The 72,089-nt window shown below is 35.4% G+C and overlaps 1 protein-coding gene and 2 pseudogenes across 1 annotated transcript; 1 reads left to right on the top strand and 2 right to left on the bottom strand.

Moving 5' to 3' along the window:
• The first annotated feature begins 24,146 nt into the window (after window positions 1–24,146).
• Window positions 24,147–25,406, top strand: LOC131045074 (uncharacterized). The gene is made up of 3 exons (XM_057978591.2): window positions 24,147–24,432; window positions 24,589–24,740; window positions 24,904–25,406. Exons 2-3 carry the CDS (start codon window positions 24,616–24,618, stop codon window positions 25,127–25,129), a joined length of 351 nt encoding a protein of 116 aa, XP_057834574.2. The 5' UTR covers window positions 24,147–24,432; window positions 24,589–24,615; the 3' UTR covers window positions 25,130–25,406.
• A 26,536-nt stretch (window positions 25,407–51,942) lies between these two features.
• Window positions 51,943–52,583, bottom strand: LOC131077821 (uncharacterized; annotated as a pseudogene).
• Window positions 52,584–52,605: 22 nt separating this feature from the next.
• LOC131071177 (peptidyl-prolyl cis-trans isomerase CYP59-like) lies at window positions 52,606–59,540 on the bottom strand (annotated as a pseudogene).
• Between the last annotated feature and the right edge of the window lie 12,549 nt (window positions 59,541–72,089).

The following is a 72,089-nucleotide window of genomic DNA, read 5'->3' as shown; positions in this document are numbered from 1 at the left end:
CAAAGAATTTGATATGAAGGACTTGGGATTCCTTCATTATTTCCTAGGGTTGGAAGTATGGCAGAATTCTGATAACATTGTTCTAAACCAAGGCAAGTATACCTTGGACATCCTGAAGAGATTTGGAATGCTAAACTGCAGACCCATGACCGCTCCAATGGAAACCAATCTTCATAAATTTAAAGAAGCAGCAGCAGAATCACCTTCTACTGACCCCACTTTATACAGGCAGATGATTGGGTCTCTTATGTACCTGGTAAATACAAGGCCATATATCTGCTATGCAGTGAATACTTTGAGTCAGTTTATGTGTGAGCCAAAGGACATACACCTGGTTGCAGTAAAACACATTATGAGATATTTGCAAGGCACCTTAAATCTTGGTCTCAAGTATGAGAAAGTTGATCTTAATCTACACGGATTCATAGATTCAGATTGGGCTGGAAGTGTGACTAACAAGAAAAGTACCTCTGGGTGCTGCTTCAGTTTGGGATCAGCCATGATATCCTGGATCAGCAGAAAGCAGTCTTTTGTAGCGCAAAGTTCCACCGAGGCCGAATACATTGGGGCCTCCATGGCTGCCCGAGAAGCAGTGTGGCTTAGAAAGTTACTTGTGGGATTGTTTGGTGATTCTATGAAACCTACTATTATCCATTGCGACAATCAAAGCTGCATAAAATATTTAGTGAATCTAGTGTTCCATGATAGATCCAAGCATATTGAGATTCCATACCATTACGTGCGAGATATGGTAGACAAAAATGTGATCCAATTGGAGTATGTGAATATAGGAGACCAGACTGCAGATATTCTGACCAAACCCCTTTCCAAAGTGATGGTTGATCACTTCAGAAAAGGTTTGGGTATGATAGAAAGGTAATCTGTTTTGTAACCTATATTTGCATATCAATAAGATGTTTAATGTGTAAACTTCTTTGTCGTGTTAGGACTTCTATGGGTGTAACCCCCTGTGTTCATATTCAAGAAGTGACGACTTCTCAAATATTGTACACTTGTATGGGAACATCATAAGGTGACGATCTTATGATGTTCAAACCAGTTATCATGATAGGATCTCTGGTATGTCATGGATGTGCCATGATTGTGTTGTGATATTACATTTGAAATAGAATGCTAGTGCACTTATCACAACTTGGATATGTTGAAAATTTAATTATTTTCATACGATTATCCTTAAGTATTGTGTGTGTAGGCAATACTGATATCACGTGCTTAGGTGATATCATGTCATTACAATATGACTAACCCCTTGTATCACGTGTTTAGGTGATACTTCATATTTGAATGGTATAATCCTATGTAGAGTAAGATTATGAAACCTCATAAGGAATCCTGACCATCATAAGAAATGAGATGATAGATATGGTAACTTTATCTTCTCTAGCTAAGAGGGAGTGTTGATTCAAGTAGCATCGATCAGATAAAACCGTATACCTATCTATTTACATCAAATGAAGAAAGACGGTAATGCAGATATATATTTCATATGAATGATTTATATATCGAACCTCTTCATTATCGAATTGCAATTAAATACATGTCCAAAACATTACCGATATATAATCGGGTTAAATTAGAATTGACCCAAATTAGTTATCGGGCTTGTTTGCTTTGATACCGATTCATTATCGGGTGTGTTTATATCGATCTATTATCATTTACAATGGCACCGATTAGTTATCATAGACACCGAATGGATCGGTTAACATTTGGAAGAGTCATGACCAAGTGACATCTTGGTCGGACATGTCTAAAAGACATGTCCAATCAAGGTGCCACTTGATTGTGCCAATCAAGGGGATGACATTGAAATCGATACATGTTCATCCTCCATACCTGCAGCAAAAGAAAGATCTTCAATATTATTACTATTCTTGTTACAATATTGAAGACAACAATACTATTGTCATAGTCATAATACCAAAATCTTAAATACACCATCTTGCATATAACTTGTTCATTAAATTGGAAATTGCAATAACATTTACACTCCAAAGTGCCAGACTTGATAAGTGTTAATGGGTGTTGACATCAATGACAAAACCATATCAACATAACCAAAATACCAACACAAGTTGTCCAATAGAACAAGGATTAACATTTCAAGTTGTTAAGACATAGATAATTCAGATAACATATGATAGTATTATCTTGACTCCTCAAACCTACTATCTCTCACAAAGAACAAAGAGCTAACATCCAAAACAAAGAATCATTTCCCTTACTTAACGATACCCTATTTAAGGAGGTTTAATTTCTTTAAATTTAAATTTAAGCATATCAAATCAATATCATAGTTATAGTCTTAACCCTATTTAAGGAGGTTTAATTTCTTTAAATTTAAATTTAAGCATATCAAATCAATATCATAGTTATAGTCTTAGCTACCAAGTCGTAAGTATCCCAAGAGTTACTAATCATTTGATTGATTACCAAGAATCTGTAAGTCCGTTCTGCAATACCATGGTAAAGGTATGGAGGCGGATTATAGATCTCTTCAATGTAACTCAATTTATAATGTGTGGTCTTCATATACAAGACGTAATCGAGGACTAAGAAAATAATTTCATTCAAACTTCAAAGACTCGCATTTACAACAAGGATTTTTATTGACACATGATATTAAACGTAGAACATAAATAAGATAGGCAAAGACTCGTGCCTGACAGACGAAGCTTCAATATGCTAACGCCTGCTCGAAGTTCTGACAAAGATCTAGTTTGGATGCGAACTAAAGAGCACATGATGTTGCGATCCAATAGCATAAGTCTGAAGTAATTTGAACCTACCAGAGATTAAGGATAAATCTCTTCCCTTCCTCCCAAACTAGAACAATGTGCTACAGATAATGAGTTATAGAATGCGGAAGCTCTTTCCCTATCCTTTCTAAAAATGCTTTCCTATAAGTGCTTCTTCCATATCGAAAATTATAACCCCCTAGCCTACTAAGGAATGGCTATAAGTAATGAGTGCATCGTGGAGACTACTTCTCCAAGAAGAGGGAGGACGAGTCCAAGAAAACTAAACATGACAGCTTGCGCATTAAGGTGGTAGTTCTGACGTTACAGAGGAAGGAACCACGCCTTAAAACAAATGCCTCGATGAAAATAATTGCGCTTGACTTACTTGTTGGTAAATAATTAAAATAGAATGAACATATGATGAGATTCACCCAAAATAAATATATGTATCATTAATATATATATTCACAGTATATACATATTTATACATGTACATCCCATCTATGTACATATGCAAATACATATATGAACGTAAGCATGTTGCGCATTAAGGTGGTAGTTCTAACGTTACAGAGGAAGGAACTACGCCTTAAAACAAATGCCTCAATGAAAATAATTGCCCTCGACTTACTTGTATATATATATATATATATACATACATTGCACCTTAAAACAAATGCTTCAATGAATATAATTGCCCTCAATTACTTGTTGGTATATAATCAAAATATAATGAACATTGACGACATTCACACAAAATAAATATATGTATCATTAATATATATATTCAAAGTATATACATATTTATACATGTACATCTATGTACATATGTAAATACATATATAAACATAAGTACGTATTATTAAATAATTAAGAACTTCAACGGATATAAGTATATAATGAAATTATCAAATAAAGAAAAAATAATGATAACATAACTCTGATACAATACTCACTCAAGCAATACCCTAGACAACAAGGTATACATTGACCAACAACTGACTGACAAAGAAGAGATGATCAATCCTTAACCAAGGTGATGACCAACAAGGAACACAGCTTATTTCTCAACTCAGGGTTCAATGGGGAATTGTTCTTTTCCAAAGTTTGCAATCCTCTCCTTGATGATACTCTCCCTCCCTCCTGAGGGTCTCACATATCCTGCATCCACTTGGTTACATGAAAAACCAGTTAGTCAAATCTTAACCATAATAACTGAATACATAAAATATCACTATCAAAATAACTTCCTCATTCAATTTCAAATCACTAAGAGTTTTCATCCACATGAGAAAAAAAATATAATATCATTGATTAACTAATCACAAAAGCATGATAATCATAATTCCAAAGTCAGAAAAGAGGGATGTAACATATTTCCCCCTTGTGATCACATCCTTGATGATTATTTAACATCTTTCGGAATATTTAACTAAAACTGTTTAGTTCCTATCACAATAGTTCAATTGTTTTTTAATAGATCGGGAAATTTCTGAAGGATTTCATCATAATCCTCCCAAGTAGCATTATCTTCTGCATATTGTTCCCACTGGACCTTGCATTGCATAACCTCATGGTTACGTAAACATAGCTTACATACCTCGAGCATTCTGAGTGGTTCAATCATAACCACCCCTAGGTCCTACGCTTGCAAGGAATTCCAGTCAATCATATGGTCAAAATCTACAACATACTTCTTAAGATAAAAAAGCATGGAAGACATTATGTAACTAGGCGAGAGCTGGGGGTAGAGAAATTGTGTACGCTACTGTATTGATAACTTCCAAGACTTCAAAGGGTCCCACATATCTTGGGCCTAGTTTGGAGGCCTTTCCAAACTTGATGGAACTTTTATGGGGTTTCAGTCAAAGAACTTTCTCTCCCACTACAAATTGTATGGGAATTCATTTTGCATTAGCATAACTTTTTTTTTATTGTTGGCTTCTGCTAACCTTCGCTTGATCAGCTTAACTTGTTCTTCCATCTCCATAAGCACTTCAAGGTCGAGGGTTATCTTGTCTTCAAGCTTATCCCAACAGATAGGAGTTTTGCACTTTCTTTTGCATAACACTTCAAAGGGTGTCATCTTTTAATGGCTGATTGGTATGAATTATTGTAAGCAAACTCTACTAGAGGAAGGTATTCTTCCCACTTGTATTATTGATCCATACAATACATTCTTAAGAGATCCTCCAGTACTTGATTCACCCTTTTTGTTTGACCATCTGTCTCTGAATGGTAAGATGAACTAATGTTTAATTGAGTTCCTAAGGATACAAACAATGTTTGCCAAAATCTAGATGTCATTCTGGCATCCCTGTTGGAGATAATCTTCTTAGATACTTCATGCAGTCAAAAAATCTCCTGAACAAATTTTTGAACAATTATATGTGCTCCATCAGTTAAGTTCATTGGTGTGAAATGTGCTACCTTGGTAAGCCTGTCCACCACTACTAAGATGGCATTATGTCTATTTCTCGTCATGGGTAGACCTTGTACGAAGTCCATATTGATGATCTGCCACTTCCAATCTGGTATGGTGTGAGGTTGCAACAACCTTGCTAGATGTCAGTGTTCTGTTTTCATTTTCTGGCATTCAAAACATCCTATCACAAATCTTGCAGCATCCCTCTTCATTCCTTTCCAAAAATATAGAGGCTTAACATCTTCTAACATTTTTGTCACACTAGGTTGACCTGAGTATGTTGTCAAATACACTTCCTTCCATAATAATTTTCTTAGCTCAGAGGAGTTTAGTATATACATTCTTCCCCGTTATCTCAATAGTCTGTCCAACTCCATGTTCAATCCTTCATATCTAGGATCTTGGAGATTGTTTCGTATCGCCTCTTGTACCTAGTTGTAATATTTATTGCCATCAAGATTCTGCAAAACATAAGTTTTAAAATATATATTCACGGTCACTATAGACGACAAATGTCTACGACAGCTTAGGGCGTTTTCTAGTCTATTCTCTTTCCCTTTGATATAGCTGATCTCAAAATCATAACGAAAAATTAGCTCCATCAATCTACTCTGATGAGCATTTAAATTAGGTTGGGTAAATATGTACTTCAAACCTTGATGATCAGATTGAATCTCAAATGGTTTTCCCATTAAATAATGTCGCCACATTTGTAGGGTGTGCATGATGGCTGGCAATTTCAGATCATGCGGTGCATAGTTCTGTGCATAGTTCTTCAACTTTCTAGACTCGTAGGCAATTACCTGATCATTTTGCATGAGAATTCCTCCTAATCCTTCCCTTGACGCATCTGTAACTACCACAAACTGTCCTTCCAGGTCTAGTACTTTTAAAATAGGTGCAATAGTCAACTTATCTTTTAAATACTCAAATGCTTTTTGACATTTATTTTTGCGCTCAAATCTTTTTCTTTTTTTTTGAAGAGTGGTGATAGGATATGCTATCCAATAAAAATTCTTTACAAACTTCCTATAGTATCCAGCCAAACCCATGAAGCTTCTTACTTCATGTACATTTCTCTGCACAAGCTTGTAGCTTTTATTTTTCCCAAGACTATTGTTATTCCTTGTGTGGAAATTTTATGTGCCCTAGATATTGTACTTCCTTCTAGAAGAAAGTGCACTTGGATAGCTTTCCATACAACTCGTGTTCTCGTAACCGTTGGAGGACTATTCGTAAACACTGAAGGTGTTCTTCCTCATTCCTCAAGAATAAATTAAAATGTCGTCTAGAAATTCTAACACAAATTTATCCAAACAATCCTTAAACACAATGTTCATCAAATTCGTGAATTTTGCTAGTGCATTGGTAAGCCCAAAAGGTAATACATTGAATTCATAGTGATCATACCTTGCTCTGAATGTTGTCTTATAAATATCTTCCTCCTTCAATATCAATTGATGATAGCCTGACCGTAAATCAATTTTAGAGAACACAACAACCCCTCTTGTTTGATCAAATAAGTCATCAATTCTAGGTAAGGGATAATTATTTTTTATAATAAGCTTGTTTAGGATCTGATAATCTACACATAGGCACAGAGTCCCATCTTTCTTCTTTACAAAAATCACGGAAGCTCCCCATGGCGATACGCTTGGTCGAATCAACCCCCTACCGATAAGTTCTTGCAATTGTGCCTTCAATTCTATCAACTACATGGTTGTCATGCGATAAGGAACTTTAGATACAGGTTCAGCCCCTGGCACCAAGTCTATAGAAAAGTCACTCTCTTAGGAGGTATTCCTAGCAATTCCTCAGGAAATAAATCCTGATATTCCTATAAATAAGAATATCTTTCCACAAAGGTTTCCTCCTTTCTATCTTTCTCTAGCATGGAATGTCCTCCCTTTTCGAAATACAATTTAATGATAAAATTAAAATTAATATACATAAATAATAATAAAATATAATACTCATTAAGACAACTAAATGAAGGAGAACTAATAAATAAAATATAAGTAACATGACAAACAAATAATAATCTGCCTATGATTCTTGTCCAATCATTAATGGAGATTGTTGTGACTATCCCTAATAGATGAAACACAATGATAACCACTTATCATTTGAGAATAATACCTTACCATGCGATCCATTAAGGAACCCGATTATGTGTTAACAATCACTAACTAAGATGTGTGATTAGATATTTATGAGAGGAAACGATTAGGAATAGGTTTATCTCCAAACATAAGGGCACAACTCCACATCGTCTCAACCTTGAAGACATATTAAAGGTGTATCACATCCTCACAAAGGGATCGTGAAGTTTATATTTCATTTCTTATCCAGTATTGGGTCGATGAAGAGTAAGCCTCGGCCGTAAGGAACTAGGACGCATATATCCATCACTATATATTAAAACACTGCCAAGGGAGATCACCATTGTAATCTTTACAATCAGACAAAGTGATCAAATTTAGACTATTGTCTCTTACACATGAATACTCGTGTGAATACATTGATATTAATCTGAGACAGTGACTGTAGATATAATGTATACTTCTGTTCATATATAAATATACGTTCACAATACATTCCATAGTATCTGCATTTAAAAAGGATTGATTTATCAGACATCCGTCCTTTCTCAAGCCAATGTCCATATCAGGTTTCTTAATTGGACCAAAAATGCATAATCTATAATAAAGTCGAATATTGCCATCATAAGATCATTTGGCAATAATATTGATTGAATTCCTCATTCCTCTACTAAGCCATTAGTGAAACATATATAGATATTCATATATTCAGTTGTAATAGACAATAAATTTTTTTAGAGATCACTGGCTCATTTGCAATATTATACACTTAATCATTAAAAGTAAGGCATCTTAAATTGGTACAATAAGGGGATATTACATAGCACCTCTTCACCATTATGCATGGTCGCATCATACATCATACCATTGTGGTATATTGCCTCCTTAAGTCTATTAACCTCTTCCTACTTAATGACAAACTTTTGGCAACCATTTTTTTTGCATTGTTTCATTTGCATGGCGGAGATTTGTTGTACTTTAATTTCATGTTGAATCCCTTGAAAGCATACTCTGTTACCAAAGTCATCTAAACATGCTACCCTCTTGGAGAAACAATCCACTATGGCCTTATACTTCTTTAGCCAATTCACCCGCAAAATCACATCATAGAAATGCAAAGGTGTCACATACAGGTTTACTTATGTAGTATATCCTGGTAGATCAACCCTAGCTTTGAACAAACATTGAACTCCCCGAGTTCTCGTCTGGTTGGCATATTTTACTGTCCATGAATTAGCCATATAACCAGTTCTCTTGGGAAATCTACACAGTAATCTAGGACATATAAAACATTATGTGGTGCTAGTGTCTATCAACACCATTATGGGATTATTGTAAAGCATACATGTTGTTTCTATAGGTCTGACCTAGTATTCAACTTCCTTATTATCTACCGTTGCATGGATCCTCTACTAGAATGTTGTATGTTGAGGAGGTAAGGGATTTTGCGACTACTGACTACTTTGACTTTTCATTGGGCACTAATTTGCATAGTGATCTCCATAGATGAAACACACTCCAGGTGGTCCTCATTTTTTTGTTCTATCCTTTCTTTGATTACTGTAACTCTTCCTATCCTTCTTGTAGTTTGGTTTATTTCCCTCTAATCCCTTCCTCATAAAATTCTGAGGGGATTGGTTCCAATCAACTTACTTGCGGTTTCTATCTCAGTAGGAATCATCTCTTTTCAATCTTTGCTCCTGTCTGACAAACTTTTCACATGCCTCATCCATTGTTCGAGGTGCAAGCACATCTATCTCCCCTCTTATCCTATGATTAAGTCCCATGACAAACTTCCTAACACGAAAATTTTTATCTTGTTGAATATGGAGTGAATATTTAATTAATCTGGTAAATTTCTCCCTGTATTCGTTAACACACTTGACTCTCCTTGTCTGAGGTTCTGGAAGTCCAACAATTTTCAATCATAAAACATTTTCAGAAGCCATCTTCGTCTAAAGACTCTCACAAACTACTCCCATGTGATCTCAGTTGTCTTTAGGCCCATTTTCACCTTCTTATTCTCCCACCATCTTGCTACCTCTCCTAATAGTTGGTAGGCCCCCCAAGCTGCTTTAGAGTTGTTGGAGTAATTCTTGATCTTGAAATACTTTTCCATTTGTGTGGGCCATGCTTTAGCAGCATCCCCAGATATAGAACTCTCGAATTTCAGTGGTTTTTCTTTTTCTCATATCATTCGAGAGATCATCTGCTAATTGGTTTTTCTTGATGTTGAAGTCTAAGGACTCTGATTGTTCTTCTTGTTGTCCATTCAATCTAGCATGTTCTTGCCTATCAAGGTTACTCGTAGATTGGGTTTCTAATTCATCATCTCTTGATTCTCATTGCCCTGCAAACCTTCTTAGTAGGTTATCCAGCCTTGTCTGGGTCTTATTCATGGCTTCTAGAAGCTGCCTCATCATAGCCATGGGATCATTAGTATCCTCAGAACCTCCTAGATTATTCCTAGAATTATCCATATTCTAGTTGTTTTCTTGTTCTAAGAAAATTAAATTTATTTTATTAGATTCATTAAGCTATTACATTTACATATCAAGAATAGAATTGTTATTCAATAATAGTGTACACAATCCAAAATTTTTAATTTTATTACCTAAGCCAAAATTGTTTTACATTCATAATATTCAAACAAATTCGTTAACTCTTATTTAAGAGTCATCACCACTTTATGTGAGATTCTTCTTGGTTGCTAAATTTGGAATAATGAACAAGCCTATATCCCAAAGTAGGTACATGATGTTTCATAGGTTTTTCTATTGTTATACCCTTCTCAGGTGGGTTCTCAATCACAGGTTTAGTTTTCATTTCAAATTCTTTCAAAATAAATGCTTTGACTGCCAACAACTATCCATTTTCGTCTCTCTCCAAAGCCACTCAAGGGCCCCAGCCATAGTCTTCATATTAGAGGGGTAATGAACAACACATGTAATCTTGTTTTAGCCAACGCATATTGGGTTCCAAACCTTCTTCCAAGGTGTTTGTCAGATCCACATCCTGTAAAACATGACTGTCTATTTTCAACTTTCTATCTAGATGTATTCAGGTGTTGAGCCTGAGGTTTAATGTCAAACCTGGAATCTCTGATACCATATGTAACAACTACTATACTTAAGTACAGAAAAACAGTAACTAATATGATATCTATTAAAAGAATTGACAACTATCATTAGATTCGGCAGAAAAGGAAACTATTAACTAACTAACTAACTTTCATTAGAAAGAGAAAACTAACTAACAACAGAAAATTAGTTATTCTAATTCGTCTGAAAAAAGAGAAAAGTTTAGAGATTACATTGCTACATCTTTCCTACTAATTCAAAAACAAGGCTCAACATAACATGGGAGAGGAAGAGCATCATCAAGGCCTTTTCTGCCCAACCATAGACTTATAAGTCTCCCATGCCTCTTTCTTTTGGAAGGGCCCAACCCTTCACGAGGGTAGAAGAATAAAGAAAGAACAACGACCATTTAACCATCTGATCCTGGTGTTTAGAACCTGCATGGGCTAGCCGATCACACACTATAGGTACCCCCTAACTAGCATGACCATTTGACTAGTAGTGTATCTGGTTCAAGTGAACTAATGGTCATATGCTAACTCCAGTGCTACTTTGGCCAAGGTTTCGTAAACAAGCATGATAATGTGTTGTCAGAATTCACCACCCTTACTCGGCTTAAACAATTTGAAGTGCAATTGACTCACTATCACATAAGAATTAAAGTTTATTTGACCCAAGGAAATAACCGATTGGTTCCACATTCACAAAACAACTAACAAAATGGTCTTACCGACCTTCATTGTAACTTGTTTTAACAACCAACTTACTGTTGACTTCAGAGTTTATCATTTCCTATCATCTCGAGGACAACATAAATCACTAACATAATTCAGGCTCTTCAATCGGACAAATATTAACATTTTAGGTTGTCAAGCCTCAATTTTTTGGAAATTTTGTGACAAGGGTGATGAAAATGTCATTTGTGCAACAAATCTTATTAGGCAATGTGTTTCATAATGATTACCATGAATGCAAAAGTTAAATTTTCATTGTCTTATTATGATCCTCTTGCATTTCACTTAAGGATTTCAGAAGTTAACATGGGGTTTATTCACAATCATAATCCAAAGTGTGCTCTCTCTTTTTGGGATTGATGTATGGTGAATGATGGAGAAAGGGCTTCACAATGGGAGAGAGATCAATTTATGCAAGGAAGCATATGGAATACACGACAAACACTAATGAAGAGGACTCGACAAAGAGAGGGAGCTTTTCAAGGATCACTTTACGAGGATTCTACAACGACCTTAGATTTCCATTGGAAATCCAAGATCATGAAGGATTGTTACAATATGGAGGATTGTTCAACTATGACAAGGAGATCAAGGCAAGATGACATTCAAGAGGAATAATTCCAAAAATGAAGAAGGATTACTATGAAGATGAAGAACATTCAAGGAGATGATGCAATTTGGGAATATGAACCATCTCAATCAATCAAAAAGCTAGAAAATGTGGAGTATCAAGAGATATTGCTAAGGAAAAGAAAGTTACAAGATGTGCTAGTTGAGGTGGCACCTAATCATCTCCCCCAATAAAATCACATCAAGTTCAACATGTCCAAATTCATTGAACCTGACTCATCAACAAATGGACATGTTGATGCACTGAAGGAAATGTCATCATCTACTCCTTGTAAATGTGCCATTGAGGTTGTGTAATTTTTCATTGGTCCTTTCCCTCGAGAGGATATGAATTCAAAGTTTGTAATTTCCTCATTGGATGACATTAAATGTAAGAAGGTGGTATTTGTAACTACTTCACTTTAGGGTTTCATAGAATTATCTTGTTTGCTGATTTTGAATCAATCTAGGCCCTTCATTTTGTAATTTAAGGTCTATATAAAGTTTGGCCTTCTCTTTGTAAAAGCTAATAGATAACAGTTAATAATTAGGAGTTAGAAGTACTAGGAGGAGGAGATCAAAGATTGTTACCAAGACTATGCTAGAATAAATACATGATTTCTATTGAAGATATGGTGGATCTTTGTGTGTTGTTGCAACATTTTGCATGGTTTCTACTTCTCAAGTTTTAGTTAAAGTTCATTGATTGTAATGGAGAAATGTGATGATATTTGATGGAATTCTGGTTCATACCATTTGTAGTTTGTTGATTGTAAATTGCAATGTATGGTTAGTCTAAACCTAATTTAGCACTAGTTCGATTGTGGATATTCATTTGGATTGTGTTAGTATTGGGTATTTGGATGAATGTTTTACAATATGAAAACCTTTCGTTACCTTTGGAGATTGCATCAATTTTGTGTAGTTATTTCCTCATGGTGAAGTAAAGCTTGATTTGTGGAATCCTCCATCTAAGCATTATCCATTATTATCATTGTCTCTAGGTTTAGATTAGATTTCTCTAACCTTATCCCTTTTGTCTTTTAATTGAAGTTTAAGTCAGTCTAGTATTCAAGTTCCAACTAAGCATAAGTCCCTTTGTGAGAATAGCAAATCACATCATTCGCTGAATCTATCTATCGCAAAGTCGCATCGTTCACATTGTAAACCTTGGGGTTGCCTTAATTGACCACATTGTTTAGCATTTGAGTTTCCCTTGTTCAAGAGAGGATAGAATACGCGGTATTTTATTATGTGTTGGAGGGTATCACAAAACATGCATCAACATAACCTATCAAGTTGAAGGTGGTCAAATATCCTTGTTGGAAAGTGTGTGAGGACCATTTCATCATCCCACTACTGTACATACGAAGAACAATGCACAAGGGAATATACTATAGCATAATAGAAGGATTGCATCCATATAAGATAAGGGTAGGTGCTTCTCAATATGAAATATAAGTGTTAGTTGAATGAAGATTAACAATGTCAATAAAAGTTTATCTCATATGACAAAACTAAGCTATCTTTCCCATTTTGATTTCTAAAAGTTTGATTAATGTAACTATTTGGCCATGATTTCAAAATGTGGAAACAAAACTTTGTTGCAATCACTTTTCAATACTAATTTTATGCTTAAGAGTGACCTAAAAAATATCCCATGCTTGGGTGCACCAACTTAGTTGCATCAACAACCTCAAGAACAGGCAATCTAGTATTTATCCCATAGATTTTCCATCATTGATTAGACATAATGCTATTCTACATTGATTCCTCGGTGACTAAAACTCCTTCTAAATATCCAATTTTTGTGGTATATTTCCTCTTATGATCATTTTCAAGATTTTATAACTAGAATTTGATACTAAAATCAGTATACACATATTACCGCAATATTGACACTAGGTTATAACCTTACCTCCACTATATCAGGGATGATTACATTTGATATTCATATTTGTAGACAAAATTAACATTAAAACAATCTATGCATCAGTTAGGGAATTAAGATTTCAGCATCTGGTGACTTGTTGTTTCCTAGTGGGGGGAGTCATGCCACCCACCCCATACTTCCTTCCCGCCACACTTCCACCCAACCATCAAGTATATCCTTTTTATGAGGATGGGATGTGTGCTCACTAATCAAGTTAGCCTCCTCCTGAATGATCTCCATATGCATCTGTCTACGTTCCAATTGCCTCATGAAGGCCATCAATGCTTGTTCAAAAGCTGCTTTGCCTGGTTCATCCCTCTCCCAAGTGAACCCGTGTGATAGTTTATGAATGTACACAGTAGTGGCCCCCTCCTTGATCCACCTGTCAAACTTGTCCGAGTCGAGTTTAAGCACAACAATAACCTGCATGGAAATAGAATGAGCAATGAGTCTCCATATTTCTTTAGCAAAGTGACATTCAAAATAGTCTCCATTGAGGTGCCTGGTATTGCTATTAAAGATGACATCATTGCGATACTTCCATATGAGCCAAAGAACCTCCAAAGAAAAACAAGACCAAAAGATATTTGCAATTCTCCTACAGCCCTTGATATAGGCTAGAATAAAATCTATGTAATCAAGAGAGACAGATTCTAAATTAAATCCAAATAGTCTCCATATTTCTTTAGCAAAGTGACATTCAAAAAAGATATGTTTCACAAATTTAGGTACTCTGCATATGTTACAACTTAGTAAAGCACCTTCCTTATTTTTTATGGGGAGTTTATTTAACAGTAGGCGCTAGCCAAAGAATTGTTTTTTCGGTTCATTATGGGCCATCCAAAACCTACTCAGACAATCTTTCCAGGTCTTTGGCTCCCAGTTTAGGTCCCAGCATTTGTTAAGGTGCAGAAAAATGGTATCAGCCTCAGTGAGTGTAGCATATATGCATTTGGCTTTAAGGGAAGGGAGAGGTGTGCCATCAGTCCAGCAAAGTGCAGTCATGGGGGGGCGAGGGAGAGGGAGGTGGGAGAGGGGGAGAGTAGAGGATAATGTCATTCTAAGTATGTTATACGTCCTACTCTGGGATTTCAAGATAGAAAAGGTGAGTTGCAACTCCTCCCACGGTCTGAGTTGGTTATTTGCAAACAACTGCTCAAAGTGTTCAATACCCCTATTATGTCATTTCAATGCAGAACAGCCTTGAAGAATGGCCAACGGTTTCCCATTATGAAATAGATTCCACCATATTGATCTGTCATTAGCATTATTCCCTTGTTCAGTGCCATCAACTTTGATATTCACCAAGTGTCTCACATGTTCCCAAGACTTCCATAAGGACCTGAAGATATCAGAACCAGTCAGAGCTACCTCAAACTGCCCCATAAGACTATCAAGTATTGGGAGGTCTTTCCATTTCTTAGCTTTCTTAGGAACTGAGCATATAATATTATTCCTTATAAGCACTTTCCATGGCTCATTACCTTCCATGGCCTTAAGAATCCACTTGGAAGAAAGAACAATGCCTTGTAGCTCCAGGTCTTTCAACCCCATCCCACCAAATAGTTTATTCATAGTGCACCACTCCCACTTGACTGCATGTTGTTTCTTAGTACCCTTGCCATCTGACCATAAGAATTCCCTAATCTGCTTTTGGACATGGTTAAATTGGTAGTTCTTAAATAGCCAGGCTGATGAGAAATAGATATTATATGAGGCCAATATTTTTTGATACACTTGGAATCTTCTAGCCAAGGAGAGAAAGTTCCTATTCCACTTGGAGAGTTTCTTATCAATCTTGTTCCTTACCCATTCCCACATTTCTTTTAGATTTGGGAGAACGGAGAAGGGAATACCTAGATATTTTACAATCTATGTTGGGCCCAACCAATTGAGGGAGAACTTTGTAAGCCAGCCCGGAGGGTTGTCATCCCAACCAAGAAGATTGGATTTGTGTAAAGCAATCTTGTTGCCAGATGCTAGACAAAAGATATCAATATTTTTCATCAAGGCGGAAAGGTTCTCTTCCTCAAGCTTAAATAATAGTACAGTGTCATCAACAAATTGGACATTACAGATTTCCTCCTTGTTAGGTAATGTAATACCCCTAATAGGGGGAGTAGAAGAGGAGTCCTTAAGTAAGTAGAACATTGCATCAGCAGCTGGAACAAAGAGAGCAAGAACTAAAGGACACCCATGTCTGATGGATCTAATAAGTGCAAAATTGGAGGACCTTAACCCATTGACTTCAACAACAGCATTGGCATCACATAGTAAAGTTCTGACCATATTACAAAATCCAGGAGGGAAGCCTAATGATTGAAGCATCTAAATGATATAGTCCCATTCTATCATGTCATAAGCTTTCTCAAAATCTATAAGCAACATCGCTCCACTCTACCCTGATTCCTTCACCCAATGTAGGGACTCCCAACATGTAATTAAGTTTTCCAATATATACCGTCCTTTAACAAACCCTGTTTGAGTAGTACTGACAATCTTAGGCAAGATTTTTTCCAATTTGCATGCAATCAACTTAGCTAAGATTTTGTAAGACACATTCAACAATGTGATAAGTCTCCAATTTTTAAGTAGGGTTTTGTCGCCTTCCTTAGGAATGAGCTTTATTAGACCTTGGTTAATATTCTTGCCCAAGGAGCCACTATTTATCACCTCAGTGTATAGGGAGTGCAGATCATCAATAATCCATCCAATGTTTTCTTTATAAAATTCTACTGGAAATCCATCAGGGCCGGGGGATTTATCATTGCTAAGAGCTAAGATAGCTCCCCTGATTTCTTCTTTTGAAATATCCATTTCAAGTATCCTACTATCCTCCTTGTCAATAAGTTTAGGGACTAAGGACATAATAATCTTTCTGGCATTTTCTTGTTCCTCCCTACCTGGTTCAATAGAGAATAGGTTCTTGTAGAACTGGGCAAAGCATTCAAGAATTTCAGTTGGGTCAGAGAGGTTCTTATTTTGATCCCAGATAGTGTCAATTTTTTCTCTAGCTTGTTTCATTTTAAGAATATGAAAGAAGAATTTAAATCCTCGATCTCCAATATCTAACCAATTCAATTTAGCCCTAGCTCTCCACCCTTTGATTTTCTGATTCTATAGTCTTCTAAGATCAGTCTTGACCCTAACAAGCTGGTTGGTGAGTGATATGTTCTCAGGATCCCCTTGGAGTTCTAGTTCAGCCTCTTGGAGGGCATTGTGCAGTTGTAACTCAGAGGCTCTGGCATCTTTCGCCTTCTTTTTACCCACAACTTGACAGAGTGAGGTCTAGGTTTTAATATTCCGATTCCATCTATCTATGTTGGACATCTGGGAATTACCATATTTATTAAACATTCTGACCAAACACATAGCACATTTCAAGTCTTCATACTTTAGAAGGCCAGTGTTCATTCTGAAGTTCGAGCTAGGGTTTGGTGGGGTCACCCTATTATCAGCTAACTTTAGCCCTATCATAATAGGATGATGATCTGAAAGTGTGTATGGTATGACAGCATACTGAACCCCCCATCATTTTTAATAATTTCAAAGAAGTCTTTGTTGAAATAAAATCTATCAAGCCTGCAATAGACTCTTTTATTATATTGTTGATGGTTACACCAAGTGTACCATATTGCTTTATACTCAGCCTTCTTTCCTTCTAGAGGATCAATCAATTTCATCTTGTTAGTCATCCTTTCCCACTGCAATCTCTCAACTCCCTTCCATTCTACCTTATTACCTCCCTATTTATCTTGAGCATTTACTACCATGTTGAAATCCCCTCCCAGGAACCAGGGGATATCTTCCAAGTTAGAAATCCATTCCCACATACTTGGTCTTTCCCGGTAGTCATTGGAGGCATAAATTGAGCAGATGTCAAAGGTGGAGTTGCCATTCTAAATGATAGCACATACTGCCCTTGCACGAGGGGATTGCCCCCATTTTTTCACCTTATTAGCCCAATTAGGGTTTAATAAAATTGCAGCCCCTCCTCTTCTTTTAGGGTGGTTGGTATACATGGGAGTGGCCTCCCTCCAAATGAATTTTAATCCAACTTCTAAGGTGAATCCCAATGATTTTAACTCTTGGAGCATAAGACAATCAATATCTTTGTGCATATTTAGAAATCTTTTGACCACATATTTCCTATCAGGGGCCTCAAGGCCCCTGATGTTCCATGAGATGGCTTTCAACATTAGGAGGATTGTTTAGTAGTATCCATCGGGGACTTAAACCCCTCGAAGCACTTAGGCCACTCCTCAGGGTTAGAGAGGTGACTAGCATCAAAGGCCACTGTTGAGAGTGGTCTACCTCTTTTTTTCTTTAGTTCAAAGAGTTGTTCGGGTCCCAATGATTCTTTCCTAACTGATGTCTCCTTAGATACCTTAGGAGATCTTTTCCTTATTTTTTTCTTGGATTTATTACTTGATAGGTCCCCTTCCCCACTAGTAGAGCCAAAGTCAAATACTCTAGGATTTGGGAAAATGGCTTATCCCCACCATTGTTGTTAACCTCACATTCATCAGGTTCCACACAGGGTCCAATGCCATGATCATCCTCAATGGCTTGGTCGGAAGGGGGGATGGTGAGCCCCAAATTCCCATCAATGTCACCTGATGCTAATTCAAGGGATGTGGTAGGGTTTTGTGTCCCCTCCCCCTACACCTTGGCCTCCAAGGGAGTATTTGAATCGACAGCTATGGAAGGGATGTTCTTTTCCCCAAGGATGTCCCAATTGCCCCTACATTCAGCCCCGAGACTTATAATGCATATGGCATTGGTGGTATCTTGAAGACCACCATCATCCCCTTCGACCAACTCATGGAGGAAGGGCATGGTATTGGACTCAATCTCCTTTTTCTGATTACTTAAAGCCACTTCGAGTTGTTTTCTATGTTCTGCAACCATTTTTAGCTTTTCAAGGACAATTTGTTGTGCATTTTGGGTCTTGGGTCCACCAATGTTAGTGGGGAACACAACCACATCAGATTCCATTGATCTAGGGATACCGGTGGCCAAATTGGCCTCTTTTATGGCCTTCTGATATTTAGCCAAACACTCAGCAATCGAGGGAGGAGCACTGGGTGGGTTAGAGCAGCCTTGAGGGTGGTAGTTAGTGAGTGGGGGATCAGTGGTAGGTGGGGGTGACGGGTCAGTATGGTTAGATTGAGAGTGGTTGGAGGGGATGGAAGGCGAAGATTCAGGGTGTAATGGGGGGGGAGTAGGGTTAGTCTGATTAGGGTTCAAGGGGGCTTCAGAGGCAGAGTGTAGAGAATGCCAAGCAGAGGTCTTCTTGGGATGAGCGGCATTTTTCCACTTCTTCTGCACTTATGACAAGCATTAATTCCCCCCAAATATTCTAAGGGACATGAAAATAACTGGTTTTCAATAGATATATTAGTTACAGAGGGAAGAGTCGAGCCAGGGTTGAGGGCAATAAGCACTCTCGCATCCATATGGGGTAATAAGGCAGCAGAGGAGTCAATTTTAATCACTTTGCCTAGGGGTTCGATAATTTTTGAAATACAATTCCATAAAAAAGGCGGCACATTTTTTATAACAACCCATTTAGGGTTAGACAATGCCATAACTTCCTCATTACATGCAACAGGATTCCAAGGAACAACCCTAAAACAAGAGTTTCCAACATTCCAGAATTGTTTTTCTAACACTTTCTTGTATGTTTCTTTATCATTGAAAAAAATAAGAAATAATCCTTTTTGTAACATTCTACAGAAGAAAAAATGAATGCCAAGCTTTAAAAACCAAACATCTTGATACCATCTATTCAAATATTGCCTAGACGACATTCTATCTATATCAAGGGCTGCTAAAAAAATCGCAGAATCCCTAAGTCTAGAAATTTCCTTAGAAATACATTCTACCATGGAAGTATTAGGTTTAATGACAACTTTGGGTGTTGAGGTAGCCTCACCTTCTTCGCGGGCCTGGCTTGCTGCTGCATCATGGAAGACTTCCGACTCGAACCTTGCATCCTCTAGGAAGGTGGTGCAATGCCCTTCAACAACCTAGCGGAATGATCTCTTCCCTTCGGCGTTGCCCTGGTTAGTTTTCTTCCCTTCGGCGATGCTCTAGTTGGATTTATTACCGACCCCAACCTTATTCTTCTCTATTAATGGAGACATGAGCCGAATTGAATGCGGGGGCCTCCCAGTATGCTTGGGACCCCCTGGCCAGAGAGCCAACCTGCTTCCAAGGACCGTTTGTATTCGTCCTTGGTTGCAGAGCCCCTCTCCAAAAATATTTAATCTGTTTTAATTATCTCTCATTGGTGGCCTGGTTTGAAAAACATGTAAAATCTAAAATGTATTGACAACACATATGAACAAAATTGATAATAATATAGATTTATATTGATGTGATAATTGTTTATGAAAAAAAATTAGAATTTAATATCATACTTATTAGATCAATTACAACAACATTTACAAAATATTATCAAAATTAAAAAATTTAAATTATTGAAACAATTTTATAAAATATATTACATATTGAATATATAATCAAATAAAACTAAATATGAAACTAATTCTAACTTGTTAAAAACTACACATGTAATTTATTTTAATTTAAGTTATTTAATTTATTTATATTTAAGTTATTTAATTTAATTTATGTTATTTTACTTTAGTTTTAATTAAATTAATTATTTAATTTAATTTAAAATAAAATACACTAAACATTTTATTGAATTAAATATTTAATTTGGAAATTCTTATTATAATTGCAAGTTAGTCAGACTAAGTACAACCATGCATTAATAATACTCAACATGGAGGCCATTGAAAATGTATGTCTTAAAACTTATTTAATTTAGTTTGTTACTTTTAATTATTTAATTTAATTTAATTTAAAAGAAAATCCACAAATTTAGTGGATCTCATTTATAGTTCATTTTTTCATAGAGTATTTAGATTGTTTGAAATTTATCATGCAAATTTTTTTTATTAAACTAAAAATTAAAAGTAAAAGTAATAGTAAAATCAATTGTAATTATAAAAGTGTCAATTTTAATTATAGAAGATTTTATTGATGGTTAATTTATTTTTAATTATTTAATTTAATCTATTTAAATTATTTAATTTTTATTTTAATTTAAATCTACAAATTTACCTTATTTATAGTTATTTTTTTTTATAGATTATTTGAATTGTTTCAAATTTGTCAATTTTAATCACAGATATCCCATTATGTAAGTATAGCATATCAACGATATCCCATTATGTGATGTGAGTATAGCATAACAACGAAAAAAGATAAGGAAATAGGAAAAATAATAAATACTGACGTAAGGAGTCGATGCACTGTCATGGTCACGGTAGTTCTCGTTGGCATTCAATAAAATGGATGTAAGACATAATAGGAGAGTCTAAGGGCCTTAAAAGAAATGTCAGTTCTCGTTATCTAACATACAAATTGATGCTAATTTGCAAAAACATCCACATTACTTAGGATCTTCAACTTCCTGCATGTCATAAAATTTATAAATCAATCTCTAGACAAGTGTGCGAATGTTTTTATTTGAATTTTTGTCGGGCAAAGAGGATAAAATGCTATGAATAGTAGTCATGGCTTTTGGTATTGTTCAAAAGAGGAAATAACCTCTTTCAGTCTATGATGTGGATTATCCCCTATTTGGGTCTGAATTATCCTCGTGCCTGTATAGAATCAAGACATTTACAGGCAGATTCAGAAGTCATTTGCTCTCCCTGCAGGCACGCGTTATCAAATTCTCTTATAAATCTATCTCGTTGATATCATTATATGAGAACGCATATTGATATTACTGTTCTATGTGCCAATATCATTTGTTCTATGTTGATTTGTGAAACAGGCAGAATATACATGGAAAAATGTGATGAAACACGGCTCCAAGATGCAGGAGATTGCTTTGTAGAGGCAAAATCCTGGCATGATGCGGCAAGTGCATATGCCAGAGCTAATTGTGTTTCCAAATGCCTGAATGCCTGCATAAAGGGAAAATTATTTGAGACTGGTTTGGAATTTATTCAAATCTTGAAAAAAGAAAACTGCAAATCAAACTGTGGAAAATGTCAGGCTTGTGAAGGTGTAAAAATTGAAACTGAATATCTTCAAATGTGTGCAACTCATTTTCATCAGAAAAAGGATTCCAAGTCTATGATGAAATTTGTGAAAGCCTTTCCTACAATGGACCTAGTTAGATCTTTTCTTACAAGGAAAGATTATTTTGATGAACTTCTGGGAATTGAAGAGGCAAATGGGAACTTCATACAGGCTGCAGAGGTGGCAGAGATGAAAGGAGATTTGTTACTCGAAGCTGTCATGCTAGAAAAAGCAGGGAAATATGAACAAGCAATTAAATCAATTCAATTACATATGCAGTTAAATTGTTTGTGGGGAATGGGAAATAGAGGATGGCCGCTACAGCAGTTTCCTGAAAAGAATGAACTATTAGACAAAATAAAACAAATAATTAATCAAAACCTGCACCATGTACCTCAGGTCCTTGATTCCCTTGATTGTGAAGCATCAGTATTTTCAAGCGAGTCTCAAAGTCTCCCTGAGTTAGTAAAACAAATGATCCTCACACAGAAGATGAGAAATGTCAACATTGAAGTTATTTCTCTTCGTAAAGTTCTTGATGTGCACCTTCGTTCTTATGTCAAAACATTTCAGCATGACCAAGGAAGGAGTTTTCTCAACATGGATGATAACTTCAAAATGCTGCTGGAGAATAGAGTCTCTTCAGCGACAATGATGTTTATTTGGAATTCATTAAAGAAGAAATTGTTATCCTCTGTGGATTCACTTTCAAAATTAGAAAAGAACCAGGAAAAAGAAGAAGATAAAATCTACATTGAATTTGCTTGTCAATATTTTGGCACCAGAGTGAACAGAAATAATAGATTCTGCACTGTGTTTAATAGTGAAGCCTTCTGGCTCAAGGGCAGGAGAGTTGAACTGTTGCAGAGACGAGGAAACTGCGCACAGATTAGTTGCCAGAACTTTTCTATTCATGCAAAAGAGTTTCTTTTAATGGAACTGTTTTCTGTGGGAGTTCAGGTTCTCAAAAAGCTTCAAAAGATCTATCTTTCATGTACAAATCAGTATTGTAACCTTACTGTTGAAGGCAATCTGATACTTCAAATTTATCAAGTTTCAAAAGCTTTGGAAGATAAGCTGTTAGCTGAGTTTGGAAATGTAACAAAGTTGATTAATATTGAAGACCTTGAAAAACGCTTCTTTGAGATTTTTTTCCCATTGGAGACACAGAATGAAAATGTGAAGAACCTTGTCTCTTTGCGTGAGAATCCAACAAGCAGTATGATTCTCAACGATATAACTGTCAATATAATAAGCAAAATGCATAATGGCATAACTCCAGGTCAGATTGGAAGATTGCAAGTATCGCTCCCCTTTTTGCCTAAGGATCTGGTGACACAGCATGGTAAGAAAATTCTTAAGAGTCTTCAACACAATGATTGCTGGAAGAATGAACTGCTCTGGCTGCATATGGAAACATTTACTGGAATCAATTTGCAAGATAAAAGGCTGAGTCTGATAGAAAGCTTTGGAACAGCTTTATACTCTACTTTTAAGAACTGGCAGAACCAAAGTGACTACATTTCTCCACACATTTTCCTCTCTCAACTGGAAAAGCTGTTCTTCTTTTCATCTTCATGTGAATATCAATCAGAAGGCTTGTTTTTGCCAAGGTTTTTCTTTGTAGAATTTATGACTGGAGAACAAGGGAACTCCTCCTGTGCTTGGTTTCTTCAATCACAATCTTTACCTAGTTGCCAGGGAAGGCTTGAAATGTTTTACCATCCTATATATGATATAATTTGGCAGCTGTTGGTAACTTCAAAAACTGAAACATTTACATGGATCAAAACTTTCAAGATTGACAGCAGAACTTATTTTCCAGAGATGGCAACACGTTTGATCATTATGCTTTGCCTGATGGGTATCAACAGCACAGATCTATATCAGAATGCTAGGACTATGCTGTCAACTATCTTCCGAGATGAACATATCAGAAAGAATTTGCCTCCTCAATTTGGAGGAAAGCTGCATCAATTTTTACAAAATCACAATCCAAGCAGAGATGCATTTTTCATTCACTTCTCTCGGTTAATGAGAGATATTGATAACCCATTGGTGATGATTGATTTAGTTAAAAGTCCTGAACTTGATTGTAGTACTGCTGATTTCATTGTTCTTGGACCTGAGAACATTAAATGCAAGGAAATTCTACTTCAGTCTATCTTTCAGGATAAAGGTGATACGATTGCTTTAGATGAAAGGGACAGAGAAATGAAGAGTAAAGAGCTTCCAATACATGGCAAGAAGAACACACGGCCATCAAATAGCAATAGTTTTGAAACTATCACAAAGCATGTTTCTGAAACTTCTAAAGATGATAAGAGTTTTTCTGACAATGCTGAGTCTCACAAAGAAGAGAAAGAGAATGCTCTCTCCAAATCCACTCCAAATCCATAGTGGACACCGGTAGCATTGATCAACAGGAAAAGGGTGATTTCTTAGGAGTTGATTCCAGCTCTAGAGACAAGAATATCCAGTGTTCATTACTTGAAGATACCAAAACTTCTTACAAGTTTGAAGTAGATGGTCAGTCTCTACCGTCTTGTGCTAGGAGCCATCTTGAAGAGTCACTGTCTATTAAGGACAAATACATCCGGGAAGCTTGCGAGGTTTTCCAAGGGAACAAAAATACATTTTATACAGGGACTTTTATTTCAAAAGCTTGCCCTCTCAAGGTATAAAAATCACAGGACTGTGAATCTGAATTATGACAATCAACGTGATATGTTATATTACAAAAAAAAATCCCTTTTAGCTAGTTATCCCTAAAGAGGGTAAAAACTCAACTATTTTGTATAACAATCTCTGATAATTTGAAAAAATCGATGCAGGCTGAAGTTCTCGAATTCTTGGACCTGATGGAGACCACAATATCAAAGGTGAAACAACGCAATGTTTGTCCTGATGAAGAAAATGATGCCTTAAAGGAAATGCTTGACATCCGTGAAGAATTATTACATTTATCTGAACTCCTTCATCCAAGGTCAGTTAATGATCCTGTACATATGCTCTACCTGCACCAGATTATGAAAATATTTTGAATTACAGTACAAAATAGAAGAAGCAGAAGATACTTGTTTATGAAAGCATACTTTGATTTCTCAATTATCTAATCTAAAGGAGTGCCCTTATTATTTGATTTGCAGGCATGAGAAGCATCAAGGTTGTGACATTGAATGGCTAGAGAATGATGCTATAGGCCGTACCTCTACCAGATTACAGGAAAGTAGGGACAGATTGAACAGATTTAAGGCTGTATTTGAAGGTAACACCCAGGCTGACACTGAGTGCATTCAAACAGTCCAATCTAAAAACAAGCAAAAGATGAAGCACAAGCCCAAGAGAAATAAGAAAGGTGGAAAAAAGAAGTAAACTTCCAGAAGATTTATCGGTGTATAGGATTGATGGATGTATGTATTTTACATGACATCTTTAAAGTGCCAGTGAATTCATGATATTCTTTTGGTTTGATGAACTCCTCTTTTATAATGTATTTTAGTAGAACTTATTTGGTATATTCATACAAAACCCTTTGTACGAAATTTTACATCGTCTTATTATATTAAGGTAATGAAAAGAAGATTAAAATTTGTCACATAGATTATAACCAAGGTTGCCATGCCCCTCATCTGGGAAAAAAATATATTCAATTTATATATATGTGTGAACTAATCACATACGTGATGCATGTGTGAGCTAGTCATTGTCTGCACCTATGATATGTATCAGTTAGCCATATTGTGTATATGTGACATATGCATAAGCTAGTTATCGTGTATCTATGAGATGTGTATGAGGTAATCACTTTGTGTATATGTGATACATGTGTGAACTAGTGACATTGTGTATATGTGATGTATGCTTGAGCCAATTATTACGTAAAAATTTGATGTTCATATGACTTGGCCATCATATGGTTTTGTATATAATCATACATTGATATTGGTATTGAACTTGTATATAATCATACATTGATATTGGTATTGAACTAACATTTAACCAAAAAATATTGACTATCACACTATTATAAATAGATTTAATTGAAACAATAAATTCAATGTGAGATTGAATATCTCATATTATAGAAAAGGATTAAATCACTCTATTACTTGTATGTGACTACAAAGCCTATGATTCTGAAACGGGATATATAGGCAATACCATTATACATATGGCCTTATATTGGAGTTTACCATATTTAGTAAAGTATATAAGATTGCGACCTTGAGTTATTTCCATGTCTAAAGTTAATAAGATTGTGAAGCTAACCATTTTAAATTGAATAGAAATTGTTTAATTGATTAAACCAATATTTAAGATGTAATGATTTTAAAAATAAATAAAATTAACAATTGCACCTTGGTGTGCAATAGGTATGCCAGAGAGGTATGAAAGGTTGATTAATCCAAAAATGCTCTATTTTTAGCATAAATTTGTAATGCATGAGGTCCATTGGTAGGCCATGATGCTGTTTGCACATCAAAGCTCCTGTTGTGACTTCTTCACACATCACCCCATTGCAAATGGGCCCCCCTTTTCTGCTTTGCTTAGTCGTAGGTAAAACCGATATGATTTTAGCAAGCTCCAAAAGTTTTAAGATAATAAACTTCACTCCAAATGATTGTCTTTTGAGGATTCCCTGCGAATTGATTCAAGTTGAAGTTGTCAAAATTGTCTAAATATGAGAGCTACGCATCAACTTCTAAAGATATAGGTTGGTGAACTTCTGCACTTGAAGGTTGAATGAAGCAAGAGATGAAGCCCACTGGAAGGGAAATAAAAACAAGAAACCCTCAAGCCACAAAGATAGAGTTGGTGAATTATTTAGTAAAGGAGAGTTGTGCATCAACCCAAGCACTAGAAGGATGAAACCAAGGTGCTGAAAGATGTAACCTGCATGATATAAAGTTAGCTGGAAACGAAAGAGAGGTAAAAATGCTATAACAAAGGAGTGAAACTTCTAAGTTGTAACGGTAAGGACTAGAAATCATCAAGTCAAAGCCAAACCTCTAGACAAGTAAGTTGAAGCCAAATTCCAACCTACACAGTTGGAGGTTAAAATCATTCATTGCAAAACTCGAACCTCCTAAACAACTAAAGCGAATTTATCAAGAGATGATAGAGCGAACTAACTTAAGGTGAAAATCTTAAGTCGCATGGATGAGGGTTGAAAAGATGAAAGATGAGACTCTCAACTCGCATGAATGAAAGTTGAAAAAATTCAGATTAAAATCGAACCTGCAAAAGATGTAAGTTAAAATGCTCAAGTCTCAAGGTCAAAATCCCAAAGATGAAGGATATAGAATTACTAAGCAAGTGAGAACAAAGGAGAACGCATACACTTGAAGGTTAAATGAGACGAATTCCAACTTGGACGGATAGAGGTTGCTGAGATGTAAATTAAGAGAGATGAAGTTTGCTTGAAGAAGATGAAGGCTGAATTCGATGAATAAAGGACAAGATAAAATTGACACCTCACAAACATGATACTTCTCCATAGTAGCATTTAATGGAATGGCCTTAGCACACCTCACAGAGGAAGCAACCAGAGAAACATTTGGTATTCTGCACCATGATGGGATGATTGAATTGACTAAGCAAGAATCAGAAGCCTTCTTTGAAAAGGCATCTGGAAGATGTACGAATCACATCATTTCAGACTGGATGAATGGACCCAAGAAACCACAATCGAAGATACCTAAGAAGTTTGTTTATCTTGATTTCAAAGAAGAGTATGGTGATATGGTATTCTTGTTGAATAGAATCATGGGGCGTTCACAAGGAGCAATGTTCAATATATGGATGTTTTGTTATGTGGAAGAGGTATCTCTAGGATTGAAGATGATAAATTGGGCTAAGTTAATCAATGAACTTGGATATCCAGCTAAGAGAATTGGATAGAACAAAAACATTTTACATGAGCTCCTATGTTGTATATGCATTGGCTAGACACATAAGGTACAAAGGGTTGATATGCAAGGGAGAGGTAGGCATAAAGAAAGGTTAGCTCAAGGTCTATGATTGTTATCCTCAGTTGCGGCTACATGAAAAACAACACTTTAGGAGAGTCAATGATGTGTTCATGCAATGTATCTCACTCGGTTATTGCAAGGAGGACTCCACATGAGACTATCTAAAGGAGCAATGGCATTGGTAGAAAAGTATGGTTCGTGGTTCATCTAATTCCCCACCTTCTCATACATCAGGATTCAAGGATGTTCATATCATCCATATCGTATTCCACGATATCCCACTAATAGGATGGTACTACTTGAAGTGGTAAGGCAGCTAACAGAGTTTGATTTCATCCAAAAGGAGGAAGGAAGGCAAGGAATTTCATATCCTATCTCAATTGATAAGCTGATGGAGACATGTTATCCAGCCCAAACCATCGAGACAACAAATATGGAGCTAGAGTTTTATCAACTAGGTGTGTACAAACAAAGATCACATTTTGATCCTTATAATAGAATGCCTACCATTGGAGGAAAAAAGTTCAAACAAAGAATTGATATGGAAGGCTATTGGGCAGATCTAGCATATGAGTTCGAAGTTAGAAGAAAGATGTGGTCCAGGATGTCAATTGACTTCATCAAGAGATGTGACATCTTCCCAATTCTGGATCAAGTTGAAGATGAAGGAGAACAAGTATTACCTCAATATGACCAAGAGAAAAATAAACCTATCCTAACACCTAGTCGGTCTCAACCCGAACTCACTAACATCAACACTTTAATGAAGGATGTGTTGGACATCTCAAGATGGTGGGTTGATCAACAAATCAATAACTTGAGAAGCCAAGGGATATCACTCACATATGACAACATGGATGAAGATTCCTCCTCCAAAGAAGATGAAGCAATGAAGAAGTGAATAGCGAAGGAGAAGTCCAAGTCTCCAAGAAAAGGAAGAATGCAAGTACTAAGGAAGTCGCTAGTGTTGAATCTGGAAGAAAGAAGTCAAAGATAAACACTACCTCTTCGATCACAAGTACTTCCTCAATGAGAGAGTTGGGAATGAACTGAACTTCAATTGAAGAAGGCAACTTGGGAAATGAGAAAAGGATGGAACAACCTACTTGTGTCCAAGATAGAACATCACCAATTTCGAATTGTGTGGAAGAAGCAAGAATAATCCTGATAGAAGATCTAGAAGGTCATAATCAAAACATAAGTGGGAATCAAGATGAAGTTGTCATTTCAACCTCAAAGGAAAACAATAGAGATAGCAGATTGGAAGAAGGGATGGAATTGTCTACTATCCTTGATTAGTTGAAAGAAAGGATGAAAAAGAAACCAAGTGTAAAAGTTAAACCTATTGGAGGAGTAGATGATTCCTTTGCAAGGATTGATCAAGCTAAGGAACAAAAGAAGGCAAAGAAGTTCTCTCATATCTCTAGGGATGATTCAAGATCACACATACTACAAATAGCAATCCCTACCATTAACAAGCCCAGAGATGAGATCACCACTATGGAGTATGAAGTACAAACAATTGACCTTGGACACACTACTGAAGAGCAAAAAATTCAAGAAGTGGGGGATAATCTAGTATCCATTCGACGCAGGCTCCGCAAAGCAAAAGAAAAGAAAAATAAGGTAGAAGCATAAAATGCAAGGTTAAAGGAGTACGTACAAACTCTAGTGAAACCAATCTGACAAGAAGAGGAAGCATTTGTTCCACCTCCTTGCATCTCCTAGGAGTCATTTTAGAACCTTGAAGCAATGAGAAGTTCAAACCTAGAATTAAAGAGATGGATAGAAAATGTTTCAAAACAAGCAGAAGAGTTTCTACAAGAGATAGTGAGAGTATACAATGAAGTGGTAATGTTCAAAGGATGACTTCAAAGCATGGAAAACCAGTGGGAAGACTTCCCGATGGCACAAGACAAGATGATTGCTTGCCTCAAGGTGTTGCGATATATACCAGTTCATGTATTAATAAAAGAAGGTGTAATACAAGAAAGTAACATTTATGACTTCTAGCCTTGACATAGATCTTTGATGATGATAAAGACAACACTTGATAGGGTGAAAGGAGAATGTGAAAGAATGGAAGAATCTATAGTACCCCTCCCCGATCAAGCTCTGGTTAACCTATTTTGACCATAGTTGACCTTATTAATAGTTTGCATGGATGGTTGGAACACTATGTAAATATGTTTTGATTCAATATGGTGGACTATGTTAGATGGATAAATTAGTGAATGTAGACCCCTTGGGCATAATTAGATGTAATTTGTTTGTATATCATATATATCTGTTAGGGGTTTGGGGTCCTATCCCGAACCCATCATAAGAATATCTTTAATTTCTGTTATGGACTTATCTTTCGAGATAGAACCTTGACACATCATGGTCATGAGACCCTCTTGACATAGGATCCTCATGAGACTAGTGGATAAGATGCATTCCACATTATGATTGATTTCAGTACTTAGATTAATGAAGTTGTGATTCATTTATGCATGCCTAATTGGTGATTGTTTTATATGATTCTTATGATGATGCAATTGAGTAATTGATTACATATGGATTGCTAGGAAAACTGGTAATTGGATGTACAATTTTTAATGTTCTTTGAATTTGATCAATTTATGAGATGTTGTGAATTGGATGTTATGTGTCTAATGTGTATTTCCTTTCATATACTTATATATGCATGTGGTTTTGGACTACTGTTGTGTGAAATGAGATGTGCAGGAAGTTAATCCATGTGACCATGGAAATACACAGAGAACTAAGGCCAAACCTATGTGCCATAGTAAAGCCAAGGTTTGTCTATTTGGAGAGACAATACCTCGTATGTGATGTGTTTAATTTCGTATTAGTGAATGCTTGATTGTATGTTCAAATTTGTAACTGTTAATACATGCCAAGTTTATTTTGTGATGTGTATTTTATGGTGTCACTTGACACTTGTGATGTGTTGTGAGTTGGCATATCACATGTCCTTACGAGGGAAAACTGTGAAACCCTATGCATTTTCAAATATCATGTTGTGGTCCCAAAAGATAACTTGGTTAGATAGCCTATAGTTTGGTCAAATCAAGTTTGACCCGTAGATAAACTTTAGGTAAGTTTTTAGGGGGTCAAACTAACTCTTAGGGTTGAGGTTAGGTCACTTTTGAAGGCCCAGTTGATATACCTATAGGTAAAGGACATTTTTAGCCATGTGACCACTCACATGTGATTGTCAGGTCACCTCAAAAGTGGGTTTTCCAAGATGGACGAAAAATTGGCTTTTTGAAGATTGACCCTTGGTAAGGCAACCTTCTATTTCAATGATTGATGCACTTCCCCACCTTACACTTACCTTTTGAGTTTCCATTTTTAGAAACCATGTAAGAGGTTGGGAAGACCAACCTATGGGATCTCACATCCTTTCCAAGGAAGTTGGAAAGTGTGAGGAGATCCTACTTAGGGAAGAAATTCAAACTTGGAATTTTGATCACCCACTCTCCAATCTTGGAGACTAAGTTTTTGAGTAGGAATTAAGATTGAGAAAAAAAAATTTGGCTAAGGAGACTTGTAGGGGGAATTGGGCAGCGCTTTTTCAACACACAAACCATTGGCATGAGTGAAGGTTGGTGTTATTCTTTCTATAGTTTAGATGCATTCATGTTGTGTGTAAATCTGAATTTGTTTATGAGTTGAGTGTGCTTCCATATTTTGAACTATGTTTAGAGTAGTTGATTTTTATTTGTGAATTCTTGTATTTATGTTCATGGGAGTCAAGACTAAACTCACCCTTGGGAGGAAAGAGTAGTCTTGGGGTGAAGGGTTATGGGACAGTCTTTGGGTGTAGAGTCTCTCTTCTAGGAAGAGAGGGATAAACAAGGATCTGGGATCTTTGCTACTGTTATTTTTTATATAAAAATTTGGGGGTCATACGGGGAGTTTTGACTTGAAGCCTTTGAGGGTCATAAGATATGTTTTTGGTCATGTGAGAGACCAAGTAGGAGGTTAATTTAGCCTTGTGAAGACATTTGAATGTATTGGTTATATTGTAGATCTTCACTTAGATACTTGGTCCACATTCACCCCTTGTTTTGAGTCACTTGGTGACTATGTGCTAGCCTTGGGTTGGGAGTTAAATGTGAATATGTTTTCCTTGTTAAATCTGAAAGTGTGAATGTGTTTTGCGTATGTTTGTATTCCGTTTGGTTCTTGGTTCTCCTAGCTCAGTGGTGGCCTCTTGTAGGCCTAGGTTGAGAGGCGAGCCTCCACGGTCACAACCAAAGATTCATTTGCTTGCAGGTTTGCAACTTGGTCAAAGAATGGAGAATAGCAAGACTTCTACGTGGATGTCAAAGTGTGTTTGCAAGTGAACCTCATGATTCATTTTCATATTTAATTTCTCCTATACATTTGGTTGTAATTCTGGAAAAATTGTAAGAAGGAAAGAAACTATGAATTTCTTCTTTTCAATATATTCAAAAATATATTATTTGCCCTATTTTGTTTATGCATTATCATGAAAAAGGGGTAAGATGTAATTCTATTTTCAGTTGTAATAATTATTGAGAAAAAGTAATAGCAATGCATTTAAATAGAGTTATTTCCATTTATATATTTATGTTATGAGTTTTAAATCTGTTTATTAGTTGGTCAAAAGTTCAGATTTAAACCATTCATTAGTATTCATTTGAGTACATGTAATTAGTAATGTTTAAATCTGAAAAAAAATCTCATTTGAAGCATTTCTAGATTTAGCTTACATTTATTAAAACTGGAAATAGAATCAGATTAGAGAAAGATTTATAAATCAGAAACAATGTAAAGCTATTTGTTCAAATTCATCTAATATGGATACATGTATACTTTTGATTTTGTGTGTGTGTGTGTGTAGAAATACATTCACAGTCATCACATTTTACTTCTTGTTTTCTATTTAAGAAAGAAAACACAGAATGAAAATTACACAACAAATAATCTTCATTTTATAAAGTATATACTTGTGCATATATATATAGTTAGTCAAATAAATGCTGCTGTAATATAAAGTATTCTGGAAGAACACTGTGTTTACACAGTGAGTGTATATTTTCATATATATATATATATATATATATATATATATATATATATATATATGTACACATCTAATGAAATAAATGTGTTGATAAATAAATCTGTTTTGGAAAAATACAGCCTGTGTGTATTTATAAATACACACATACACACACACATACATTATATAACAAAATAAATGTTGATGGTAAATAAAGTATACTGGAAAACACATTGTGAATATATATATATATATATATCAAAAATCGTATTAAACAGGAATAATTTTTGAACAAAAATTATATTAAACAAAACTTTTGGTTCCTTCCTTTTGGCATCATGTTGTGGTTGTTATGGTCGCGACACCACAAAGGCACGACTCACTATGTGGTCGTCGCAGCGCCACCGCCACTGCTCAACCCCTCCCTTATCCATCGTGAAGCAATAAAACATTCGCCACCCATCAAAATGTCATTGGCCGCCATGGTAAATCAAACCTGCAAATAAAAAAAAGGGTTTCGACCGCCATGTTTTATCAGTCCCTGCAAACAAAAACAAATCCACCATGAAAATATTTCATGGTGAACCTTAAATCCGACTTAAGGTTTAGAAAATGTAAAAAGATAATATAAAAAGATAAATATAACCCATATGGGTTGAGAAACCCTAAAAGGGGATTTATTTTAATGTAATGCCCGCCAAAATACCCTAGAGAAATAAACCAAAATCTACTAACAAAAAGAGATAATTTTTTTCTCTTAAGATAACCATTACAACTACACTATTATTAGTATTTATTAATGCAATGTTACTACCATTATTCATCAATGGATCGTTAACTATATACATGAGTACATAAATCATCAAGGACATAACCATAAAATCACATTACGCAAGCGGAATAACCATTTAACGAATAACATAACTCTATATAAACTCATACAATGCAAATCCATTCCCTAGGGTATCTCAACGTCACTACTTGACAAAATCTTAACACATCATATAATCCTTTTAGAAAATCATATTCTATTATCCATCTATTCATTTACTTTCCATATAACTATGATAAATCCTTAACACATATGCATAACTTAGTCACATAACATACTCTTTAGATTCTTTTAGAAACTACCAAATCAAATACTCCTAATATCCATTCTATCATTCATCATAAAAGAAACATAGATAATATAACCATTCTCTTTAAAAAGACTAGAATATCCTTTAAGTTTTTACTACAAATCTCTAAGACAAGAAGCTCAATCTCCTAAGCAACATAATCCATCACACCCAAATGATTTCCATTACTTAAACAAGGTCTATAACAACTACTAATCCTTCATCTTAAATTTTCCTTAAGGTTATACATACAATTCCATCTTACAATTTCACACAATACAAATATACAAATACTATCTCTTTCTTTCACATCAATCTATACTCTAACATTACATAAACGAGTATCCAATACATTAATGAATATACAATGAGATCTCCTCCTAAACTACTACATCATATTCCCTTTCAATTATATCAACAAATACATAAAGATACATAACTTAGGGGCACATAACCTCATCTACAAATACAAATCATCATGATAAAATGTTTTCTATTCCAATTACATAGAAATCAGCTCCAAAGAATATCCACATAATGAAGAATCTAAGAATCCAATCCACGCACGCTAACATCCAAGAAGAAGAATATCCCAATGGAAGAAGGCATCAAATCACCTGACCATGTGGAACCAAATAGGAACCGCCCCCCGTGCTACGAGATGACATGGGGTTCCAACACTCACTCAAGACCTAGGTTGACACCTAACAACCATGGGACTCAACATAGCGCATAATGAACTCAACACAACAAAAACCACAAGACAACACAAGGTTGAAATCAATAATAAACTCTTCCAAAGGAGTACACTAAAACATGGCATATGGACATGGTCACATGTAGGAAAGGAGTGTCATCACATGTTGTCCTCATATAGAAGGGAATATGGCCATCCTTACTAGTCACGCTCCTACGTGCTAGCCTCACAAAGAAGGTAGATATGCACTGATAGTAGTCATGTATTGTATCCTCACAAAGAAGAGAAATCCATACTCCTAATAGACATACAAGATACCCTCATAAAAGAAGGGTAAAAACAATCCCTTAACAAACATGTCGAGTCATCTCAACCTATGTGAGTACAAGGGAGGTTAGCTTGCCATCTCATATGACCCAAACTAAATAGAATTATCTTATTAGGTGAAACCCAAACCCAATCAATTATTAAATGTTATCACTGAATTCCAAAAAAAAACTCCCAATGTGCCCTAGTGGTCTAGGTGCCAAGCAACCTAACTCACGTGACCCCAGTCATCACAAGGAAGCCCACTCCCCCTAATCATATACCAGGCCATAGGATAACACATAACAAATAACATGAATCTCAACATGGAAAGCATCCAAAAGTCATTGCAAAACTGATACAACCGAATCACAAAGACAGTCATCAATATACAACCAAGAGACACTTAGCAAGGATCAAGCCATAAGCTCATTATGCCAAAATGCAATAATAAAGAAAACCTCAAGAATTTCAAATACACATAAATAGGGGCAATACATCAACCCAATAACATAGAATGATCCTCCACAACGAGGCACAACATAACCTCTCGCTGGAGCTACAATTAACCATCCTCAACGACAAGGAATCACTCAACTTGCTGGAGAAACATATCAAAACCTCAACGGACAAGCACAAAACCACTTGTCGGAGCCCAAACGAATTCACACACATCACAAATGAACGGAACAGTGCCCCAAAATTATCAAATATAATAAAACAAGCCTCTATAATGAAGACCCATCAGAGAAATCAACTGAGGGACTCAAAAACCAACCCAGAAATCTGTTGACACTACTTTGGCGTTATTGAAACCTAGAGTAGCGCTATTGCAACAAGGGACCAAAGATACAATGGGATACAAAGATACTCAAATTTTCCTAGATTCGGGCACGAGCCTTACAATGGCATAAATACGACCTAGAAGTCATTCAAAGCTAATAAGAAACCAAAACAAAGCCTTGTTAAGGCCAATAATACAACACATCCAATAATTCTAACTTATACCAGCAATAACTTGCACAGAAAATATTACAAACATAGCCATTCCATATCTAATCAAATTATAAGGACACAAGACAGGGTATGCAACAACAAATAAACCTCACAAAACCAACTGTTACCACAATGCATTCATAGGCAAATTGTAATCAACATATCAACATACACCAATGCCCTTTTTCGGCAATACAACACATACATTCATAAAATCATATATAAATATTTTTCCCAAAATATTACTCCCAATTACTGATAATAGAATAATCATTCATTCCCAAATCTCCCCAAACAATCTTTTAATAGTCACGAAGAAAACAACTCTTTTAAAAAATCAAAATGCAAAATGGTAAAAGATCTCCAACCTGAAAGTAGAGTGATGGTAATGCAATCGTAGAAGAGAAAAAATCCAAACCAACAAGCTTTCCAAAATTCAACCCAACCAAGCAATTCTCACTCCAAGCAATTCTAAAATCCAAAAGTCACAGAAAGATATCCACAAACACACCCACAAAAATTCTCACAAAGCCAATAAATAGAATCTCATTCAAAACTACAGAAGAATATCCGCCAATCAAAATATTCCAATAAAATATATTCTATACCAACCCCCTTCCAAAAATTGAGGTAAGAATAATATTATTTACTTACTTTCAAATCTCAACCAATAAAATAATACGGTAGGTATAAACGTAATATTTAATTACTCAATTAGTAACAAGAGAATGTAATAATAATAATATAATAAACAACAATAATAAATTAAAGCCCAATAATATAAATCAAAGACAATATAAATAAATGCTCCAATTAAATATAAAATCACAAATAATATAAATAAATAAATAAAACAATGATAATATTATCCTCTCTATCACAACTCCCAAGAGGGCCAATCATAACAAGGGGTAGGTACATAAATAATAAAAAATAAATAAAACAACAATGCAAATAAATAAATAATCAAAGAAAAAATAATTAGATAAACAATAAATAATTCAATAATAAATAAATAATCAATAAAGAAGATAAATAAATAAATGTACAGACAAACATAAATACCCATCCAGAAATTAAACAATAAATAAATAAATAATAATTCAATAAATCAAAACCAATATAAATAAATAATAAATAACCAATAAATAGATGAGCCAAAAATAAATAAATTGATAAACAATAAAAAAATAATTAAATGTACAGATACATATAAATGTTGTAGTCAATATAATTTAAACTCAATACTATAAATATCTCACATATACATATAAAATAATCAAATAAATAATAAATAAATAAATAGATGTACTGATAAGCATAAATACTCAACCAATATAATTCCACCAATTTAATTATTAATTAATTATAAACTCCCAGTAAATAAATATGTATAAATATATTGTATTCGTACTAACCATTATTTAATAATTTACGTCAATGGCTATATGTAGTAATTGATTAATTAGTTTTCATAATTCCAAACAACCAATAAAATATAGAATCTGGTAGTCAGATCGTCGAGTTGAGGCAATTTACCGGAGTGGAAGTAGAGATGCCACCGAGAAGAACAAACCTCCGGAGGGTAGAGAAGATGATGGAAGACTTCGAGAATGAAGTGAGGAATGCTTTGGCTAGTTCGCGAAGAAACCCTAACTTTGAGAATGGGTATGAGTAAGTTGGTGAAGAGATTGAGGAAGCTGAAGGACCGGAAGATGAGAGAGAGGAAAGATTCGTAAGAGCATTCGTGCAAGAAAGCAAAGTGAATAAAGTTGAGGTTTCTAACTTTTCTAGAACGTTGAACTCAAAGGATCTGATCGATTGGATCAGATGGTTGGAGGACTACTTTGAGAGGATGTCAAGGACCCGCAGAGAGTCCGGTTGGCACAAATCAAGTTTGAAAGAGCATGTTGCCTTGTGGTGGAAAGAGTTGCAGAAAGACAGTTGAGAATGGTGAATTGAGAATCACCTAGTGGAGACAGATGGTTGCAAGGTTGAAGGCCAAGTTCATACCGGGAGACTATGAACTGGAGTTGTTCAAGAAGTTGCGGAGCCTGAAATAGAGAAACATGACTGTGAAGGAATACACTAAGGAATTCTACAAGGCGGTAATCAAATCTAGACATAGAGAGATGGACAGAGAGAAGGTGGCAAGGTACATCAATGGGCTTTCTTTTAACATTCAAGATGAGATGAGTATGTTGAAGGTTTCAACAATTGAAGAAGCTTACTAGTATGCTTTGAAGGTTGAGGAGAAGGTGAGAAGAAGACAACCGAATAAGGGAAAGGAGAAATTCAAAATGAATGATAGTATGAAGAAACCGATTGAAGACGAGGATGCAAAACCTAAGTGGAGTAAAGAACTAGAACAAAAGACACCAAGGAAGGGTAGCAGTAGTATCGGTAGAGAATTTCTTGGCAAATATTTCAAGTGTGGAGAAACCAGACATAGATCCTATGAATGTAAGCAAGGAATGGCAAGAAGTTATGTGGCAAGTGAAGAATCAGATGGTACCGGATCTGACTATGCACTAGAACAAGGAGAATCCCTTATGTTCAAAAGAAAGGATACTAGATCTACTCAAAGGAAGAGTCTTTTCTAGACTGTATGCAATTCAGGTGGTAAGTGTTGCAAGGTCATTGTAGATAGTCGAAGTACTGATAATTTAGTATCTGTGGAGATGGTTGAGAAGCTTGGGTTGAAGAGGCTTGAGCATCCTTGTCCTTATGAGGTAAGTTGGTTACAAGATTATCAGAAGGTATAGATAAAGGAGCAGTGTTGGGTGAGTTTTAATATTGGGCCTTTCAGAGATGAAGTTTTATGTGATATTGTGTCAATGAATGTTTGTCATGTCTTGTTGGGAAAACCTTGGCAGTATGATAGAGGAGATATTTATGACTATAGAAGGAACCTAGATACTATTGAAAAGGATGAGCAAAAGTTCACATTGATTTATTTGAAGGAGAAAGAGAAGGAGGTGAAGAATCTGAGTTCTGAGAAACGTTGCAAGAAACCGGTAGTAGAGGTTATATCGGAAGGTTTGACAGAATCGGTTGCACAGATTATACTAGAGGATTTGAAGAAATATCTGATAGAACCAGTTGTAGAGATTATACTGGAATGTGACATGAGTTGGAAGAAGGATCTGATAGATGAGTCTAATGGATAGATGGAATCGGATGATAGGGAGTTGATGGTGACAAACTGGATGAAGTCTTGTGGCAGAAGAAATCCCGAGCTATAGAAGAAAGAAGGAAGTACACAGGGAGAATGTGCAGGTCTGGAGCAAAGAAAGAAAACCAAAGAGAGTTTAAGGTTAGAGAATCCGGTTGAAGCACCGAGAGAGATAGAGAAGAGATTGGTAGATAAAGAAGATCTTTGGATCATAAATGAGTATGGGATCTTCATTCTAAATCCTTTTAGATGTTCATGAGTTGTCTCTAATGGAACATCTTTTTCTACTCGGGTTGTCTAATGTAGGAGCATCCCCAGTCGAGGAGCAATCTTGCATCAACCAAAAATATTTCCTTTCAGTTTTGTTATTACTTAGTTCCTTGTGCAGTTTTTTGTGTTCTTACCAGTATGTACTGGTAGTTGCTTTTTCTTCATGGTAGATATTGTTTTCAATTTCCTAGCGGTTTCATGTGGTTGATTCCAAATTTCTAGTTCATTTGGGTTCTTCTCCGGTCAGTTATCGCTTTCGGTTGGTTGTTTCTAGGTTCCGGGGACAATTCTTGTTGTTACCGGTTGGTTTTCCTTCATTACCGACATGATTCTTGGAATGTGGATCCATCTTGGGTCTTGTCTGATTTTCTTTGGCATGTGGCCAACCTTCCGGCTGATCCACATCATTTGGTTGTTATTTTCCGGAAAGATTTCTTAAATCTTAGGGCCGACCTATTTACACGTTTCATTTTCTTGCATTGGTGAATATGATCTTTTGAGGCCGATGTGGATATGTTCCGGTGGGTATAAATATGATGTCATGTAATTATTTGTAAGGGAAGAGGAAGTAGAACTTGGAATAAGGATAGAGATTTGCATATTATGATCTGGTTGATTTGTAGAGTCCTAATTGGTTTGTTTCTGGCTTGAAGTCTACATGTAACCAGTTAACTAACGGATGTTCTTTGTTGATAATCTGATGATTATCGGATAATTGTCAAAATTTATATGACTTGTGTTGGCATTCTACAGTCAGATGAGAATGGTTGATGTTGTCATTGATTCCAACCAACTGGTAACAAGGTTCTACAAGATTCTATTGGTTATACTGGCAACAGACTTCGCATACCGGCATTGGCAGCTATACAAAGTTCATTCACACCGGCATCCAGTTTACACCGACAATGAATCATATCGGCACTCAGGCCAACATAAGATAAAGTTTTGTTTATGTGAATTATATTGTATTGTAATTTTATTGTATAGTCGAAATGATGTATTGTAAAGACTCATATATGTATGAGATCTTATAGTTCATTTTGTAAGCAAGTAATATGATATGTAATCAGGTAATGCAAGCGGATTATGAGAGAGAATATTTGTATATGCATTTTGATGTAATAATTTTGATGAGCGAATAAGAGTAGAGCAAAGTGAAGAAAGGCTTATGGAAGAGGTATTTGACAGAGCTTAAACCGGTACTGAATCCAGCATTGTAGATGCTATTTTGAGCAGTACATTGTCATTGGATTTAATCATCCAATTTTGTAGTCAGTGTGACTCTTTTTGTGATTGAGCAGTGAGTTCTAGGTTGTTGGCCTTCCTACATGTGCAGGCCCCTATTGTATCAATAATATTTATTCATATTGGCCAGTGAGTAAATATTGTGGGTCACAAATCCCACTGAGGTTTTTCCCTTACCGATTTTCCTCGTTAAAATATCTTGTGTTATGGTGTGCATTGATGTTTTCTCTCTTATTTCTCTTTATTGCATTATTGGTTATTTACCAGTATACTAATTTGGGTTGTAAAGTTGCAAAAAAGTTTAAATCTTTGGTTAATCGGTTAGACACTGATTCACCTCCCCCCCCTCTCAGTGTCTTTGGGACTAATCAAGTATCTAACAATTGGTATCAGAGCCTAGTCCTCTATTTGTAGAAGCCTAACAGCTTGAGGAAGATTTTGAAACTGGTACCAATGGAAAGTTTGAGGCAACAGTTGGAAGGAGCTCTTGAAGATTTTGATGCAGAAAAGTTGAAGAATATCAAATTGGAAGATGAACATAGAACACCTCAAGAATTTATCAAAAAACTTCAAGATAACCTGGTTATAGCAAAGAATAAGAGAAAATAATTACATGTGCAATTGCAAAATCAAGATGATGAAGAAAAAGAAACTCTCAGAGATATTGCAGATAAATTGAGACAAGAGAATAGTAACATGAAGAATGAGATGCAAGATTTAACCATGAGATTATGCAAAGATATTGAAGATAGAAAGAAGAATGAAGAAGATTTGTCCAGAAGACTCAATGAAGATCAGATGAATCTATAAGGCTTAGTTATGAAAATAATATGCTTAAAACTGATTTGATTCATATACAACATGACAAAGAGGAACTTATGAGACAAGTTAGCACTTTGGAAAGTGAGTTGATCACTGCAAATGAATACAAAGACAAATTCAAGAAGAGTTCAGATAATCTTGATGATATGCTAAAAAGTCAGAAACCTGATGGAGAAACAGTTGGACTTGGATTTGAACTTGGAGAAAGTTCTGGTATTGCAAACAATCATGATCACAACAAACCGGTAAGGCAACCTAATACTTATAAATTTAATGGGAAATGTTTTAATTGCAACAAATTTGGTCATAGAGAAAATCAGTGCAGATTTAGGAATAATCAAAATACAAACTCACCCACCCGTCAATGTTCCAAATGCAACAAAAATGGTCATAACTCAGATAATTGCAGAATGAATGTTAAATTATATGTTTGTGGTAGATTTGGACATTTATCTAATCAATGCACAACTCAAACTGGTCAAGGTTATGGAAAGGCTATTTAGAGAAATAATGTAGCTTTTTATGCATGTAACAAGATTGGGCATATTACAAAATTTTGTAGAAGAAAGACTATACCTGCGAATGAATAAAAGATCAAATAACAAAGGCAAATAGAAGGTGACTGAAATCAAGCAAGAATTTTAAAAACAATGGATTAGGAAGAGAGATCAGAGAAATGATGAATCTGACACTGCACCGACAGAACAGGGTAATCCTGCACCAGCTAGTGATTCTTCATCCAGCTAAGGAATAATTTTTAGGGGTAAGGTAACAAATCGAAAATCATGCATTTTACCCTTAGTTGATGGTAAGAAGTTATATTTCTTCTTTACTGGCAAACATGTTAATTTTTCACTTAACCGGAAGCATTTAATGCGCTTGTTGGTGAACTTTTTGGTTATAAAGGCATTGTAACCTCTCAATTCGAATCACAAAGCATTCAAATTTATGAAGAGAGCGAAGACATTCAAGAGGCGAAGCAGCTAAGACATTTTCAAGGCATTTCAGAGGATTTCACTTGCAGAAAAGGTATTTATTTTAGTATCATGGCTACTTCATATTTTGTTCCCGAATTCATTGCAAACCCTACTGTGGTAGAGTATGTTAAGCGTCCTAGACCCGTTTTTAAGATTATTCCTAAGATTTCTAAGCAATATGATTCTATTGGTGCATTTTCTAAAATTCCAAAGGGAGTTGCTTTTGCTGAAGATTTGAGAATATATATTCATTGCAACATAGAAAATTTGGGTGCTGATGATTTGAAAAACATATGCCAGAACGTTATAGCTGATAAACCAGGTTTAATCAAGCGAGAGCATAAGATTGTTGAGGATTTAGGATTTGTTGATATCTTAAACATTCCTAAATTTCTGGATGAGATAGTTTGACTTGTACTTAGCAGGGTTCATGGCGAATTTATGTGGTAAGACTCTATTTTCAAAATTACTAAGGAGGCAATCAAGGTGATTACTGGTTTACCCTCTACTAGGCCTGACAAGAAGACGAAGATCTCAAACAAGGTGGTTATGAACCTAACTGGCACTACATCTGATAGAAGATCTCTTAGGGTTAGTTATATCACTGATGAGAATGTGAAATATGTGAGTATGGTGATTGGCTGCAGAGTTGCTCATACAAAGAGGTTAAATTTTGTTTCTAGTTTGTGTATACATAGTGCATATCAAATGGTGAAGAACAGTGCAAAGATTGACATTTGTGAATGGCTAAAGGATGAACTGATAGACAATTTGAAGAAGATCAAGAGTGATAAGAAAGGAACCTTCAGATTTGGTAACTTACTTGTATGTTTAATGCTTTATTTCACAAAGGAGATCCCCAACATTGGTCCCAAGGAATTTGCTTATGACATCCTTGTTGGAAGACAGATTATGGAAGCAATTACCGGCATAGGTGCTAATGGTGACAAACTGATAAAAAATTATTTTAAGAACTTTCAAACTAAGATGAAGGCAAAAGAAAGAATTCCTCAAAGTATTGTGGACAAATATGACAAGCAGATATGTTTTGTAATAAAGAGAGATGAGACATTCATGGAGCTTGTTACTCCTCAAACCATTTGGATAACAGAGATGGGCTATGAAGTAGATTTGAACATTCTTGAGTCTTATGCAAAGATACTTCTTGATGCACCAAGGGAACCGACTGAGAAGATATTTGACACAGTTGAAACAATTGAGAGTGATGTATTTATGATGAAGGAGAGGAAGAAAAGAGATAAATTCATGAGAGATTCTTCTAAAGTAGTTAAAGAGGTAACATAAGGTCTAATGAATATCAGTGGTATTGCTGCTGAAGTAAAAAGACAATCAGAGCAAACACCAGTAGTTCATGTTTCCTCGGTTGTTACTTCTTCTGAGACAGAAAGTGATAAAGCAGCAAAATTTAAAAGAGTTGAAAGGAAGCAAACAAAACCTTCACTGGCACCTACTCCATCTCCAAAGAATTCAAGGACACTAAGGAAGAAACAACAAGCTAGGAGAGAGCCCAACATTAAAAAAAATAAACTTACACCAAAGAAACCAATACCTAAGGTATCAGATATTCTATCCTCGGAAGAACTTATAAATGAAATTACCTAGGATGGAAATCTTAGCAATGTTAACAAATGTTATGATACTTTCAAGGATTCTGATAAGGAAACAATTCAAGAAAGTATCATTCTACATCTTGATATTTACAAGGAATTTTTAATTGAGGTAGTGGATGATTTGCCTAATGATCTTTATCTGAAACTTGAGGCAAAAAGAATGTCTATAATGGAATTAGATAAGAAATTAAAGGTTGAAGCATTGTTGGTGGTTCACCCTATCAATTCCTGATAGGATATTGATGAATTGATTATAGAAGCCAACCGATTAGTTTTTGCTAGTGGTCATCGACAGGTTAGCTTAATGGCTGGCAGAGTCAAAGAAATTATTGATGAAACGGCTAACAAATGGGATATATTCTTTGTGGAAAAAGAGAAGAAGGAAGAGAAGGATAGACAGAAAATAGACAAATATTTCACCAAAATATATCAGAAGAATGACAAGGGTAAGAACAAAGTTTGTGGTATTCCTAAATTGACTATCAAGGATAACCTATCCCCACCAGTTGAAGACACACCACCGGTAGTGATAGAAAAACAAGTTGAGGAACAAGAAAAGGAACAGGTTAAAGAACAAGTTGAGGCACAGGTTGAACATGAGGAAGCGAAAACAGAGGAAGTGAACACTAAGAATATTGATCCGAAGGCAAACATTTTGTTTACCATGAATGTAGACACTCAGGATATCAATGTAATTATAGACAAAACTGAAGCCACAAATATTGAGATCTCTGAGTCACTGGTCAACACTGTTGACTCTCAAAACATTAAGATACCAACAGAAGTTGAGAAACCTGATACCATCCCAAATTCTACCGAGCTTAACACTAAGAAACCAGTAGAAGCACAAGTAGAAGAACAAGAATAAGCAGAGCTAAAATCAAAAACTGAACCTATAAATGCTGACACTCAACAGAAGGTAGAGAAATTGGCAGAGAAAGAACTTAAACAGAGTATAGCTAAACCGACAGTCAATAAGGTAGAAAATAAGGATGACAGTAAGGTTGAAAATACAGTTGACACACAAAGTGAGAAAAAGGAAGCAAAAATGGATAAGGAAGAGGTCAATGATGGAAATAAGGAAGAAGTGGTTAAAGCAATTGGACAAGTATTTGAAGAAAAGAAAGTTATTGAGCCTAGCCCTTCCACCATGGACTTCAGACCTACAAATGTGACAGATGTTTTATTGGATTCTATCAAGAAGATCACTTAATGCAATGCCTTAGCATTCAAGGCTATTGATGACACCCTACCTATTTTACAACAGATAGCATCGACATGTAAGGTAGATTATATTGTAGGCTCTATTGGTAAGTTACACACACTGTCTAAATTCATTTCATCTAATATTCAGTAGATTGATAAGATTAATGAGGAGACAATTAGAGAAAGGGTAAATAAGGAGAAGACTGACTTCTTTAATAAATCTATTGAGGATTGTACAAGAAAGTTAGATTCCTTAATACCGACACTAAATTCAACAATTTTGGAGTATAAGGAACTGTATAGAGATGTTTGCAAGCCACACCATTTGACTATTGATATTGATGATCAGATCAAATGGACACAAAAGGAAATTGATGATCTAGCAGATAACCTGATTGGTTCTTCTGAACTCACTTCAGTTTTAGATCAAGAAATGGCAATATATGAGGAGAAAATAGAAAATCTTGAAAAGGAGAAAGCTCGATTAAGGTTAAAAGCCGTGAATTAAAGAACAAACTTGGTCCTAGATTGGACAATCTGTTGACACACTAGAATGGACTATCTAAGGCAACTATTCCAGGAGGAAGATCACTGGAGCAACAAATGCATCATCTAACTAGCATGATCCGACAGATAGAAGATATCATTTCTGATAGTTCTAAATTTTTACAAGGACTTAATCTGATTGTAGTAGATATCTTTCAGATTGTACATAATAGGTTATAGGAAACGAGGTAGAATTTTAAATTTATTATTCTTTTTTACAACCTTTGTCATTGATGTCAAAGGGGGAGTGATAGTGAGAAAAGATTAAAAAAAAAAAAAAAGATATACTGAAGGAGATCATTTGCTCAAGGGGAGCACTTTCGGTTTTTGGCAATTTTGGTTTTTTATTTTTCTCATGAGTGTTGCCATCAATGCCAAAGGGGGAGATTGTTGGCATTATACACTCAGATGAGAATGGTTGATGTTGTCATTGATGGCAACCAACTGGTAACAGGGTTCTACAAAATTCTATTGATTATACCGGCAACAGACTTCACATATCGACACTGACAGCTACACAAAGTTCATTCACACCGGCATCCAGTTTACACCTGCAATGAATCATACCAGCACTTAGGTCAACATAAGGTAGATTTTATTTATGTGAATTATATGGTATTGTAATTTTATTGTATAGTCGACATGATGTATTGTAAAGACTCATATATGTATGAAATCTTATAGGTCATTTTGTAAGCAAGTAATATGATATGTAATCAGGTAATGCAAGTGGATTATGAGAGCGAATATTTGTATATGAATTTTGATGTAATATTTTTGATGAGCGAATAAGAGCAGAGTAGAGCGAAGAAAGGTTTATGGAAGAGGTATTTGATAGAGCTTAAACCGGTACTGAATCCAACATTGTAGATCCTATTTTGAGCAGTACATTGTAATTGGATTTAATCATCCAATTTTGTAGTCAGTGTGACTCTTTTTGTGATTGAGCAATGAGCTCTATGTTGTTGGCCTTCCTGCATGTGCAGGCCCATATTGTATTAGTAATATTTATTCATATTGGCCAGTGAGTAAATATTGTGGGTCACAAATCCCACCGAGGTTTTTCCCCTACCAGATTTCCTCGTTAAAATATCTTGTGTTATGGTGTGCATTGATGTTGTCTCTCTTATTTCTCTTTATTGCATTATTGGTCATTTACCAGTATACTAATTTGGGTTGTAAAGTTGCAAACAAGTTTAAATGTTTGGTTAACTGATTAGACATTGATTCCCCCCCCCCTTAGTGTCTTTGGGACTTCAATCAAGTATCTAACAACTTGAATATGATCATTTTATATGAATTGTTATGTTTTATTACTACTTCTGTTGTGTTACTCTTACTGCATAAGCCAGTTGACTCTTTTTAGGGTTCTTACTGGTTATGGTTGCATCAGTTCTCCACTCCACAATCTCACCAACTCATCTATTCCTTGGTTTACAAATGCACAACTGCAGTCCACTATCTTGTGATGACACTCATACATGAGGGTTTAGGACAACCAAATCTTTTAATTGTTTAATGGATGTATGGACACACCATGACTTGGAACATGTATAGTAGTCTCCCTCACACCCTATTACTCCTTCACTACTCTTCCAAGGCTCTTACTTTGTGAACATACCCTTGTAAACGCCACCAAAGTTCTGACACTAGTACAAAAACAACAATATATGACTAAAAAACTACCAAAAATTGCATATAAATGACTAAATTTGATCACATGACCATTAGTAGTTTATTGTCAGTCATTAATCATGCGACTAAATTTATGACTAAACTATTTTAGTCATTTATTAGTTGTTTTCATTGATCAATTTGGTCATCGATTTGGTTATCGAATTGTTCATTGATTTAGTCATTGATTTAGTCACTAATTTAATCACTAATTTAGTCATTAATTTAGTCATTGATTGTTGTTATCTGGTCATTTATTTAGTCATGATAGTCACTAATTTAGTCATATATTTAGTCACTAATTTAGTCATATATTTAATCATTAATTTAGTCATTGATTATTGTTATCTGGTCATTTATTTAGTCATGATAGTCACTAATTTAGTCATATATTTAGTCACTAATTAAGTCATATATTTAATCATTAATTTAGTCATTGATTGTTATTAAGTGGTCATTTGTTTAGTCATTGTAATCATTGGTAGTATATTTAGTCATTTTTTTCACTGATTTCTCTCCATTTGTAGTATATTTAGTCATTTTTATTTACTGGTTTTCATTATAGTAAATATAGTCTTTTGTTTTAACTATAGATTCATTGCAATTATTTTTGAAATTTTCCTTTTTTCAATTATTTTAACACACACAAGTAAGTAATGGTTGTTGTATAATGCAAACAACGGTAATTTTTCATTCTTCAACATCTATAAAATATCATAAAAATAAAAAGAACAATTGATGATAAAACTGAATAAATATATTTTAGACATTCTATCCAAACAGTTTATATGCCTTTTCTATGCTTGCACATTTTGCATACATGTCTACCAGAGCATTTCCAACTATAATATCTAAATAAAATCCTCCAACCATGAACTTTGAGGCATTCTATCAAATAATTCAAATGCCTTTTCCATGCTTCCACTTTTTGTATACATGTTGACCAGGGCAGTTGCAGCTAGAACATCTGATAATATTTCTTTTATGCTTACATGGATATCCATACCCTGTGCTTAAGCTGCAATTTAGGCACAAGCAGGAAGGATACTAGCAAAGGAAACCACATCTTCTATCTTTCTACTTGAAAATGAATTGTTTGGAATGAAAAGTAATGACAAATATGGTAATGGGAACATGAGAGCATAACCCATACAATGACTATTAATTAACAATCTAGACAATTGGATGACCAAGTTTATGGATGTTCCAAATGCTATCGACAATGATATGAGTGTTGACCATAATAAATAAATATAATATAAAGTCTCCACTGGATTTCTACTCACACCTGCAAGAATAATTGATGCAATAGAAGTACATAATGAGAATACATCGCATATCACAAACAACTTGAAGAGAAAATCATTGATGAATATAGTTGTTGGTTTCCCCCCTAGATTTAAGTCCAATCCTCCTAGTAAAGTGAAGGTTGTTGTGAAGGACACTGCGGCAATCATCACCACATTTATAGATATACCTTAGCCTTTGAACACTAGTTTAGTAGTTGCTTTCATTATCCATCTTGCATCTCCTAGCATCTCTAGAGTCACCACAACACCTTTTGTTTGAAGCACTTCTTTGATCTACAAACAGTGAAAATGTCCATATGAGTGATTTAAACATTAACAGGGAAATTACTTAGTCAAATGTCCATATTTTTCACTTACGTTGTTGAAGAGTGTTGGATCTGTATCAAAACTCCTCATTGCTATATGCAATGTAGTGTGCCCATTGTTGTTGTGATTATTAACCACTATTGTCATGATGATTAAGAGATCTCTTCGATATTTAAGATGAAATCATTTTTTTGAATTGGAATAATACAACAAAATTGGATTCCTCACAAGTCTACATGACAGTGATGACAGCTAAGTGGAGAGGTTTTATGCCATTGATGTCAACCAATTCTCTACAACCTCTGGTGTACATTAATATAATCCTCACAAGATCATACTTTCCCTCTTTCACTACTATGTGAAGCAGTGATTGTTTCTCCTTTTTCTCTCTGTAACAAAAATAATTGTCCTTTTGTAGAAGTAATTCTCCAACCCTAACCATGAATTGATAAAATGATAAACCTGTTAAGGCTCAAATTTGCACCCTACTAAACTACAAGTTTAGTAATTTGGCCTAACATGGGATTCACTTCTGCATGTGGGCAATGCGCAACTTGAAATGAAACCTCCGGTTCCTAGGCCGGTTCCTATTGGATAAATCGCCTATTTGCTCTTCTAACAACTGAAAACTTGGTAGGAAAAGGGAAGAGAAAAGGAAAAAATAAAAATAAACTAAGTAACAAGGTGATTCACCAAACTTTGAGGGAAACTAAAATGATAATGACAGGTCTCTAATTGCAAAAAAATTCTATTTTAGTGGGTAACACTTCTGCTCTATATAGGCCTGCATAAATGTTTCACAGAAAGGTCCTAGACTGAGCAATCAAGGAAAATATATATTCACATGAAAGCTCCATGTTCTTGTGGACACAAACTGCAACCTGCAAACAAAATACACTTCTGCAACTAGGCTCTTGATGAGACAAAATAACAAGGAATAATACAATTCACTAGTTACCTCTATCAATCATGCTATGAACACAAAGATACACAAAGAAAAGAAGGCTTGAAAAAGAAACTTAATAAAACCTTGCTCCAAAAGATGCTGTCATCATATATTCAGTCTCCAAAATTGAGTTACAGAAAGTATACAAGAAAATATGCTAAGGACAAAATGTTGTCACAAGAGCCTTCTCTGCATAATCAGAACTAACTCCAAAATGAAGTGTCTTCAGGCACTAAGTACAAAAAACCCCAACTGATTTGGGTCGGATGCAAGAAAAGTGCCTCAAAAAGAGGAGTCTAGAAGACACCAAAAGGGCTATAAACCTGGAAAAGTCTTCCTTAATAAATAATCAACCCAAAAAAGCACTAGGAACAGCCTCAAAACACTTAACCAAGTAATGAAAGCTCCCCAAAATGGTGGAAAAGTCCAACTTCGACCCTTTACCTAAAAATGCTCCAACTTCCCTAGATTTGCTCCATTTGGTTTCAAACAACCTCATGTTCCTATAAAGACGCTCTTGTCTCCAAAAATATCTCAACTCCTTTTGAATGCTTCCCAAGTGGTTATGAGTGATCCTATATGCTCTCCTTGTGTCTCCCAACTGAAAAGACTTCTTCTTCAAAACTAAGTAAAAAGACTTAGTCTCCTTCTTGCATATGAGTATACCTTTTACATTTCGAATAATAATATTTAATTACAATTTATAATTGCATTGTAATTAAATACATTTTACAAATAAATACCAGTCTTGGACCGAAAATAAAAACAAAAATATAATAAAAGTAAGACATATTTGATATATTAATAAACATTTATTTATCAAATATGTCTGATTTTTATCATATTGCATAAAATAAAGTCCAGCGGACTTGAGGGAGAATATAAAATATGGCAAAGGGTTTTATAACCCTAAAAATATCTCACTCCCATCGCATTTTCCTAATTTTTTGCAAAATGAAAACCATTTGGAAGGTTCTCGAGGGTTTGGTGCCGCCATGGATGAAGGGTACTGGGCTTCCTGAGTCTTCATCTCTGAATGCAAATCCTCTTTTTCTACAGGTATGCTCGCCACATTTACCAGGAAACTTGTTGTGTCCGTTTTTATCTGGCATACACTACGTTTTGCATACATATTTACCAGGAAGATAACGCGCTGTGTTTGTTTTTTAGCATATCGTATCACCACATTTTGCACGATTCCAATCCCCCAAGTAAACATTTCCATTTTCCCAACTATACCTCCTAGGCCCCTCTGGCATTTCCTGATTCCATGAACTTTCATAACAATCCCCATTTAAGGTTCCCTCGGAGTGAACCAGTGTGAAGATCACCATTTGGAAAAATCTTTTCTCCTGTTCTGTAGCATCCTATATCTTTTGAATTTCTAGCATCCTCTCCATCTGTAATAGTAGAATGCCCTTCCCTTTCACTGTAGGAATGTGATTCTAAGGACGAATATCTTTCTTCAACTGAGTGTTGTGCTGTTTTCTCCTCATCATCAACATGTGCCACAGGACCAGACATACAGAACACTCCAGAAAGTGCCGTTTTTTTTTTTTAATAGATGAATCTGAGTTTAAAAACCATTGGACAGTAGTCTTTCCACTTGAAATCCACCGATTGGTGAGGAGGTGTTAACTGAGAACCCTCGCTAGGAAACTTCATTCAAATCCTTGCCCGAGGACCAACACCACAAGCTGCTATCCATAATGCAGTCCCAATATTTAGATCCATATATGTCTTTGCTAGGTTGATGATTGATGTCAAATATTTTGACAATGACTGCAACTTTAATGGATCTGCATCAATTTCTACTAAGTGCCATAATTGTGATTAAGGCACTGATGCAACAAAGCAGCCAAAATCATTGAATCCAATCCACCTGAGAAGAGAACAGCAACGGGAATCTGTTTCTTTATGCTTTCCCCAATTTTCCCAGTCTGATTAACGTGGCTGTGACATGTTTCTCTGGAGACTTTGATGTAAATCTGGGGATTTTGATTCAAACTTTTGACCAGAAGTAGTAGGCCAATGATCCTTTTTAGAGACTGTTGATAAATTTGTAGCAGCAATAAACTTACTTGGTCCATCAAGTAGGTCTTCTGGACGCTTTAAGAATTCTTCTTCTGATTCTGTTGGATCCCAATCAACCTGATATTCCTTGGCTATTTCTTTCATGAGCTTCAGCTTTACTTAACCACTAGGCGCTTTAACTGATAACTTCTCAATAATTGTTCTATTGACAGCACAATCTGGACGTAGTTCTGCAGCTGTAGCTACAAATTCTTTACCATACTTCATTCCAAAGAGATCACGAATTTCTAGGAGTTCTGGAATGTCGACACATCTTGGAGCTGCAAATATTAAACTTGAAAGAGCTTCCCGTAAATCAAGAGAGCATTTGCTCTGGGATTCAATGATGGACAGACGTGCCACAATTAGCTCACAAAAGAGTTCAATGATATCATATGCTGCCATGATATTTCTCTTATTACATGTTCAACCGGGATTCTAGCACTTGGGTCTTGACCAGATTGAAGAGGAAGAGCCAAATCCCTCTTCAATTGCTGCAGTTGCATATCCCTTTTGTTTCAGTCAAGACTGTTTCTAGATTTGCAAAACAGTTAGATTTTCTTGATAAATCCGCGACGTTCTATCATTTCTATCTCTATGATAATGATCAGGTTCTCCTCTTTCTTTACTACCGCAATCTGCCTCCTTGACATTACTTTTCAGTTCCTTGGTTTTTTCCTGTCTATGATCCTCATGTTGAAACCTCCTATTGCTAGTAGCAGGCAAGTCTTCTTCAAAAATCATGTCATAGCTTTTACCAGTGTCTCCATGCTGCCTGTTTGTGTCTTTCAAAACATATTTGGGTTTCTCTGGAGCTGCATCTTTGGGTGCTTCATTGGTATTCTCAGGACAATCCTTGGCAATATGACCCTCTTCTCCACACTTAAAACAGCCATGACCTTTTCCTTGAAATATGCTGCCTCGCATGCCTCTTGTGTCTCAAATTCAATAAAAGCATAACATAAACTGTCTCCCGTCTTGTAGTCTCTTATAATATCAGCCGATATTACTTTCCCAAAGCGTGAAAAGATCACTTCAAGGTCCTCTTCTTGAGTTACGGGATTCAATTTACAAACAAACAGAACATTCTCAGGGGGTTTTATTTCGGCTTCCGGAATATCTCCAACCATTTCTAAAACAACAGCCCGTGATTGTGCTTCCTTCCTATGCAGTGACTTCTCAATAATTCTGGGTCTTGTTGTTCATCCATAGGTATCCAGTCATCTTCCAGACGCACTTCTTCTCCTTCCACAAGTGGCATTTGCTCTGGAGAATTTACTGGAATAAGATCTACAAGTTGTGACGGGTCATCAAAGGGATCATCCAATATATATGCGTGCTTGATTCGAATATATTTTATATGGTCGCCCTTTCTCATCAACAAAGGCTTCATTTATCCTCATTAATGTATCCAATCCTTCTGCTATCTCCCCAAATACTGTATGCTTTCCATCTAGGTAATCCAGCTCTTCTCGCAAGGTAATGTGAAACTGTGAAGCATTAAGATTTTCTTCCCCGCTTGCCATGGCAACTGTTCCAACCTTGGTATGCTTAATATCGGGATGAATCTCATCACCAAAAAAAAACGTGCCTGTTCTCCATAAAGAAATTTATATATCGAATCCCCACCCATACCCTTTCCACTGGGACCACCAGTCTGGGCAATGAAGTCCTTTTGCACTGAATGGAAAAGGCAATTGTTGTAGTACTTGATTCTTTTGATTAGATTGTGTTTTATCCTTATTGAATTTCTGACTTTGGCACATGCTGGGATTGATCTTATGTAGAAATGAAGTTCGAGCACGGGCTCGTGACATTCATTTCATTTCCAGTTGATTCTGATTTCATTGAAGTTCACTGTTTGAACATGCATTTAAAACTCAAATACTCTGTTCCTTTACCAACTTGCTGCATTGGATTGTTTATCTTCACGATGTGGTATTGCCCCTTTTTAAATACTGTAAGGTTTCACATTGAAATAATATGTCCCTTAAAACAGTTTATTCATTAATATTTTCTTTTATGCATATCATGGATAGTAAAGTAAAAGGTTTCATATTTAAAACAAACATGTCCCTTTAATACTTCAGTTGGTTTCTTCATCATTCCACTTGATATTATGAGATTAGTTACTCTAAAGGGTATGTCGGGCTCATACCCGAGGGGAGCCTCGGTCAGGGGCACATGCCAATTAGAGTAACTAATTATCTGCACATGAAACAAACACGTTAGCATAAACATTTCTTTTTTCTGAAGCAGTGATTTGTCTTTATCTTTCCCGCCCTTTCAAAACAGAAATATGATAGGCTATAATAAATGATATGCCGTAGGATAATCTTTCATTGCTTAGATCGGTTGGATCTAACACCTCTTCTTTTTTGTGCAGGAAAGTGGGAGTTTTCAAAGTCTGAAGATCGAGAAAACATTCACAAGAGCAACAGGGCAGCCAATAACCAGTCAAAGCAACCCAAGGCAATGATTGGTTATCCTCACACTCATTTTTTAATTCTATCCTTTTTTGTTTTGGATATGTAGGAAAGATAAGAATGCTAAGCTCACGGCTTGTGTGAGGTTTTAAGAAACTCAGTGTATATAAATATGCTTCAGATGCATGAACTCAATTTGTAATCTATCATTGTTCAATACAAATGAAAAATATCCTCTTTTCCCTCTTTTTTAAACACTGCGATGTATCTTTATGTAAATGCAATCATTTGATAAATATGCATCCTTTGGCTAAAATTACATGGGTAATGAAATTTTAGATAACAAAACCAACTTGAAAAAGAGAAAATGGAAAACTGACAAACAACCAACATTACCTCAAGCACTGCAGACAAACAATGCACCGCACTTGGTCAACAATTTCACCATGATAATGATTTATCTTTCCTTCTTAGTTCTGTAAAAAGGCCCAAAATAGAACCGTTATCAATAAAGCATGCACCCTAACTAAAGTTGCGAACTTCAGATACCTATTGAAACATGGGAACACTTCCAAGTTGTGGGTGACCTAAAACTGAAGTGGACCTCCAGAGTAAGCTGGTTCTTTCCAAGTACTTCACCTAAACTAACAATTTTTTCAGAGAAAAGAGTAAGGAGGAGGACATATAAAATTAAAATCTAACCCTAAGGTGATGCACTAGATAATATGTTGAAAAACGTAAAAGCAAGAAAGAGTGACATTCAATATGACAGTAATAATAAAGCTCTCTTTCACAACCCCAAAAAAGATAACCTTTGCATCAATGATTCATAAAGAGGTTGGATAATAATAGTCCTAAGAGGAAAGAACCCTTTCACAACCTAAAACTAATAACTATTGATAAATAGCTTATAACCTGCAAATGATTATTTTCCTGCATAAAGGTACCAACATGAAAAGATACAGCTCCAAGGACAAAGAATCTCACAAGAACCTGCACTAAAAAATAAGAACCCACAATAACAAAAGAAAATGGGAAGGTATGAACTAATTGTTACTGCAAAAAGGTATCACCAATCTGTACTATTCCTGAAAATGTGTTACAAAATCATTCATTTTCTGCAGAAAGAAGTATGAAATTACAGTTTGCCAAAAAAAAATGAACAAGTGAGAACCCTTACAATGAAGAAGGAAGGAAGTATATATGCTATTTCCAACAACTGCATCCTATCAGGTAAAACCTAATCACTTGGTCGAATTCAACCTAAAAAGCCCACTTTTAGGGTAAAAAACAAGTGTAAAACTGAAAGTACTTAAACTAAAAGTCAAGCCACCCCATGCTCTTCCATAAAAGCTCTTAATTTCACCATAAATGCCCCAAAATATCTCCTGACCGGCGTGCAAGCCTTCATTAATGCAAGATATACCTTGACCTGCTCAATAAATAAAAATAAGATAATATCTCATAAAGTGATCTAAAATTTATCATGTAATTTAAATATTTGTTTTACTTTATGTTTACATTTAAAATTAAAATACTATAAATGTAATGAAAAAATATTTTTAATAAAGTGACCTAAATTTATCACTTTAATAAATGTTATATTTGCTCCATTTAATAGTATTTTGATTTTTAAGTGTAAAATTAAAACAAAACAAATATTTGATTAAATGATAAATTTTAGACTACTTTAATTAATATACATGTTATTTTTATTTAAAATATTTATATCTAAACTCCTCATAAAAAGAATATTTATTAAGTGACTTATAAATATCACTTAATAAATTTTAATCTTATGAAAAACAAAATACTAAGTGACATTTATAAGTCACTTAATAAATATTACAAGGGGAATATTTCTCATTTTAACGACCCCCTAAGGCATTCACGGGGAAAATAGACGGAGAAGAAAAGAAAAGAATGAAAATGAAAGGAAAAAAAAATGCCTAATTCATCAATGGATATTTTTAGGGAAAATATAACCCTAAAACTATTCATTTCGCTCCTCATTTTGCATTCAATATCTTTATCTTCGCTGGAAGCTTCACTTGGAAGCTCTGCTGGGTGTCGCTAGGGTTTGGAGGTCGCATTTGCACCTATCTTAGGCATTTTTTGAACGCACTCCACTGGGATTTTTGTGTAAAATGTGTGGGAAGTTGCTCCATCAGCTAAATTCTGAGAATCAACCTCCATTTTTATGATTTGAAGTCGAATCTGCGCCTGCAAGGTCACGATTTTTGACTGTTCTTGAGTATCCTCTTGCCGATTTTGTGTGTTGGGTGATATTTTCTGATTTCTGGGCGGATTTCGCTGATTTCTTTTTTTTGAGTGTTGGGCGAATTTTGTTGAGGGTTTGAATGAATTTTTTGGACAGCTTTCATTCCACCATTACCTACCGCCATAGGTAAGATTTTCCTGCATCTGTTGGGCATGATTTCTTCCCTTGCTACATGTCTGATCCTTTCCGCAAAGAGAAAATGCAAAGTTTTTTTTGTTTTTTTAGCAGACTCTTTTAGACATTTTCACATTTTTGAGGAGAAAAGAGTGCAGGCCCTTTTTTTATATAAGGTAAGCATTATCACTATTGTGAATTCTCTTATGTGAAACCCTGCTATTATAGTTGATTTATATGAAAAAATCATTATTTTCTTTATTCCCTGCAACCATGAGACTTGCAAATTGCTAATGATTTAGGATCTCAGTCTTTTCTTAAAAAAAAAAAACCTTTGTGATTTTGGATGTCAACATTATTGTCTTTGGTCCCTGTGACAGTCACAAGATATCTTCTTATCTACTTGGTCACTGTCCTTTGATCATGAAGGTTGCCGCTATATATGAGAATACTCTTTATTTACTGGTTTAGAACTGCTATAAATCTTTGATTGTGTTATTTGTTGTCTGTGACTACTCTTGCCAGTGATTTGCAGGATTATTACTCATGACTGTAAGTGGCTATATGATTGGGACTATAATCACTTTATTTTGGCTTTATAATATGCTCCCACTAAGTTTATGAGTGTGTATATTAAATGCATTGTCCCCTTACATCAACCCTTATTAGAAAAATTTTGCTCTTTGCATGAGATCTTTTGTTAATAAGTCATCTCGAAAGCATACTCAATGACTGCCCTGTTTAGTGTGAATATGAAACATATTCACTATAAAACAACTTTGTCCCAACTCATAACTCATAGACTTGCTGCTCATATTGATATTGGTGTCACACTTCACTCTCTTTGTGAGGTTGAAGGCTGCTATAAGTCTCTTATATGACTGTTGTAACTCATTATCTATTAACAAATACTTCTCCATTTCCCATATAACTGTGATAAAAATGGTTCTTTACTTCTCTATACCCTTTGCTTGGGGAAATTTTAAGTATGTGCCATTTGTGACTGCATGAACTGCCTTCATGTCTGTTGTAGCTGAAAGATGAAAGCATTACTTCTTACTACCATACTTTGAGTGTTGTTGCTACACTATGTTGCCCTACACTGCATAGTGGAGATTACTCTGACATGTATACATCCTTGCATACATCTTTTGAGACATGTGACATGTGGCGTGAATGATTTTTGTCCATATTGATTTTGATTCTTGTATGTAACATTTTCTGAGATATGACTGTATACCTTTGTTGATTTCATATGAGTTGGGCTCAACCTTGTGGGAGCAACATTTAACCCCACCCATAGAATTGATGACTAACAAGTAATGAACCCGTCCTCTAGCTGCACATGAAGCAAACAAGTTAGAAATAAGATGCATTTGATTTCTTATGATCTGATATTTGCTTCTTCCGATATTTTCCGCGATGTCGATTATATGCACCTGATGCATGTAGGAACTGTATATACATGCATATGTTAGTATACATGTTAGGAATGTAATAATCCATTGCTTAGAACAAAATGTTCTAACTCATTGTATATTTTATTTTTTTTGTAGATACTAGAAGGCAGATGCAGACAAGGATGAAACAGCAATACAAAGGCAACATCAAGGCTACTCCAACCCTACCAGTCATTCAGGTAATGATTGGTTCCACTCTCGACATTCTCTCTTTTCTTTTATACTCATGCATACATGCTTATGTATTTCCTTCTTGCACCAGTATCAGATGTATATAGTCAGTCTCACGGCTCCTTGTGTGAGACATGCATTCCATTATTTTAATAAAGATTACATCCCTTCAGAAAGACTTGCCTAATCTTTCTATGCTTCGTACATTTATATCAATGAAATGATTTACTTCGCAATCTTTTGAGGCTACTTCCTTTGTAATTGAATGCAACATAGAGAGGCTATGAAATACCACTTGCTCAAAAACCTAGTGGCTCTACCTGATTGAGCTTATAGGTGATAATCTAGTAACAGGAAGAATGAAGCAATAAAAAACATAATAGCAAGCAACAAATAGTAAAACAGAGCAAAAAACAGGGTATATAGCTGAAAGGATACTTTAACTTGTATTTTGTATAATCCAATACATTATTTATTAGTATTCTGTGCAATAAGAAGTCACTTACTATAATATTTCATTCATTCACTACAAATTCCTTAACCACAGAGTCTTCCAGCTAAATTTGACCATTCAAATGCCAAAAAAATTCTTACCGAAAAATAATAAAGCACTCCAATGGTAGGTTCCTCTAGCTCTGAGGGAGTTGTTATTATTCTAGTTGATGCCACTCACAAATTAATCGTGCAGTTGACTGAATCCATCATCACACAAGTACATAGATTTCTCTTATCCTGATGTTTTTCTCAAGTCCTAAGCTTCATCTCATTTAACAATAAAAAAATAACTATTAGAGACCTATGCCAATATATAGTGATCAAGCACAAGAATAGTATCAACATCGTAATAGAAAACAAACAACTTGAAGTATTCAATATTGGTTGTTTACATGGTTGACACCTGAAACAACCAAGAAAACAACTTGAACTGTAGAATGATGAAATCTAGACTTCATTAGTACCTCTACCATAACCTGCTCCAATGTCTCCGCTGTTGCTGCCTCTGCTTAGCAATATCATTATTTAGATTGTGAAAGCATGATATGATTATTTTTATTATAATATTTTCCTATCAAACATTTTTTAGGACATCTTGGCCTTACAAACTATCCATGCATGTTTATCAGATAGTAATCCTCTCTATAAAAAGTTGAATGGTAATTACATACACAAAAACTAGAGACCATAAAACTAAAATAGATGCATAATAAAGAACATTGCAATTCAATTGCTTAAAATGTTAATTTATCATGTATGCTACTATGGCATAGCATTTGTCTATTAAATTTTCAACATGTTAAAGATTTTAGGATTGGTTCCATCTCTATGAAAATTAATTGCATGATTTTTATATAAATAAAAGATAATTATTGATAAAAGACAAACTAATTTTGCATCCTACTAAGAAGATTATGTTCTAGAAGAAACATTGTTTGTTAGTATGAAAATAACTACATTGTTTTTGCTAGTAATGCCCAACCAAAACTAATGTGAGCTAAAAGAACTTGTTTTATAATAATTGTTAGAGTTATCTTTTATAAGCTAATAATTATTTATTTAATTATAAGTCTATTATACTCTATGCTTAAGCTAAACTTAGGAATCTTATAATTCTTTAGGGTTTTTTCCTTTAGGGTTTTGAGTATCCTTTTATAAGGGTTCTCTCTTTGTATTTTCATTAACAACTATAATTATTGAATTGCATTCTTGTTGCACAATCAATATGACTCCTATTTTCTAGAGCTTTGAATTCTAGCCTCCATAGCTATTTTGCTTCTCTCTTTCTGTGACAGGTTTGCATGCAAGTGATCTTTGGGAGCTGTAGAGTTGATTTTTCCTCAACTCCAATATGGTATCAAAGCTCCAGATCTGCATGCCCCTGCTATCTTCATGAGAGTTTTTGGGCATTCTTCATATCTGAGTATTCAGGGGTTTGTGCAGTTTTTTTTTTTCTATTTCTGGGTGTAGCTGATATTTTGGTACATTTTGGTGCCAAAAGTACCTCATGGTTGGATTCAGGAGGCCGATTCCACAAATTTTGATATATAATTCGGCCTATTTCGGTGACAAGGGCATTTGGGCCATGATTTTTTCATTGACACGCTTTACGAGGCACAAAAATCCATACGGCTGTACCTCAAATGTGTCAGAAAATTTTCATCAAAAACATAAATAATTGTTTTTTTTTTGGCTGTAACTTGGTCATACGAAGGCATTTTTCAACAAACCTTATATCGTCGGAAAGCTCTTTCCGGGATCTATCTAGATCTGGAGGTTTGAACTTTTGACTGATTTTTTGATGGCATTTTTTTCTATCAAAGTCAGAGGTTCTTTTTTGCAATCCGGGAGACATCACTTGAGCATCCGAACTTCATTTTTTGAAAACTTTATATTGTTAGAAAGCTTGTTCTGTGTACTTTCCAGTCATATGAGTGTTCTTCCAAATTCTTCTCTAGGTATATTTTATTTAGTTTTTTGTTTTTCAGCACTCCGATGAATATCTTGGATGTTTCAAGTCCTGGGATCTATTTCTTTGAGTAGGATGTCTCGTCTTTGGCTTTTTGTTTCCAGTCTTTTGTATCTTCTTATCATTGTAGCATTTTATTTATGCAAACGCACTGAGATAAAGTGCCACCGTGCATTGTATACTTGGGATCTTGCACATCTTGTGCCTTATTGTACATGCACTACTTATAAAGTGCCATGGGGGGTTGATGTTTGCCTTTTGTTTTCCATCTACCATTATCAAGTGAGTGTTCCTTCCACGACATTAACCTCATGATGTGTGTCAAGTGAGTGTTCCTTCCACGACACTATGTACTTTCTCTGCACCTTCAATGTTCCTAGTTCTTCGCCATGCAGTTCTTGTTGGCCGTTCTTTTCAGTGTACCTGTCCCTCTCCCTTTTTCAGCATTATGGGGAGGTTTTTCATGTTGGTTCTAATGCTTCCTCGGTTCGATTGATCAACTTTTCAGGATTTGGTGTTTCATGTAATATGTATCTTCGAGTTCAGTTGTTTGTCTTTGTTTGTCATCTGATTCGATTAGAGTCATTTGAGGGCACTCATGCAGATCAAAGTCTTCTCTACCTGGTCATGTTCTATTTCAGTGGAGGTTCTTCATATTGGCAGTTACTCTTTGACAATGTTTGTAGCTATTTCATGCTTTAGTGGTGTTCTTCATGCTCTTCTTTTTTGTTCCTATCTTCTAGAACACTCTTGTTTGGAGGCTTCTTATTCATAGGGGAAAAAGTATTTATGTTCAGAAGTTATTAACACTATTTTATTGACCATGTGTGCAGTGAAGTTTGCTAAGGAAGAGATCTACTTTTTCATCTTAGAGTAGAAGGAGAAGAACAAATCTTAGTATAATGGTTGCCAACCACTTTGCCATTGTTGTCAAAGTGGGAGAGTGAAGCTTGGTGTTGACATCAATGCCAAAGGGGGATAATGTTCGCATTGAATGTCATTGATGTCAAAAAGTGTGTGTGTGTGATAGTTCTGATACTTAATATAAGTATACATCCAATAGCCAACAAGATGAGAGGGGGGGTGAATCATACAAACTTAATCATCAATGAAAACATTAGATTCAACCTTGGTAACATATATCAGTCATAGAATAAAACTGTCAAACATCCAAACTCAAAAGTATATGAACTATATAAACCTCATAACACCAGATTTAATGTGGAAACCCAAATAGGGAAAAACCACTGTGGGATTTCGGACCCACTAAGAAATATACTCTTCTAGAGTATGCTCGGTTAAAAGCCAATCCTGTTAAAGATTACAAAACACATTGCTAGATGTGACCCGGTTAAGGGATTTCCCTCAGATCTGTTAAGATCTTCACTTTGTTAGAAGTGACCTTGTCAAAGGATTTCAAACACTCAACTAAGAATGTCACCTTGTTAGAGGATTTACTTATAAGACTGTTAAGTCCACTCGGTTAAGAGATTTTCTGTCACTTTCACAAAATAACAGTAATAAAAATCTATCTGCAACTTCACATCTAAAAATGCTAACGCAGATTCTTATTTGTTCAATACAATCTAGACATAGAACTAATCTTGTCTATCTGCTGGGCATCAATACTCTGTTATTCTAACAGGTCTTCAAGCTTCTGTGCTCGGTAATCACTATGTAGCATCCCTGTGCATACACTTTCCCACAATCACTATTTATCAACAGTTCCTTATTTATAAACGATCTTCCAACTGCTTAATCTCCTTGATCACATTTTCCATGATCGATCATAGCCATCAAATCTTCAATCTTGTCCAGGTTCAATGTATCTTTCGATCTGAAAACATTTTACCCTGCCTCAGAACTTACACAATCATCTTAGAACTTGTGTTAGGGTAATGCGGTTCAATCTGAGCTGTAGATCTTCTTGCCGACTTTCCATTGCCTTAGATTTGTTAACAAACTTCTTCCATGGCTTGCCAATCATTGATCCGCTCCAACTCATCAGCTTCTTTCATTAAATATCACATGTAAACATTTAATACATTCGGTTATAGCTCAGTTACAACTCAGTGAATACTAAACTTTACTCGGTAGACATTCTGTCTTCATTAACCGACTGCAATAACCTTAGGGTTTACCGACTAGGTTCCTTAGGGTTTACCGACTAGTTCCTTTAGCTGATAACATAGTGTAGTATTAACCTTTACATTTTACAACATATGTATGATGTTAAAACAATCTAAAACGTCAAGATCTCATCATTGTCTGACTCGGTAGAGTTGCCCCTTGAATAACTTATCCCTTTATTCATCATATTCTTTCCTATGTCTTTACCGACTTCTTTATGATCTTCATATCATATTTCTTAAGATATGGCAACATCATACTGAACTAGAAAATCAATTTCTTGACATCAATGACAAAATAATAATATCAAGACAGTAAAACATCTTTAATCAGTTATGTCCATAATCATCAACATCCTTCTCAATATCCTTGTTATATTGCCAACAATCTCCCCCTTTGGAATTGATGGCAAAACCAATTGATTTGATCATTAAGAATTCGGATTGGTTTGATTCTGAAATGCTGAAATGCTCTCCCCCATAATTTAGACTTCTTTTGTTACTTCAGTTTTCTTCCCAATCTGAAGTCTGCTCAGTTTGCTCTTCTCCTCTGGTCTTCTCCCCCTTTAGTCTTCTCCTCCTTGGGTAGTCTTCTCCCCCTTTGACAACAATGCCAAAAAGAAAAGAACGAAAACATAAGTTGTTTCTGTAAGAATTTTACCCTGCTGGTGTGTATCAACTGAGTCTTGGTCAGAGCATTTGTTTACAATTCCTGTTCCCTGTATCATTGTCTGTATTATCTCAATATTGTTCCAGTACACTTTCAGAAAAGCATTCTTAAAGTGTAACACTCCAGCATCAGCTCCCTAAAAGATATTCAATCGATTCATCGAAGTGATGCTTTCGCCGAACTCGATCAGTGAGTAGAGGATAGGGGTAGGACCCCTAACTTACTTATGAGATATTCAAAAGTGTCATTTGGTAGTGGTTTGGTGAAGATATCTGCTATTTGCTCCTTTGTGCTAACATATTCCAACACCACTCTCTTTTCATGAGCTTCTTCTCTATGATAATGATATTTGATAGATATGTGCTTTGTCTTAGAGTGCATAACAGGGCTCTTTGAAATATTAATGGCACTAGTATTGTCACAGAATATAGTTACTGGCTCGGTAACTTTCTCATTTATATGATCCAACAATTGTTTGATCCATGCAATGTTGGTACAATTCAGTGCTGCAGCAACATATTCAGCTTCGGCTATTGACTGAGAAACACATCCTTGTTTCTTGCTAAGACAACTCACTAGTCTTTCTCCTAAGAAGAAAGCACCACCACTTGTGCTTTTCTGTCATCAATGTTGCCTGCCCAATCAACATCAGTATAAACTTTCAAATCAAAATCATTTCCTTTCTGATATACTAAGCCATAATCTTCAGTGCCTTTTAGGTATCTGAAAATTCTTTTGATTGCTGTATGTGTATTTCTTTAGGATCTACAGAGAATCTTGCAACAATACCAACTGCATGTGCTATATCAGGCCTGCTGTGAACAACATATTGTAGTTTTCCAATCATAGATTGGTAGAGTGTCTCATCAACAGATGCAGATTCATCATTCGTTGATAGTTTGCAGTTTGTAGTCATAGGAGTACTTACTGGCTTTGAATCCTCCATTCCAAATTTCTTCAAGATTTCCTTTATGTACTTGGATTGGGTAATGAAAATCTCATTTTTCATTTGCAGTATCTGTAAACCTATAAAATACTTTATCTCACCAATTAATGACATCTCAAATTCTTTACTCATTTGATTTCCAAAGTTCTTGCATAAAGAGTCATTTCCACAAAATATAATATCATCAACAAATATAGCTGAGATCAGTATTCCATTTTCATCATTCTTCATGTACATGTTGTTGTTCTCATTTGTCCTTATAAAACCAATCTTAATCAAATATGAGTGCAATCTTTCATACCATGCTCTAGGTGCTTGTTTCAGACCATATAAAGCTTTGTTTAATTTACATACCTGATCTTTATTATTATCTTCAACAAATCCTTCAGGTTGTTCAATGAAAACTTCTTCTTCTAATATTCCATTCAGAAATGCAGATTTGACATCCATTTGATATACCTTGAAGTTTTTGAAAGCAGCATATGCCAACACTGTTCTAACTCCTTCAAGTCTGGCAACAGGTGCAAAAGTTTCACCATAATCAATTCCTTCTTCTTGGGCATAACCTTTGCAAACCAATCTTGCTTTGTTCCAAATGACCTCTACTTTCTCATTTAACTTGTTTCTGAAGATCCACTTTGTACCGATTACATTTTTGTCTTTAGATCTTGGGACCAGTGTCCATGTGTCATTCTTCCTAATTTGATCAATCTCTTTTGTCATAGCATTTATCCAATCTTCACTGTTAAATGCCTCTTTCACTATTCTCAGTTCAAATTCAGATATCAAACATGTGTTCTATCTCAGTTTGTTCCTTGTCATCACTGGATCATCCTTATCTCCTATAATCTGACTTGGTGCATGGTGTCTTCTGACATATTTGGCTAATACAGGCTTGGTAGGCTTTGTATGATCCTCTTCATCACTTGGTAACTAGATATCTTCTTTATTTTCTTCAATAGTCTTCTCGGTAAGACTTCTCGATTGTACATAGACAAATTCATCATAGTCTTCTGGTTCTTTGGAATTTTCTTCATCATTTCTTTCTGCAAATTCATCAATTTTCACATTTGCACTTTCTACTATTTTGTTAGATGATTTGATCAGACATTTAAATGCTTTGCTTCTAGAGGAATATCCTAGAAATGTTCCTTCTTCACTTTTCTGATCAAACCTACCATTTCTATCATCTTTATGAACATAGCATTTGCTTCAAAAGATCTTAAAATAACTTATATTCAGTTTCTTGCCATACCAGATTTCATAAGGTGTCTTCAAAGTACCTTTCTTCAATTGAACTCCGTTCAAGGTGTAAATAGCTATGCTTATTGCTTCTCTCCAAAATGTTTGTGGAACCTTCTTCTCAATCATCAGAGTTCTAGCACAATCCACAATAGATCTGTTTCTTCTTTCAGCTATTCCATTCTGCTGTGGAGTCCACGGTGCAGAGACTTGTCTTTTAATACCATGATCATTGCAAAATAGGTTGAACTCATCAGATGTGAACTCTCCTCCTCTATCTGATCTAAGACATTTCAGTTGTCTTACTGTTTCATTTTCAACTCTAGCCTTATACCATTTAAACATTTGAAAAGCTTCTGATCTTTCTTTTAAAAACATTACTGACATCATCCTTGAATAATCATCCATAAATAATATGAAATACTTATCACCATAATAACTTTGAACTTTCATAGGGCCACAAAGATCAGTGTGCACAAGATCTAAAATTCCCTTAGAAGTGTAGGACTTACTTGTAAAGCTAGATCTGGTCATCTTGCCCATTTGACATCCTCAGCATATAGCATTCTCAGGTTTTTCAAGACTCGGTATACCTCTTACTCGGTGCATTTTGCTTATTTTGATCAAATTATCAAAATTAACATGACAAAACCTTTTATGCCATAACCAGGTATCATCAATCTTTGCATACAAACACTTATTTCGAGTTGAGTCAAGGTGAAATGTATTACCTTTTGTTTGTGTCCCGGTAGCAGCTAACTTTCCATGCTTGTCATGAACTTTGACAGTTCCATTTTCAAACTCTATTCGGTAACCTATGTTATTTAGATGTGCTACACTCAACAAATTGTATTTCAAACCTTCAACCCAATAAACATCATTGCATCTTGCTTTATCAAGAAGTGTTATGGATCCTTTACCTCTTACCAGACATGGTGCATCATTACCAAATCTAACATAGCCTCCATCATAATCTTCTAACATAACAAACTTGTGTTTATCTCCTGTCATATGATGTGAGCATCCACTATCTATAATACAAGAATCATTAGTGTTTATGTGAGATATTAGGGCTTTTTCTTTATACCTTTCTTCATCTGATCCATCCTTGATAGCCACATAAACAACTTCCTCTGTATCAGTCTCATCTGATTTATCATGTTCAGATTCCTCATCAACAATTAAGCAGGTCTTTCTATCTCTTCTTCTAAAGTCTCGGTGACCTCTATAATGATTATCTTTTTGTCTGTCATCTCGGTAATCTCTCTTTTCAATGAAATCATTGTCAAGATAGTTAGAAGCCATATGTCCAATCTTATCACAATTGAAACATTTCAAGGGTAGTTTTCCCTTATACTTACCTTTGCCTCTTGGTAACCTTTTGGCCAATAGTGCTTCAAACTCTTCTTGCTTTCTGATTTCTTCATACAGTTTGTGTACCTCCTCCATGTTCTTCTGAAATCTTTCACTTGCCCCACTATGATCTCCTCCAGAGTACTTATACTTTCTTTCATTGTAATCATTAGATTCATTCAAATGAAAAGAACTAAATGCGGATTCAACTTTATTTACCGATGACCCATTGTTATCAAAATTACTTAACTCAAATGCATGTAGCTTACCAATAGTAGCATCCAAGGAAACTGGCATATTAGGTATAGACCTTAATTCATTGATTGCAGAGACTCGGATTGCATAAGCAGGTAGAAGGGTTCTTAACAACTTACTTGTCACATCCTTTTCTTCAATAGTTCCTCCTGCTCCTTTGATTTGATTTACAATCTCCTTTAGTCTTGTACTGTACTGGGTTATGTTCTCACCTTCATTCATCCTCATAGACTCAAGTTGTCCTCTTAGACTATCAACTTTTTCTCTTTGAACATGTTCATCTCCTCCATATACAGATATGAGCTTAGTCCACATAGCCTTCGCATCATTGCAGCCTTCTAGATCATTAAACTCAAAATCGGTCAATGCAGATGTTATTTCAATCATTGCTTGAATGTGTTCTTGCTTTGCCTTTATCTCTTCCATAGTCAATGGATAGGTGCTCGGTGTAACAAAATCATTCTCCAGATAGTATATAGCATATTCTCCAACTCCTGATAGATGTAGCTTCATCCTTTTCTGCCATGTAGAGAAACTTGACTTATTCAGTTTGGGTGCATCCCTCTTATACATCTTTGGATCTTTAACTCAAGTGCCTTTAAACTTTCCTTTAGGAGTCTAGAGCTCTAATACCAATTGATAGTTCGGATACTTAATATAAGTACAGATCCAATAGCCAACAAGATGAGAGGGGGGGGGTGAATCATACAAACTTAATCATCAATGAAAACATCAAATTCAACCTCGGTAACATATATCAGTCATAGAATAAAACTGTCAAACATCCAAACTCAAAAGCATATGAACTATATAAACCTCATAACACCAAATTTAACGTGGAAACCCAAATAGGGAAAAACCACTATGGGATTTCAGACCCACTAAGAAATATACTCTTCTAGAGTATGCTAGGTTAAAAGCCAATCCTATTAAAGATTACAAAACACATTACTAGATGTGACCCGGTTAAGGGATTTCCCTCAGATCTGTTAGGATCTTCACTTTCTTAGAAGGATTTCAAACACTCAAATAAGAATGTCACCTTGTTAGAGGATTTACTTATAAGACTGTTAAGTCCACTCGGTTAAGAGATTTTCTGTCACTTTCACAAAATAACAGTAATAAAAATCTATCTGCAATCTTGTCTATCTGCTGGGCATCAATACTCTGTTATTCTAACAGGTCTTCAAGCTTCTGTGCTCGGTAATCACTATGTAGCATCCTTGTGCATACACTTTCCCACAATCACTGTTTATCAACAGTTCCTTATTTATAAACGATCTTCCAACTGCTTAATCTCCTTGATCACATTTTCCATGATCAATCATAGCCATCAAATCTTCAATCTTGTCCAGGTTCAATGTATCTTTCGATCTGAAAATGTTTTACCTTGCCTCAGAACTTGCATAATCATCTTAGAACTTGTGTTAGGGTAATGCGGTTCAATCTGAGCTGTAGATCTTCTTGCCGACTTTCCATTGCCTTAGATTTGTTAACAAACTTCTGCCACGGCTTGCCAATCATTGATCCGCTCCAACTCATCAGCTTCTTTCATTAAATATCACATGTAAACATTTAATACATTCTGTTATAGTTCGGTTACAACTCGGTGAATACTAAACTTTACTCGGTAGACATTCTGTCTTCATTAACCGACTGCGATAACCTTAGGGTTTACCGACTAGGTTCCTTAGGGTTTACCAACTAGTTCCTTTGGCTGATAACATAGTGTAGTATTAAACTTTACATTTTACAACATATGTATGATGTTAAAACAATCTAAAACATCAAGATCTCATCATTGTCTGACTCGGTAGAGTTGCCCCTTGAATAACTTATCCCTTTATTCATCATATTCTTTCTTGTGTCTTTACCGACTTCTTTATGATCTTCATATCATATTTCTTAAGATATGGCAACATCATACTGAATTAGAAAATCAATTTCTTGACATCAATGACAAAATAATAATATCAAGACAATAAAACATTTTTAATCAGTTATGTCCATAATCATCAACATCCTTCTCAATATCCTTGTTATATTGCCAACAGTGTGCGGCGCTGATATGATGAAGTTGTAGAAGAGACCACTCTATTGCAATATCGACGAGACCCTTAAGATGTCTAGTCAATCTAAGCAGTGTTGGAGAAGTCCTCTTCGGTGACCTGATCAGAGTAACTTTGCTCGATCTACATAGTGATCTTGAATTATCTACGGTCTGTGTGATCGATGTGACTCTGGCCGATGATCAAAAAAAAATTTCTATCAAACTAACTTGGGCTAACTGTATGCATCTTACTAACTGAGCATATCTAGCTGATGATAGATCAAAATTGTCTTATCGGAGTGAGTCTTAATGATGAGGTTGTGGAGTATGTTTGGTATCCATCAATGTGACTCTGACCAATGTTGGAAGTCGTATTCTTTGCATATGATAAGTTATGATCGGGGAGACCTCTTCATGTTGCACCGATAGGAGGTTCTATTGTGGAAAATGAACTTGCACTGACATCAGAGACAAACATATCGACAAACAAACAGACAAACTATATCAATGTGATGATCCTCTATGGAGTGAGATCGAATTTGTCAACCCGACTTCATATGTCATGTCGATACACATCCACAGGTGGAGGGCTGCTAGGAAGAGTCAGGCTGATGTCGTTTGGCAGTTTTGGAAAAGCTATCGACGTAACTTATGGCAATGAATTGAGTGTAGAGGAGCATATAGGTGACATTAGTCTTTGGAATGACCTATTGAATGTCAAACCAACTTCAATTGCTTGGCCGATGTGGATTTTGATCGGTGAGAGTTTGGTCGATGAACTTGTGGAGCAAGGGTCATCGAGGTGACATAATGTTTCCGGATGACTTTCAGATTGTGACTTTGATGGACATTTTTTGGCCGATGAACCTATTTTGTTGTACATCAATGTGACTTGGATAATAAGTGTAGACGTATAAAAATGACCATATTCCTAAATGAATATTTTATGTTCATTTCTCTATTTAATTAAATCTAATTTAATTAAATAACCCGTATTCCTCTATTTAATTAAGTAAATTACTCAATTAAATTCACTATACCATTTAATAGGATATATTCATTTTATTCAATTAAAGCCCCTGTCCACTTTTTAATTAAATTCAAATTTAATTAAAATAGTTATCCTAAATTAAATAAATCTAATTTATTTAATTGCAACCAAATTGAATTAAATTCAATTAAAACCTATTTTCTCTCACCCACTTGCAAAATCCTACACCTCCCACTTGCATTCTAACCCTCTTTCTAACCTCCTCTAGATTCTTCTAAACCTAATTAATTAACCCAAACCCATCCATTATCCCTTTTCCCTAAATTTGAGGAGGTCACTTCTCAAATTTGGAGTAAAGTCTTCAAAATACATTAAAGCCTTTATCCATTCAACAAGCTAACTTGTTGAATGCCCCCAAATTTGGAAGAATTCTTACAAAGTTATCCCCAAAGTCTTCATAACCATTAATGGTTAACTCAACCCTCTTACATGGTTAAAGAATTTCCATAAACTCAACCTCCATCTAACCCAAGGGTCTCATCAAGCATTTATTGCTTTGACCATGGTTATCCTTAAAACTTTGCACAAGAATTTATCCTTTGGGTAAAAGCTTTATCCAATGGATAACCGTAACTTAATCTTAACCCTTAACCCCTAGGATAACCATGAGGTCTTCTCAAGCATTTAATGCTTCTTACATCTCCTCTCAACCAACCTTATGTTGACAATTGTCACCATTTCATTGGTGCCAATTGCAAACATGGATTCCCAACTTTCAAACTTGGCCCTTGATTGCCTCTTTCAATCCTAACCATCCATTGCCCTATTTTTGCTATAAATAGAGCTCTCATTCCTCCATTTTTTCATATCCAAGTCTTTAACATCACACTTATACTTAAATCCATTCAAGCTTTCATATCTCATTTTTTATGCTCATCATTTAGCTTCTCTTTTAAACAGGAATTAATCTAAATATGCTAATTTATAGTATGTTCCTTATCATTTAGCTTAAATCATGAACTAATATAGTATGCTAGGATAGTATTGTTTACTAATCTTGTCATCTTATAACTAGTTAATTGCATCTATAGCATCATGCATAGTTTAGGATGCATCTCATATTAAAATCCACAAAAGCATCCCTCATTCTTGCATTTGCCATCCCTAAACCATTTTGCTTAGTGATCTGAGAGCAAAAACATTGGTTTGAGGGACCGTGTAAGATAGAAAACAATGGAACCATCCTTGGGAAGCTGAGCCATACTTCATGACTCCATAGCTTGCACCAAGAAGTCTTGTGGGTCTGTGAGCAAGGCTCCATAGAGCTCATTTTTTCACATATTGAGTTCTATCGGCCCGGTTTTCCCGCATACATTGCTGGTGCCCACCGTGGGGTATTACCCCATATATCAAATCGGTTTTCAAATATAACCACTTTTGCAAGTCCGCAGGAAACGAGAATCAGC

This window comes from Cryptomeria japonica, chromosome 7 (assembly GCF_030272615.1).
Source record: "Cryptomeria japonica chromosome 7, Sugi_1.0, whole genome shotgun sequence".
Lineage (NCBI taxonomy): Eukaryota > Viridiplantae > Streptophyta > Pinopsida > Cupressales > Cupressaceae > Cryptomeria > Cryptomeria japonica.
This window is presented reverse-complemented; position numbering and strand designations above follow the sequence as displayed.

Coding starts and splice junctions, on each gene's coding strand:
- LOC131045074 (XM_057978591.2), top strand. CDS start 24,616: ATGGAGACCACAATATCAAAGGTGAAACAACGCAATGTTTGTCCTGAT. Junction 24,741..24,903: donor TCTGAACTCCTTCATCCAAG/GTCAGTTAATGA, acceptor TTTGATTTGCAG/GCATGAGAAGCATCAAGGTT.